Below are 72,089 nucleotides of genomic sequence, written 5' to 3' on the forward strand. Positions count from 1 at the left end.
CCAAGGGTAGTTGGGACACGTAGTCTGACAAGGATTTTAATGGAAGACTAAACATTCCTTGAGGGCAGGGGCTTTCTTATTCATCACACTATCTCCAGGACTTAGTCCAGCATAAGGTACAGAGTAGACCATATCCATTTGTTGAATTTGATGAATGTATGAAGTTATATAAAAAGTTTTCTATGCTTATGTAAGGGCATAAAAACCAAATACCAGTTATCTATTGCATACTTCTCACCTAGAGAAAATCATAGCATTTCATGCTTTTGGAAACTTCACAGCCATTCTCTCACTTGGTATCTACCTCAGGTTTCTGAAGTAGGTATCTACAGCAAAAGTGCCATGTGACGTCTTAAGTGCTATACAAGTGTGGTGTGTTGTTACTTTTGACATAACTAATGGAATAATCAATTTTTGGAACAAATATTTCCAGCCTTAGATTAGGTCCCTGGGAGGCAGTTACAAAATATATCCTTACGAACTTATTAGAGAGGAGTGACACATAAATACATTCTTTTTTTTCTTTTTCTTTTTTTTTCAATTATTATTTTTTATTTTTTTATTGAGCTATAAATACATTCTCAATAGAGGCATTTCAGTGCAGAACTGAGGAATCCAATTTGAGCCAGCTTAAGCAAAAGAGGAGAATTTATCCTAAGTTTACAGAGGTGTTTCATGGAACTGGTGGTGTTTTTGAAAGACGTCCACAAATTCTCTGATTGTTCATCTTTCAAGATGTGCAGCTTAATTCCCCTCCCCTGGAGCATGAGTTTGACTTAGTGACTCACTTCTACTGCATGGAGTGTGGAAGGGGTGATGGCGGGTGACTTCTGAGACTTGGTCATTGTGTTAGTTTCCCAGGGCTGCTGTAACAAGTTACCAGGAACTGGATGACTTAACAGAAACTATTGTCTCATAGTTCTGGAGGCTGGAAGTCTGGGATCAAGGTGACAGTAGGATTTTTTCCTTCTGAGGACCATGAGCAAGACTCTGTTCCAGATTTACTGGCAATCTTTTGGTGTTCTCCCCACCTCTGCCTTCATGGTCACACAGCATTTTCTCTTTATGCTTGTCTGTCATTGCGTACAAAGCTCCCCCCTTTATAAGGGCATCACTCACTCACTCACCTTGGATTAAGGCCCCCCTTAATGACCTCATTTTAATGTGATTACCTCTGAAAAGACCTTATCTCCAGATAAGGTCACATTCAGAGGTACTGAGGGTTAGGACTTCAAACTATGAATTTTGGGTTGGACACCATTCTACCCAAAGCAATCATAAAAGGCTTTGTGGCTTCTTCCCTGCTTTCTCTCTTGGGTCACTGTCTCTGAAGGAATCCAGTTGCCATGTTATGAGAACACTCAAGAGGACATATGGCAAGATCTACTTGGCAGGGAACCAAGGCTCCTGCCAATGAGCAGGTGAATGAGCCCACTGAAGGCAGCTCCTCCAGCCCCAGTCGAGCCTTGAGATGACTGAAGCTCTCATTGACATCTTTTCCCTCCAGCTTTACTGAGGTATAATTGACAATCAAAAATTGTGTGCATTTAAGATGTATAACTTGATGATTTGATGTACACTGTGATATAATCACTGTGATCAAGCTAATTAACATAATCATCACCTCAGTGATGAGAACATTTAAGATTACTTTCTTAGCAAATTTCAAGTATACAATACAGTTTGTTAACTACAGTCACAGTGTTGTGCATTAGAGCTGCAAAACCTACTCATTTTGGATAACTGAATCTTTGTGCTTCTCCTTGACCAACATCTCCCATTTCCTGCTTCCCCTGGCCCTTGGTAACCAGCATTCTACTCTCTGCTTCTATGGGTTTGACTTTTTTAGATCCCACATATAAGTGAGACCATGCAGCAGTTATCTTTCTGTCTGGCGTATCTCACTCAGTATAATGTCCTTCAGGTTCATCCATGTAATTGCAAATGGCAAGATTTCCTTCTTTTTTAAGGCTGAATAATATTCCATTGTGTTTATTTGCATGTATGTGTGTACACACATACACACACACATATGCAGGTATATAGCATTTTCCTTATCCATTCAGTTGTTGACATTTAGATTATTTCCATATCTTGGCTATTGTGGATAATGCAGCAGTAGACATGGGAGTGTAGATACCTCTTTGAGATCCTGACATTTTTTCCTTTGGATATATATCCAGAAAAGGGATTGCTGGGTAAGAAGATATTTCTATTTTTAATTATTTGAGGAACCACCATATGCTTTCCATAATGGCTGCACCAATTTACACTCCCACCAAGGAGGCACAAGGGTTCCAGCTGACATCTTGACTGCAGCCTCATGAGAAACCCTGAGCAGAACCACTTGGCTCAACTGCTCTGGAATTCCTGCCCCGCAGAAATGGTGAGAAAATGAATGCTTGCTGTTTTGAGCTACTAACTATTGGGGTAATTTTTATGCTGCAGTGGATCACTAAAACAGACCCTGCAGGAAGGGAAAAGGAAGGAATCAGTAGGCAGGAAAGTACGCAGAACCCTCTGCCTCTCGCTACTCTGTCTACTGGCATTCTCCAGTATCTCATCCAAAGGGATAAACATGATTACCCCATCGCTCCTGAGTTTACATGTTACAGTTCCAGTAATACAGAAATCCCAACTCCAAATTTCTTTTTTTTAATTTAATTTTTAAATTTATCTATTTATTTATTTTTATTCAAGTATAGTCAGTTATAATGTGTCAATTTCTAGCATACAGCGTAATGTCCCAGTCATGCATATATATATGTTTTCATATTCCTTTTCATTAAAGGTTATTACAAGATAATGAATATAGTTCCCTGTGCTATACAGAAGAAATTTGTTTTTTTATCTATTTTTATATATAGTGGTTAACCTTTGCAAATCTCAAACTCCTAAATTTATCTCTTTCCACCTGCTTTCCCCTGATAAACTATAAAATTGTTTACTATGTCTGTGAATCTGTTTCTGTTTTGTAGATGAGTTCATTAATGTCCTCTTTTTTCTTCTTTCTTTTTTCTTTCTTTCTTTCTTCTTCTTCTTTTTTTCAGATTCCACAGATGAGTGATATCATATGGTATTTTTCTTTTTCTTTCTGGCTTACGTCACTTAGAATGACAATCTCCATGTCCATCCATGTTGCTGCAAATGGCATTATTTTATTCTTTTTATGGCTGAGTAGTATTCCATTGTATAAATATACCACAACTTCTTTATCCAGTCATTTGTTGATGGACATTTAGGTTACTTCCATGTCTTGGCTATTGTAAATAGTGCTGCTATGAACATTTGGGCGCATGTATCTTTTTGAATTAGAGTTCCCTCCAGATATATGCTCAGGAGTGGGATTGCTGGATCATGTGGTAAGTCCATTTTTAGTTTTTTGAGGACCAATTCCAAATTTCTGAGTGAGAGAATGTGGGGTCCACCTTGGGTCAGCTGTGGCAAGAGAATAGGTGTAGGGACAAATCCAAGTTTCATGGGGCTTAGAGATTTTATTTTGGTGGGGGCACTTATTGAGAAAAAGAACACAAGATTACATACAAAAAATGATTCTTTGGATTAGGTGAGAAAATAGATCACAACAAATTAAAAATGTTCTACAGCTGACAAATACCAAAACATTACAAAATAAAAAAATTGCTTGGTATTTGTATTCGTTAACTCTGAAGGTTGAGAGAGGTTTCCATTGGCTATCTCCTGGCTCCGTCCATGTCAAACCCACATGCACCTGAGTGCTGTTGGCCACATGAGTGCAATGATCCGAGTTCTGGCTCTGCACGTGCATGCGTGATACTGGGGTGGGTCGGTACAGTGGGTGATACTAGTGCTTCCGCATCCATTCTCCACTGTTCAGTTACCAATAACTGAACTGAATGCCTAGCTATTTACAAATCATATAAATATATGCAATAAACCCAAGCATTGTGTATTCTCACCTCAACTACCCCTTAGCTGGACTGCAGGAGGGTAGGGGGATGGAGGGGAAATCAAGGTGGAAAGATGCAGTGGTTTTAACCAATTGTGATTAAAATACCTTCTTTCCAAAATTTTACAAAAAAAAAAAAAAAATCTGACTATGTGAACATATAGCTCTGGCCTTCCCAGGGTCTTGGAAAAGTCCTGGCCAGGAAGGAGCCCTGAAGCCTTGGTTTGTCACCTTGCTGGAAAATTTGCCTCTGAGCAGAGTCTTGTAGAACAGAATGGTTGCTGGAGACTTAACCTGGTGGATGAGGTGGGTGTTTCCTGAGGAAATGAAAAAAATTCTCTGAGGATAGAGAATTGCAATATACTGTGGGAAGAGATTTGGGCAGACTAAGAGTGCACGAATGTGGAAGTGGGGGATTGACTCAAGCTTGCAGAGTAGCTGTGAGGGAACGCTTGCTGTGGAAAGTGACATTTGGGTGAGTGGGAGTGAGGGGGGTAGAAAGTTCCAGGCAGATAGGTAGCATGTGTAAAGGGAGGAGGTGTAAAAGACCATGGCTGACTTGGGGGGCACAGCAAATACTTCAGAGATGTTGGTGTGAAGGGTGTGAGGATGGGATTGCCTGGGAAGCAACCCAGGGTTTCAACCTGGGTCAGATCCTGAGGGACCTTGCAAGCCATGCTATGGTCTCTGGACTCTACCCCGAAGGAAATGGGGACTCAGCGAGGGGTCTGTAGCAGGGAATTTAGACGATCAGATCAGGTTTGCATCAGTACATCAGCCTGACACTTTCAGTCAGTATGGGAGACATAGCTATGTTAAAAGAAAAATTTCCACAGGCGATTTAGTGACCTACTAGGCTTTTATTCAGCGATTCATGATTCAGACAGCATTCAATCTAGCAGATAGAAAGGAGATGTGAAGAGCTGTACAAGGTGAGAGGTTCTTACAAACCAATGTGAGCGAGAACAAGGGACTTAAGCTGGGCATTTGCTGATTGGGTGAAGCAGGGTTGCTTTCCTTATATGGCATAAAGGGAAGTCTTGGATTCTGGTCAGGTACTTGCGCTGAGCAGGCAAGTGCTGATTGGTTGGCCTAGGTCTTCCTTTTCGGGGAGAGCAAAGAAATTTAGTTAAGTTTTGGTTTGCTGACATGGGGCTCAGCATGATTTCATCTTGGCCTAACGTGGTTACTTTAACAGAGGAAACTGGAACTCCCTTCCATCTGAAACATACACGTGCAGAAAAAAAAAAAACCCATTAATAACAAAATAATTTGAAAGATATGGTTGGGCTCAAATCGAAGGAAAGGAAATTCCTAAGAGCCGGAACTCCTAGAAGCCAGAAAAGTGAGTGGAACTTGAACAGTGGCCCCAAGGGGAAGAAGACTGGATAAGGGTCTTCACAGTTGGGGCTGGGGCTTGACTGGCCACACAGGGAGGGGAGTCTGGGCTGCAGGCTTGGCACAGGCAGAATGCAGGCGTCATAAATCCAGTCATCTACTCAGGCCTCTGTGGATAAAGGGTCAGGACACTGGAAAACTGTGCAGAAGGGTCATTCCTTCCTGAGCTTCAAACACGGAGACCTCTTAGAAAATCCTTTTTCTCCCGAGGTGTGGGCTGCATTTGCTGTCTACAAATTCATATGCATATTTATTGAGATCCCACTGTATGCACGGTCTCGTGTACTAGGGGTATAAAGATTTTTCTTTTTAAACGTTAAAGCTGCTGAATGATTATCTGGGAACATATCCAATGAGAAAAAATTTAGAAAGTTTTGTAATTTCTTCCCTCAGCTGGTCTCAGCCTCAGCATTTTTCTATCTTTTTCTATCTGAGCCCCTGCAGGACCTTTGTTTGAACCAGGATAAGTTGATTTCAGGATGCACATCCTGGCAGAACAAGGACAGGGGAGGATCCCGTCCATAATGAGAGGTTATAAATCTCCATCAGGGGCCCCAATCCCAGGTCTGGTGCCTTAACTAGGAATTTGTCTGAAAGGCTTGAGAATTCATCAAACAGAGGTGCTCGACAGAGCATGATCTCTGTCTTCCAGGAAGCAGATTGGGATGAAGCGTTGGTGAATTAATAATAGCACACGGGGAAGGGTCCGCAGGGCTCATGGATCGGCACTCTTGCATTAGGCAAGCCGTGAGCTCACTGAGTTCCAGGGGAGGAAGCAGGGTGTGTAAAGTACCTGACTCTTGGGAGGAAGTCTAACGTGTTAGGTGGGGTTAGGCTAATTTACATCCTGAGGGTTTATAACTTTCTTCCTGACATGGGGTGTGGCGTGGAATGTTTAAGGTCCAAATATCTGAAAAGGACCCAATAAACAACACGCAGCTGCTTTGTTTATGTGTCCAGGAGTGGGCATTGTTTTGTGTGGGGCAGGGGCCACTTGAAATGAGTATCTTGTCCTCTGAGTTGCAAATTGTCTTCTCGGAGATTAGACTGCCTCACTGTGTAGCTAAGATTGTGGCATCTGGAAGCCACTTGGTGCCGGGAGAAGGGCAGGGTGAACCCCCTCCTCTGTAAGAAAACTCAGTCCTTCCATGTTCAACATGGTAGCCACGAGGCACATGTGGCTACTGAGCTCTTGAAATGCGGAAGGTCCAACTTGAGGTATGTTGTAAGTGAAAGATACACTTTGGATGCCGAAGACTTAGGATGAAAAAAAAGAATGGAATATATCTCATTACTAATTTTAAAATATTGATTCCAAGTTGAAGTGACTATATTTTTGACATATTGGGTTAAAGAAAGTACATTTAAAAAAATTAATTTTATCAGTTTCTTTTAATTTAAAAAAAATGTAACTAACTACTAGAAAATTTAAATTACATGTTTGGCTTGTATCTGTGGCTTCTGCATTATGATTCTGTTGGTTGGTGCTGGCTCAGTCTATCGGGACTTTTAGTCACCCAGGGGACTCCTGGATCCCTTCCTGGTTCTTTCTTCCCTCTCTAGGCTCTGGAACTTGATTACTTCTCCACAATCATTACTTACTCCTTCTCATCCACAGCCCTGAGAGAAGCAGCCTAAGGCCCTTGATATAATAAGGGGGTAACCTGCGGGAGTGGCTGGGAAGAGGCAGCTACAGGAGAGGAGATCAGGGGGATTGAGCTCCAGCCCAGCCTTCTGCAGGAGGAAGGGAAGGAGGGCCAGCAGGCCCACTAAGGCTGGTCGTCTCCACCAGGCTCATTCCTCCCTGCCCCCAGGGGACATTCGGAAACACTGAAGACATCTTTGGTTATCCCACTGGGTGCAGCAGGGGTGCTGCTGGCATCTTAGGGCCAGGGTTGCTGTGGAACATTCTACAGTGCACAGGACAGCCCCCCACAAAAAAGAATTATCCAGCCCCCAACGTTAATAGTGTCAAGGTTAAGAGACCCTGACTTGCCTGGGAAAGGCTTTGGATATCCCTGGGCAAAGGGCAGGAGGGGAGATGTGCACACTGACACAGCAGAGGAGCCTGCCCCACCCTCTCCCGTTCCCGGGCTCTTTCTTGATCATCAGTGACGCATGGCCCTTCCCCCGAACTCCAAGCCTGCCTGAACTCATCCTGAGAGGCTCTCCTTTCCAAGTGTGACGCACATGCCCCAAGCCTCAGGTGGAGACCTCTCCCTGCAGGAGATAAGCCCACTGGGAGAGAGGGCTAGAGGGGAGGTGGGTCCAGAGGGGATGTGGTTATTTGCCCACTCTCTTCCCCTTACCTTCCTGGTCTACTCCCCCCCGCCCCCCCATTCCCAACTCCCTCTGCAGCTGCCCTGAGCTCACCAGAAGCTCCTGGTCAGACCTGACTCTACCAGAATTGTTGGGCTGAGAAGGAAGCTGGTGGAAGCTGATAGCATTTTATCAGAGAGAATAAAAACTTACTTTGCCTGTGGATTTCTTGCACAAATCCAGGTCTCCAGCGTCTGCAGCTGGGAGGAGTATTGCTGGTGCTTGGACAGGTCTGTCCTGTAACTTTTCCACCAGATTTCTTTTTTGTTTGTTTGTTGGGGGTAATTAGGTTTACCTATTTATTTTTTAATGTAGGTACTGGGGATTGAACCCAGGACCTTGATGAATGCTAAGCAAGCGCTCTACCACTGAGCCATACCCTCCCCCTTTCCTACCAGATTTCTTGGCGCCCTAATTCCAAACCCCAGCTCTGTAAGACACACGCCCTGCCCTCAGGGATTTTACAGTCTGGCTGGGGACACAAAGTCTGCACGCTTAAAACGATTATAAATGTTTTTAAAGGGGACTTGGGGGTTCCAGAGGCTTTAAAGGCACAGAGAGCCAGAGTTCAGAGTGATGACAGGGCTGTCCAGAGCTGTGGAGAGAGCCTGAGCTCTGGACCCCGCCGGTTTCAGCTGCATCCTGAGGCTGCAATTTCCTAGCTACGTGACCTTCTCCACGAAATGAAGGCTGCAATAAAGTCTAGGAGATAAATGAGACTCTGTTCTCTGCTCCACAAACAGACTCATGGACATAGAAAACACACTTATGGTTACCAAAGAGGGAAGGAGGAAGGGAGAGGAATAAGTTAGGAGTTTGGGATTAGCAGATACAAACTACTATATATATAAAATAGATAAACAAGGTCCCACAATACAGCACAGGGAACTATCTTCAATATCTTGTGATAACTTATAATGAAAAAGAATTTAAAAAAGAGTATGTTTACATGTGTATGACTGAACCACCATACTGTACACCGGAAACTCACACAGCATTATAAATCAACTATACTTCAATAAAAACAAAACAAAACAAAAAAACCCATGTGTTAGCAGCTGTCAGGAACACTCAGGGACCTTGCTTTCCTAACCTGAGGAAGGGACAGTTCATGGCCTTCTGGCTTTATAAAACAACGCTGTTTCTCCTCCCACATCCTCAGGTCTGAGGTGTTCCTAGGCTGGGCTGGGCTGGGCTTACTTAAAGCAAATTTTTCTTCCTTCCTTCCTCCCTCCCTCCCTCCCGCCTGCCCTTGTGTGCTCTCTCTCTCTCTTACTTTCTTTTTTTCACTTTCAGCACTCTGTCTTTGTTTTCTGGTAGTTTAGCATTTTTTTCTTTAACAAAGACAAACCAGAGCACAGAGGAAGCAATGGGGAATTCTCTCTGTAGGAGTCAGAGAAGTTCCCCAGAAGAGGTTGCATTAAGGCTGGGACTAGAATGATAACCAAAGATCTGTCCGGCTGACAAAGGCCTGGGGAAGCACATTCCAGGCTCCAGCAGGGGGAACATGAGCAAAGGAAGAAGTATGCACAGATGCATGACGTGTTCAGGCCAGGCCAGCTGACTGGTTGTGGCCGCGGGGTAGGTGTTTGGTGGGAACAGTAGGGGTGCTCCCTAGAAATTAGATTGGGACAGGCTTGTAAAGATAATACTAAGAAGTTGAGAATTTTCTCCGTGGGCCAAGGGTTGCAAACTCACATGCCTGCAAGGACCACTCAGACAACTTACGTGAGTGAAAAATGTATTCTTTCTCCATGGACACACTTTTTTTGGGGAGGGAGGGGTTAACAGTACCCCTGTAGGGACATTCTTCCCATTCAGAAAACAGATGTTATTGTCATTCATTCAAAGAGTGCCCACCGAGTGTCTTCCCGGCACTGCCTACTTGTTTTGACACGTGTGGACCTAGGCCTTTGTTTTCTTTTCTCAGTTTTGCTAGACATATGAATATTACATTTTCTCTACTATTATGAGAAACTCAGGGCATGACAAACAGGCAACAGATACTCTAAGAAGAGTGGTGGGGAAAAATGGGAGCGGGGAGAATTGGAGAACCTGGGGCCTGCTTAAAAGGGCATCTCTGACTCGGCGCCAGACGATTGGCTATGCTGGGAACAGGACTAGTGGAGTGCGCTCATTCAGTTTTTCTTCCCAGGGAAACTGGGAACATGGGTTTTAAAAATGTGGTCTCATCAAAAATTTTTTGTGTGGGCTGGAAAATTGAAACTTGCTAGATGCTGTCCACACACAACCTGTGGGCAGGGTGCATCCGCGTGGTGGGTGAGTCATCAGCCCTCTGCCAGGCTCTGCTCCAGGCCGTAGGCAGCAGGAGAGAGGTGGCCAGGACTGCTAGACGCCTATCTGGTATTCATTCTCCTCTTCCTTTTTAAAAACAGAATCCCAAGATAGTCAAGGTGGCATGTGCCCCGCTAATAATCGTATTTCCCAGCTTGGTCAAGTCATATGGCTCCCGTGTGACTAAGTTCTGGCCAATGAGAGGCCAATGGCTGTGCTTGGGTGTTACTGAAAAGGCTACAAATAGGGGATAGATAGCTGGCACTTTCCCCAATTCCTCCAGCTTTCTTCTTCAAACATTAAAGTGAAGGATAGGAAAAACTGTGCTTATTGTCTGTGAGATGCATTCATCAGAAAAAGGCAATATAGTGTATAGTTTGAGAACATGGTTTCTGGAACCAGACTGCCTGGATTCAAATTCTGGCTCTGTTTCTTATTATCTGTGTGACCTTGGGCCAGTTACTCAGCCTCTCTGTGCTTCAGATTTCTAAGGGATAATAATATTGTCCATTTCAAGTGCTTGTTGTGAAGATTAAATGAGTTGATATGTGTAAGACATTTATTTATTTAAAAAGATTGAAGTATAGTTGATTTACAATGTTGTGTTAGTTTCTGGTGTACAGCAAAGTGATTCAGTTACATATATGTGTGTGTGTGTGTGTATATTCTTTTTCATATTCTTTTCCATTATGGTTTATTACCAGATACTGAATATAATTCCCTGTGCCATACTTAGGACCTTGTTGTTTATCTATTATATATATAGTAATTTGTATCTGCTAATTCCAAACTCCTAATTTATCCCTCCCCTACTCCCTTTCCTCTTTGGTAACCATAAGTTTATTTTCTATGTCTGTGAGTCAGTTTCTGTTTTGTAAATAAGTTCATTTGTATCATATTTTAGATTCTACATGTAAATGATATCATACAGTATTTGTCTTTCTCTTTCTGATTTACTTCACTTAGTATGATAATCTCTAGGTTCATCCATGTTGCTGCAAATAACATTATCTCATTCTTTTTATGGCTGAGTAGTATTCCATTGTACACACACATATATATATATATATATATATATATACATACATACATAAATATATGTATGTATATATATACACCACAACTTCTTTATGATATGTGTAAGGCATTTAAAATAATGTTGGCACATATTTCCCTCTATCCAAGTGTTAATATTATCCATGCTTTATGTTGTGTCCACCATGTTATGGCTTGGGATAGAATGTCCCACCCTCAGTTAGGAAGGCAGCATGCCAAATCATCTCCTCTTTAATGCAGCCTTCACATCTTTATTCCTCAGGCTGTAGATCAGAGGGTCCAGCATGGGGATGACCACAGTGTAGAAGACAGACACAACCTTGTTCTGTTCCATGGAACTGGGAGAGCGTGGCTGAGTATACGTGAAGGTGATGGTGCCATAGAAGAGACAGATGACGGTGAGGTGGGAGGCACAGGTGGAGAGCGCTTTGCTCTGAGCCTTAAGGGAATGCATCCTGCAGATAGTCACCAGCATGTAGGCATAGGAGACCAGGATAATGGTGATGGTAAAGAGGATAATCGTGGCAGAAGATGAGAAGATGATGAATTCAACCTCAGCAGTGTCTGCATAGGCAAGTTGAAGCACAGTGGGGAGGTCACAGAAGTAGTGGTTAATGATGTTGGGACCACAGTAGGGCAGCTTGAAGATGTACCCAGTCAGCAAAGCTGAAATGGCAGCAGAAGCCGTATAGGTGGCTGCCACCAGCTGGACACACAGACTTTGGGACATGATGGTGTGGTAGAGGAGAGGGTGGCAGATGGCAGCGAATCGGTCATACGCCATGGTGGCCAGGAGCAGACACTTGGCCGTACCATTCAGAGTCATGAGGGCCATCTGGACCACACAGCCTGCAAAGGAGATGGACTGGCCTGAGGTGAGGAAGCTCTCCAGCAGCCTGGGGGTGTTCACCGTGGAGAAGGAGGAGTCTATGAAGGAGAGGACACTCAGGAAGAAGTACATGGGCGTGTGGAGCTGTGGGTCTGTGTGGATCAGAGTGATCATGGCCAGGTTGCCGGTGAGGGTGACCAAGTAGACGAACAGGAAGGGCACAAACAGGATGCCCTTGAGCCTTGCCTGCTCTGTGAGCCCCAGCAGGAGGAACCGGGCGACTGGGGTGCAGTTCTCCACTGTGGGGCACGTGCCACTGCAGAGACACCAAGTAAGATCTACTTGTACCCTGAGGCAGACCTGGGGTCAGTGCCTGAAGCTCTTTTAATGCCCTCAGAGCAGGCAGCCCCACGGGAAGGGGAGGGGATACTGGCGTGAACTGAACACCTACTACAAGTCACGTGTTCACTCATTTCCTAAACAGCTGTTGAAACTTCATACATGTTTTCACATTTAAATATTAATGCCCTTTATATTTAGTGAGATTACCCGTTTGCCCAAGGTAAGAGAGCTAGTTCATAAAGAAAGTGGGATTAGAACTCAGTCCAGTTCATAATCATACGCTTGTTATATAGTTGTAATTATTTTCTGCCTCCAAGTTCCCTGTTCCGTGGGGAACTGGCATCCTTAGCACGTTTTGGGGGGGTGGTGTGTTGGCCGAGAGAGGGAATATATGAAAAGATGAATTTGGAATTTATTTGGGGGCCGAGGCTCCAACAGTGCCAGTCCCCAAGGCCAGGGACACAGAAAATAGGCCTAAAGTCATCAGAATACAAGGTGACTCAGTAGAGCAGTCATTCCCTCAGTGCTGTGGGTTGAATTGTTTCTCCCATAAAAGATTGGCTGAAGTGCTAATGCCTGGGACCAGTGAACGTGACCTTATTGGAAACGGGGTCTTTGCAGAAGCCATCAAGTCGAGTCGCACTCCATTAGGGTCGGTCCTTAATCCAGTGGGACTGGTGTCCTTATAAGAGGAGAAAACGGAGATACAGAGAGGACAATGCCGTGAGAAGACACAGGCAGAGGGTTTGTTTATTTAATGGATTATTTATTTAATGGGGACTGAGCCCAGGACCTTGTGCATGCTAAGCATGGCTCTATCACTGAGCTGCGTCCTCCCTCTTCTTGCTTTAAGCCCCACAGTTTGTGGTACTTCGTTACAGCCTCCCCACGACACTAATGCACCCAGCAGGGGACACGCCTGGCTATTGATGGAGGTCTTCTGAGTTGTCAGGAGATGGAGCTTTCTGGTCTCTCTATAGTAACAGAGCTAATCATCCAAGGAGAGAAAATGAAATGAAATAAATTAAAACAAAGTCTGTTTTATTATTTACAACTAAGAAAAATATTTACTTGGGAGAATAGGCAGCTACAGTAAATATGACAACTCTAGTCTGACAAAACCACGACGAATGTCTTGTGCTTTGGCTACAAACAGTGAATGAAGGCAGTAGGACACGCCAGATTTGTGGCACTGGAGTCCAGGGCAGGGTGCAGTTCTCAAGACAGAGCTGGAGGTGAGCTTTCTAACCAGAGAGCACAGGTCGGCGAGTTCTCGCCTACCTCCTTAACCTCCCCAGAACGGATCTCATGTTTATGTAGGTTCTCTCGGCTCCTGTCGTGCCCCCAAGAATTTGCCTTCAGGGATCCTCACTGTCTGGGCTTTCAAATAACCGACGCTGCTATCGTGAGGGGAAGCCCTTGTATGGGATACGGGCCAGGATCTGCTCTAATTGGTTGGACGTCAGTTCTGATTGGTTGAGCGCAGGTTCTGGGTGTTGGAGCATCTGTCCTGATTGATTGGTGCCCAAGGCATGCTGGTTATTAATGCTTGGAATTCTGTATTGTCTGAATGAGGCATAAGGCAGGGCCCCTTTGAGAGTATCTCAGGACAGCCAGAGATAGGTGGCCTCTGATCAAAGCCGGTAATGTGGCTTTGTGCTATCAACATCTATTGACAACACTTGGCCTCCTGAAATGTAAAAAATACGTATGGACTTTACCTGTGGGGAGCACCACTGGGGATGCCTCACCTCTGCTCCACGTGTTTCCTTCCCCAAAGACGGATATCCACAGCGTAACACTCCTGACCCCTATTGTCCTGCAGGAGGGAGGCCTTTTGTGATCAGTGAGTTTGGGTTAAGGCACTGGATGTGTGTAGTTCTGTTTTGCTCTCTTCTTTGCTCATTGGAAGCACAGTAGTGCTCTGCTCCTCTGTAATGTAGGTCTTAAAACTAGGTCATGAAGCCCGTCTCATTTTTAAGAGGACCACTTACAGGCATGGATCATGTCCTGCAGCACCAGGTGGTGTCAGTGACGCAGGTGGAGCTTTGCTCTCTCTCTGCCTCGCTTCTACCTTTTCTCTCTTAACTGGTTCAGAATTTGCATAGAGAGGAGGGATGCTGGTCCCTGTGGTCCTTAAAGACCTCAGCACAGAGAAAGCGCGAAGGACGCTGGCAGGGGAGCTTTGCTTGGCCTGTCTCTTCAGTGATCCCATGAACCTGGCTCACAGGTCTCTGGCACACTGATGGAGTTGAGTGAAAGTGTGCGTTGGCCAAAACACTGGGTGTCAGTGAACTTTGGAGGACCCTGGATTCACAGGAATAATTCCTGGATGAGAGAAGACAGCCACCTCCAGTTCCTCTGCTGGGAAGTTGATGAGGGGCTGCTACGGCCATGAGAATGCATAAGAATGTTCAAGTGTCCTGACATGAAAGAAAAGAGGAGGCTTAATCAAAGTCAGAAGAGGGGCTGCTTATGAAGGTGGAGGCCATCTCAAGATGGGAGAGTCCCTAAGAGCGTCTGAAGATCTCCCGTTCCCGTGGACATCTTACAGAGCCGTGGATGGGTACCAGTTCCCTCTCTGACAGCTCTGCTCTTTCCTTGGGCACAGGATGGGAACTTGCCACTTTTGGCTATAGCTTTAATTGCTTGATATTTGTGTGTAAAGTACAGTGATTAGCAGTTTGTAGTCTCAGCTAATTTCACAAATACATTTTCTTTTGATAGAATGAGCTGCGGTGAAAGGGTGAAGAAACTGGAGTTTTCAGACCCTCAGGTTAGCCCAGGCACTATTCATTCTTTGCTTTTTAAAAATAAACACTTACTAACCAATACTGGTCATTGTTAACTATAAGGAAATACTGTCCAGCTTCTGGAGGACTGGCGTTGAGAGCAGAGTCCTGTAAGTGGGGAACTGTTGAAGGATTTCAAGCAGGATGGTGACATGGTCAGACTAAGCTACTAAAATGAATTCAGGGGAAGTTAGAGGGGAGGCAGGGAGCTACATTAAGCAGCTGATCATAGTGGCCTTGGCTGGGGCAGTGTTATTTACTGATTGACAAATAATCGAGTCCTATTGTTAGTACTGGAGACACAGTGGTGGTCAAGGTAGGTGAGTTCCTTGCTCTCAGAGAGATTGGAAAGATTAGGGAAATAGTCAGGAGATGGATTTATTTATTTACTTGCTCACGAATTGGATACATGGGCTGAAGGAGAGTCTAGATGACGACCAGTTTCCTGGTTTGGGTAATGGAGTGAAAAATGTCATGTCACTCATTCTGACAGGTAAACAGGTTGGAGGGAGGGATGTGGTGAGTTCCATTTGCGATGGAGTTTGGGAGAGCCAAGGACACGGGTCCAGGAGACAGGTGGGTATTCCATTTTGAAGCTTAGGAGGGAGTTCTGTGTAGGAGATGGAGGTTTGAGAGTCAAGGGATGTGTTCAGTCATTCAGAATATAGTCATTGTGCATCACTGTGTGCCCGGCACTGTGTGGGAAGTGAGGATCCAGTGGTAAGGAAAGAACAGACGTGGTGCCCATTCTTGTGGAGTTTATAGAGTTTAGAGGGGAAGACAAACATTTATGATATAATCACACAAATTATTGAAAAATTGCAACTGGTACAAGAACTCCAATGTAGAGGTACTTAATGCTATAAGCCTGGAACTTTGACTCAAGGCGACTAAGGAGGATTTTCCCCCGGAGAAGTTTTCCATAGGAAAGAAGAGTGAGGACAACCTATGCAAAGGCCCTGAGGTCTGAGAGAGCCCAGAGAGGAAGAGGAGCTGAATAAAGGGCCAGTGCTGGTAGAGGGCAAGGAGGGAGAGTGTGCAAGCTGAGGCCAGCAGGCAGGCAGTGTTTTGTAACGTTCATTGGATGCTTCCTGTGTGTCAAGCACTGTTCCAAACACTATTAATTTATTTAATCCTCTCACCAACCTTATGAGATATACTATTGAAATCTTTATTTTACGCAGGAGGAAATCCAGGCACGAAGAAGTTAAGGGACTTTTGCAAAGGCTCAGCTGGCAGGTGGCAGTGCTGGTGTCTGAGTTCACGTGGTCAGGTTCTAGAACTACATTATTATTATTATCTAGCAGCCTAGACCATGTTAAGGATTTTCTCTTTTTAGGGGATGCCATTAAAGAATGTTCACCAGGGAGATGACATGGCCACATTTGCATTTTGACAAGATCATTCTACATACAGTTGTGGGGAAATGATGGGAGGAGGCTCAGCAGAGCAGTGAGACTGTTGGGGAGGACACTGAAGTCGTCAAGGAGGGACTGACAGCTTAAACCAGAGTTGGGGGTGGGTAGTGGAGACAGACAGAGGTAAATGGATCTGACAGATGTCTGCCTATAAACATGTCAGGATTTGGTGATGGACTGAAGGTGCCAGTGTGAGGAGGAGAGCAGTGTCAGGTGAACTCCCAGGTCTCTGGTGTGCAAAGTAAAGCTGATACTTGAAGCTAAGAGGGGACAGAATGTGCCAAGGAGAGTGTGAGCTGTAAAAGCCAAGAGGCCCCATGGTAGAACTCTAAGGAAATTAATTGCAAATTTCCTGCACACTACTTCTGAGCTCTGATTTTTCCCCGCTCACTTAGGTGCTGGGGCTGTTGATCAGATCTGAATAGTGTGAGCACGGTTTATGAGAAAGCGAGGATAAAGGAGGGTAAGCCTTTACTGGTATTAGGGTTCCACCTCTCAGCCCACTTACCTGTGGTTGAGCAGAGACCATCCATCCATGAGCCTTGTTTTTTGAAGACTCTTGGGGGTGTTCCTCTCCCCTTTTCATTGATTGCCTCTGTCCAGCTTTCTCAAGAGAACTTCTCAGACAGTGGTAACAAAGCTTTGAGATTCCTTATTGCTGGGAAGTCTCCTGCCTTTCATTTGGCTTCTTAAAATCCTGAACCCTAGAGTTCAGAAATATGCCAGTGGGAATTTGTGAGTAGCTCTCCCAGGAGCAGCCTCGGAACTGCAGGTGGTCTCTAAGGAGGGCTAGAGAGATCTTGGGGAGGGTTGTCTGGGAGCCCTGAGGACAGAACCTCTTCACTTACGGTGTCCATCCCCGGTGGGCCACTCCTTTCAGGTTACTGAGACTCAAAAAGCCGAGATGTACACGGGAACACATGTCAACAAAATCCCCAGGTCTCACAGGCAGTGACTGAATGTGCTCATGACATCAGCATACGTGGGCTCTTTGAAGGTCACGATGTGGCTTTCCCAATTGTTATTTCCTTCGATCTTCAGAATAACCTTGGGAAACATGCTTGATGATATATATGTGTGTGTGTGTGTGTGTATATATATATATATATTTTTTTTTTGCTATAAATATACAGTCATGGGATTATATCATAATTGTTATATTCACTTAACAATACTGAAAATACGTCTCTCCACCTCAAAAAACCACCCAAACCATCATAATTCTTCCCCCCTACAAAATAGCTCTGCTGTCTTTGTAAAAATAGCACGTGCTAGGTTGTAAAAAATTTGAGCAACACAGAAAAGAACCAAGAAAGGAGAACATCGTCTGAATTCCTGCCACCACAGAAAAAGGGCATTGGTGAGCGCTCACGTTATAAATCTCTTAATGCACCCATGACTAAAATTTTCCATAAGAGGGGGTCAAACAGAATCATGCCACACAAGCTGTTCTGTCATTTACTTTCTCACTCATGCCATGGACATTTCCCTGTGTCAATCAAAAAGTAACAGTGTACATACTCATATTTAATGGCTGCAGATTTTTCTGTTGTGTATGTGTGCCATCATTTACTTAACTGGTCCCTCTTGGTTGACAGTAAGCTATTTCCAACTTCTCACTGTTGTAAGCAACTCTGACGGACACCCCCAGGTACGGGCCCTGGAGGAGCAAGTCCTTGAGAAGAGGCTGCAGAGGGACTGCTTTTCCCAGCCCAGGAAGGAAGATACTGGCTCACTCCTTGGGGAGCCTGCATCTTGGGTTTCCACAATCCCAGGCGAAATCACCGGGGGCCTTGTTAGGCAAATGACTTGTTGAGGTAAAAGAAATTCAGTCCCTAGACTACTGATCTGGGAGAGTGTCTCAGCAGATGACAGACTGGATTGCCCATGGTTCCTGCAGGTAAGAGGGGCTTTATTCACTGGGGAGAGATCTACTGAATCTCACCTGTAGGACTGAAACAGCGCCGAGTCCTCTGACCTTCTCGCTGCACCCCAAGTTGCACGAGGAGTCTGATGCATCTTCCCTGCAAATGCCCTCTTCATGTGGTTGGTCCTCTACCCAGGAACATGCAGTGGCCTCCTTCATTGTGGCAGATTTTATTACGATGCCTGAGAGTCAGCGCTCCTCCCTGCAGCTCTCAGGAAAGAATTCTTACCCATTCTCTTTCCTTGCTTAAATTAAGCCTGGCCACGTGACTGGGTTTGGCCCCATCCAAGATCTAGGGTCTCCTCTTAGGTTAGCCTGAGTCTTCGGGTGAAAAGGAGACTCACCACTGACTTATGATGGACATGAATTATGAGTGAGAAATGAGCTTTCTGCCCTTGTAAGCCAATGCGATTTGGATGCTGTCTGTTAACACAGCAGCCCCGGCTGTCTGATGTATTCTTCAAGGGCAGGTCCTCTCTGGCTCTGACCCCTGTTCTATTTCATCTCACCTGACTCAGATCTTCCAGGCTTCTGAGGCCAGGCTCCTTCCTGTCTCCTCTGAGAAGCCCTTTCTTCTCATTTACTGAGCCTACATCTAGGTAACTGATCTAAGGCTTTTTTTTTAAAAAATGTTTTGAATTTTATTTTAAAATATTTTTAATTGAGATATAATTGGTATATAACATATTAGTTTCAGTTGTACAACATAATGATTTGATATTTGAATATACTGAGAAATGATCTCTACCGTAAGTCTGGTTAACATCCTTTCCCATACATAGTTACAATTTTTTTTCTTGCGATGAGAACTTTTAAGATCTACTCTCTTAGCAGCTTTCAAATATGCAATACAGTATTTTTAACTATAGTCACCATACTGTACCATACTGTATATTACATCCCCATGAGTAATTTATGGCAGTTCAGTTTTTAAAATACATCTATATTTTTGGCGGGGAAGGTAATTCAGTTTATTTGTTTATTTCTTTTTCTTTTCTTTCCTTTTCTTTTTTTTAACAGAAGTACTGGGGATTGAACCCAGGACCTCGTGCATGCTAAGCATGTGCTCTACCACTGAGCTACACCATCCCCCTGCCCAGTTTTTTAGTATGAGAAGTTTCTGGTTGTTAGTGGCAGGTTCTGTATGACCCCATTCCTTCAAGCCTGACTGACAGGTGATATGTTGCAATGAAAGAAAGACTTTAGGGGAGAATATAGCTCAGTGGTAGAGCACATGCTTAGCATGCACGAGGTCCTGGAGATTGAACCCAGGACCTCTACTAAAAATAAATAAATAAACCTAATTACCTCCCCCCTCAAAAAAAAAAAAAAGAATTTGGAAAAAAAAAAAAAGCCTTGGACCAAATTTTACCAAATGTACAAATTCTGCCAAACTAACTTGTTACTAAGCAAGCACATGCAGCCAAAAAATGAGTCTGTAATTTGGGAGAGTCCTTCTCTCTCTCCTCAGGTACACCGACTAGAAAATTCTTCATGAAAAGCTCATTCGGAAGTGAAATATTGATGTTCTTATACCAGATATATCAGCTGGCAGGATCCTCCTGGAAGCTGAGATGCAGAACCAAAGGGCTATGCATTCTTACTGCTGGGTGGTAAATGGGAAAGACATTAACCTGCTACGAGCTTTTAGTGTGTGCTTGTGTAAGGCACGCTGGTAGGTTCTTTTCTAAGCAGTCTAGGTCCATGGTCTTAGACATGCTTTTGAAGGCTAGCCCGACAGGGAAGCCTATATGAAGACTATGTACGCAGCAACGTGGATGTCCTTACTGTCTTTGCATTTTTTTTGATCAAGAGTGGATATACATTAGGGCCAAGTCAAAGAACTCCAGAAAATCGGAGTCGAAAGAACCCTTGGGGAACATCTAGCTCAAATTTTTGGGAATGGGAAGAGGTCCATAGAGGGGAAGGTGCTTGCCAGAAGTTATACACAGCCGGTGAAGTCTGGGGCTGCAGACCTGGGCTTTCTGAATAAAAAATATTTCATAAAATGACTCAGCACTACCGTAGTGATGTACTCCTGTTCCCAGTTAGACCCTTTTGGATAAATGCTGATGTTCATTAACCATCTAAGGGCACAGGTAGACTCTCTGCACATGGCAATGAGCTCTTCTCCAGCTGAAACTATTTCTCCATCTCTGCTCACTTTGGGGGGTGGGATGGGAACATGGTTGCCCAGGCTTAATGTCATTGATGGGAGGAAGTGAGGTGAAGTTCTCTTTCCATGGCAACAGAATAGCCTCTCACAGTGGTTAAAAAAAAATAAGCTGAACTTGAGCTTGGGGATCATCTATACCCACATAGCCTAACTATTAAGACTGAAAGCTGAGATTTCCTATGGCGACATGGCTTGGCTAATTGTTCCCCCAAATTCAGACCTAGGAAGGTACGACTGTAAACCAATAAATAACTTCACTATTGGCTTCGTGGAGTTCCTGCAAGCCAATTTATCTGAACACACAGTTTGATCCTCTAGGCAAACATCTCTCCTATTAAGACAATAGATCACTCACCTGGGTAAACAATTTTCTCAACAAACAATACTTTGAGTATCAAGATTTGTTTTCAGGCTCTTCCCTCCCTGTATCTGTCAATCCTAAACTATATTGTCACAAACTTTGTCCAATCCTGATCCACTCCCTGATTTGGAAAATCTACCTTAAACCACTTGGATGCAGACCGCCAAATCCTATAAATATCTTCTATTGATTTCTTCCTTTTAAGAACTGCTAAGATTCTTTATTCTGTCTTACTACAGTAGGTCTAACAAACTTAGCTTTGGTTGAGGAATGGGTTTCCTGGTGATGTTTCAGAGTCATCAGTTGACAAACCATTCTTCACCCAGGGCTACTTGGCAGCATTTTGCTTCCTTTTTTTGGGGGGGCGGGTTGCTTCGTGTTTCAGCCACCTGATAATTGGGAATCAAAGCAGAGTTACCTTGTCTCTAAGGGAGGTTTCCTCATCAGTAAATGTTTTGTCAGTACCTGGGTTCACTGGTACTGCCAAGAGGGTTCAGATTTCATGTGAATGTCATTACTGGAAGTGACAATATTTTCCAAATACCTCCTTTTGCACAAGGAAAGATTGAGTCTCTGTGACAACAGACCCTTCTCTGATTTTGGGGAGAGATGCTAAAGTTGGCTATTTTAAGCAACGTCATTCCTTCTGCAAGTCCAGAATTTTTGATTCAATCGATGAATCACTGTTTGTTCTCTCTTGAAACCGGTCTGAACCTGCTTCGGGACGACGGTGCCACGGAAGAGGGAGATGACAGTAAGACACGAGGCAAAGATAGGAGAGCTTTGCTCTGGGCTTTCAGGGATTGTGTCCTTCCGTGTGTGACTAGGAGGACAGCGACAATAAAAAGAGTAGTCAGAACAAAGGAAGAGGATGGCCTTCGCCCTGGCAATGTCAGCGCAGGTAAGTTGGAGGTTGGGCAGAGAGACAGAAGTAATGATCGATGATGCCGGGGCAGAGGAAGGCAAAATGAAGATGCCTTTCTGCATGGCCACATCACCAATACCAGCAGCCAATGCCCTTTTAGTGCCCAGACTGGATAATCCTAGCAGAAGTGGGGAAACTGGTTTCAAATGATCGTCTACTATAAACCATGCTGTACGCTAAGCATTTGGCCATATAAGTATTTAATCTTCACACAACTTTCTTGTTTACAAATTGTGCTAGATTGTATGTTGCAAAACCAGACTTAGACACCAGTCCTGTCTGATTCTGTAACCCGTGTAACTTCTGTTTCATCTTATGCTCTCATGAATCTACATTTTTCTGTCTCAGCATTTCTGGTTCATGGGGGAAGAGAAATAAGGGAATCTGGGAGAATGACCAGGTGGCCTAGGAGGTGGTAATTACCCAGTAGGTCTGGGCTGTATTTAGGGGCATGTGATTTCTCAGTGACAGCTGGGCCTGGGAAAAAGGGAAGTGAGGGACTAGCATGGTAGAATGAGGGCTTAGAACAGCTGGACACTGCACTGTATTTCTCCAGGCCTGGGAGACTCTCCTCGTGGAAAACTATGGTTCTTTGGTGGTAGACCCTGTCACCCTCATTGTTATGTGATTTGTGGCTTCATTAATCTTTCTCCACTGGATAGAAATAATAAGGAAGATAAAATAACAGGAAGACACAAGTTAGAGAAATTATTCAGTGTAAGGATAGCTAATATGTGCTGAACACTAATTAAGAATCTGGCACTGTTCTAAGCACCTTATAGATGTTAAATCTCCTTCAATCCTCACAGACCACCTTATGAGGTAATTAATACTGACACACTCATTTTTCAGACAAAGAGCCCAAGGTCATAGAGCTTTGGATGATGGAGCTGGAATCCAGCCCCAGGACTGGCTGGCTCCGAATCCCATCCTCCGAACCTCAAGGATGCACTGCCTCCCTAAGGAAAACTAATGGTGAGGCTGGACAAGACTGCACAGCGTAGGAACCAAGATTGGTGGCCACCGCAGAGGACCCCACAAGGTCTGGGGACTCAGTGCAACACAAATCAAAGGTGATCTATTAGGGTTTGTTTTGGTTATCTCTTGCTGTATTAAAAAAACTTCCTAAGGTGCAATATCTTAAAAAATATAACAATTCAGTGTTTCTCAGCATTCTGTGGATTAGAAGTCTGGGTAGAGCTTGGAGGACATGACTGTTCCCCGTCACATGGTGTAGACTGAGGTCACTTGCTCAGCTGCATGCAGCTGGCAGCCAGGCTGTCCTGGAAGGCTCAGGCCTTACTCTGTGTCGGATGCTTCGTGCTTCCCCATGTGGCCTTTTCACATGGCTCGCTGGGCTTCCTCAGAGCATGGTGGTCTTAGGGTGGGCTTCCAAGATGGAGGAAGTGGAAACCAATCGTCCTCTTTAACATGAGGCTTGGAACTGGCACATCGTCACTTCTGCTGTATGCGGTCGGCCAGAGCGAGTCACAAGTGGAGTTGGCAGGTAAAACACGTGGTGCCCAGGTAAATCTGAATTTCAGGTAGACAATAAATAATTTTTGGTACAAGTGTGTCCTGTACAATATTAAGGCAAACTTATGCTAAAAAGCTTTTCATTCTTTATCTGATGTTAATTTTCACTAGGCATCTGTATTTTGATCTGCTAAATCTGGCGTTCCTAGTCACAAGACTAGTCCAGATCCAAGGGGAGGGGGAAGAGACGTCCCTTCATCCCGGTCTTGATGGGATACTAACTATTACATATAAAATAGATAAACAACAAAGACCTACTGTACAGCACAGGGAACTATAGTCAATATCTTATAGTAGCCTACAACAAAAAAGAATATGAAAACAAATATATGTATGACTGAAACATGCTGTATGCTAGAAATTGACATGACATTGTAAACTGACTATACTTCAATACAAAAAATAAAATTTCCTCATGGACCGAAAAAAGGAAAAAAAATGGGGCTATTTGTAGTCTGAGCCTCATGGGGGTCGTTAGCAGGATTTTATGAGAAGATGGAAACAACATGCTCCAAGTTGTTAGCTATCATTCGGGCAGGATTTCAAGTGAAGATCTGGGTGATATACCTGTCCTATCTGGTCAGAGAGCAAAGAGCAGAGAGCACTTGCTTTAACCCTTCGCTGTCTATCAGGGATCACATCCAAGGTGAGCACCACTTCTATTACTATCCTAGCATAGCATCGCCCAGTTGGTCAGCGTTCCTCACTACTTGCCCCAGAAACAAGCCAACACACACGTGTGATGTGAGCACATTAGAAATTACCTTCACATTGTGGAATATTTGCACAGTTTTAATACTTCCCCAAGGTTTTCGCTGCGCTGGGACCCCATAATCTGAGAATTGTGTCGCACAGAGGATGGGCCCCCAGGAAGGAACATAAAGAAAAGCTGCAGTGTGTACCATGAAGCAGCTACTGGGTTGAAGAAGTGGAGGCTGAGACATGGGGGCTTCTAGGAAAAATGCTAGCAGGAGGCTTCTGACTTGTGCTTCCTGCAGAGGGAAGATTCTTCCTTGAAATGCAGAACCAGCTTGAGCAATGGGAAGGAATGAGGAAGCAGCTCGACTGCAGCCCTGAGGTGGGTTCTTTCGCCTTTATCACATGTGTGAGCAGCTGGCAGCCCCGTGGCAGAAGGGCAGCCCATGAGCTGGAACCACTGGTCTCCGGTGGACTGGGAGCCTTTAGCTAATATGTGAGTTGGATTTAACCATGGGTTGTGATGGCCCCACTGAGTGAGAACTCTGGCTTCCCTGAGGAGCTCTGCTGTGGGGACTTGCTGCCGGGGCAGCCAGGGCAGTGACCCACATTTGGGCCAGATGTCTGAGCACAACTCTTGTGACTGCGGAAGTCAGAAGAGGGGGAGGCACGAAGGCAGAGGTGTCAGATGGGAACCCCTAAGAAAATTTCGAAGGATCCCATCCTGTGCATAGGTCCTCAAGTCTTTCTCTGGTCTTCCTAGGGCACAATTTCAGAGCCTGCCAGCCCCGTTCATATCTCTTGTTTACTGGCAATTTTGTAAATTGAGCGATTGGTTCATTTTTATAAAGAACTGCAGTTTTGAGCGTACAAGCGCGTGTGAGTAGAACACATATTCTGTTGGATGCAGCAGTCACATCCAGGGGAAGCCAACCTGTTCAGACCCTGAGGTTCTGCTTCAGACACACTGTATTGGTTAGCACTTCACAGGTCTGTGGGCGTGGAGTTTTCTGGATGATAATGACTGCAGCGCTGGCCTTGAAACCTCAGTCTCTCACGTGATCAAACATCAGACTGTATCAATGTCTTAGACTAGAGGAATGGGGTCTGAGATGGACTGGTACCCTTCCATTGAGCAAATCCATCTTTACAGAGCTTATCCATACACTGCCTGTGAGCCAGGCTTGCTTCCTGTCTAACTCGGCTTCTTGGGACTGGTGGCCCAGGGTCTTTGAGGTCCCAGAGAAGGCAGGGATGAAACTGGGTCTGTGACAACTGGTGGGGGGTGCGGACAGGGTTAAGTATCCTGTGGAGAAGGCAGCATGACCACTCCCTGGCAGGAACCATGAATCTTATGAAGATTATCTGCCCATCGCCTTTCCTTGTGATACTAGTTGCCTCTGATCAGCTCCAGCGGAAGACGCCCTCGACTGTCTTGGATTCTTTCTCCAAGGGCAGACCCCTTTCTTACCTAATTCTGACTCCTTCCATCGTGCCCCAAGTTGTCCCTGGAAGTGGTATCTGGAGAGACAGCGCACCTGGTGAATGAAGCTGTCAGCCGCTGGAGAGCTTGAGTTTTCCACTGAAGATCCCAATGTCAGGGCTGACTCCCCACTTCATTACAATGTCTCCACCCTCAAGGACCTTTAGGGTTAGTTTAAGACCCTGGAGAACAAGATTACCATCCAGGAGATTCAAAATGATTCACCCCCCCCCCTTTCCATCTGTAAACAGGAGACTTTCGGGGTCATTTCTATTCCACACACAGACCTAAGCCCAGCAAGGCTGATCAGCTTCTCTCAGGTGATGGAGCCTGTCTCTGGCAACAGTAACCACGCATCCAACCTTGACTGCTTGCTGGGACTGCGAGCCCTTGTTGCCCAGTGCTTTTCCTGCCTGGCTGGGACCACAGACTGGTCTCTCTTTTAGCACCTATGGCTGGAGCTGCCCCTACCTTTGGCTTCATTTCCACCCAATGGAAAGTTCTAGATCTTCAGGTACTGGGTGGGCTCTGGATGCTCTTAAGACATGAGTAAATAAAAATTTAAATGCGTTTAATTCAAATGCTCTTGAGAGAGGTAACACATTGATTTAACTTCCAGTCAACACTCTGATGACTCTTACTGGGTTCTGTGCCAGATGGTTTTAGGTGAAGGGATGGGCAGGAGAGGGCAGTGTGTGTAGGGTTGAACAAGTTGGATGCCTTGTCTCTCGGGGCAGACTTTGCCCTGTCACCTGCTGCTCCTGCATCCACCCCTCTGCCCTGCCTTCCCTCCATTCCTCTGAGGCTACTCACCCAACATTTCTGGGAACCTGTTTACTTCTTAGCCTGTGACTAGGTTGCCCAGGGCTGCAGGGCACAACATATGCTCAGGAACTGGTGAAGCTGGGAAGCAGAGTCTGAGTTACCAGGGCGATGAAGGAGGAACGAGCACGCTCTTCTCTGTTTCCTGGTTCTCTGTGTCTCCTTGGCCCTGAGGGAAATTATTACTCAAAGAAAATGTTCTCGTTAAGCAAATGGCTTATTTTTATGAAAAGACTGCGGTCCCTAGCCTCCTGGGTCTGAGATGGAGAGTTTGGGTGGGGATAGGGGACCGGCTGCAGACTTCCATATTCTTAGAATGTGTGATAGTTAATTTTTTGTGTCAGTTTGTCTGAGCAAAGGATGCTCAGATAGCTGGTGAAACATTTTTGGGTGTGTGTGTGTGTGTGTGAGGGGTTTCCAGAAGAGATTAACGTTTGAATCAGTAGACTGAGTGGAGAAATTCACCCCCACCAATGTGGGTGGGCATCACCCAGGCAGTTGAGGGCCTGAATAGAACAGAAAGGCCGAGAAGGGGTGGCTTTGGTCTTTTGGCTTGAGCTGGGACCTTGAACTTCTCCTGCTCTTAGACGTTGGTATTTTTCATTCTCAGATCTTCAGACCCCTGGTTTTCAGGCTTTTAGATTCAGACTGAATTGCAGCACTGTCTTTCCTGGTGCTCCAGCTTGCAGACGGCAGACTGTGGGACTGCTCAGCCTCCATAACTGTGTGAGCCAATTCCTATAATAAATCTCCTTTTATATCTATCCGTCTATATATATCCCGCTGGTTCTGCTTCTCTGGAGAAGCCTGACTAATACAGTATGATGAGAAAAATGACCTCAAACCTGTACATCAAGCCGGGAGATGATTCCAATATAATCACTGAGCACTGATCAACAGGTTCACCCACGGATCAGTTAGTTTTCTAAGAAAACATTTCACTTTGACATCTGTGAAGTTTCAGGTGAACGTGGAGGTTTTGTCCAGCAGAGATGCACTTGCTTCTTTTTTTAAAATTGAAGTATAGTCAGTTTACAATATTGTGTTAATTTCCGGTGTACTGCGTGGTAATTTGGTTATACGTATATTTATTCCTTTTCATAATATGCCATTGCAAGGTATTGAATATAGTTCCCTGTTATATACAGTAGAAATCTGCTTATCTATTTTATATGTAGTGGTATTAGTAAATCTTGAACTCCTAATTTCTCCCCCTTGGTAACCACAAGTTTGTTTTCTATGTCTGTGAGTCTGTTTCTGTTTTGTAAATAAGTTCACTTGTGTCATATTTTTTTTTTAGGCTCCACATATAAGTGATATGATACAGTATTTTTCTTTCTCTTTCTGGCTTACTTCAGTTAGTATGACAATCTCCAGGTGCATCCATTTTGCTGCAAATGATATTATTTTATTCTTTTTTATGGCTGAGTAGTATTCCACTGTGTATATATACCACAGCTTCTTTATCCAGTCATCTGTTGATGGACATTTAGGTTGCTTCTATGTCTTGGCTATTGTAAGTAGTGCTGCTATGCATGTGTTTTTTCAAATTAGAATTTTCTCCAGATATATGCCCAAGAGTGTGATTGCTGGATCATAGTGTAAGTCTATTTTTAGTTTTCCATGATGGCTGTACCAGACTACATTCACACCAGCAGTGTAGGAGGGTTCCCTTTTCTCCATGCCCTCTCCAGCATTTATTGTTTGTGGACTTTTTAATGATGGCCATGCAATTGCTTCTTTGTCTTCTCCACAGGGCTCAAGCCCAGCTGTGTTACCTCAACCCAACCTGCCTAAATCTCCCCGTTTTCCTTCCCCATCAGGACCTACAATGATCAAGGTTTATTTTCTCCTTTTCCTCATTTATATCATCTTCATTCCTAACCCCATGCTTATCCCCTGCCCAGGTGACTCATAAGCTGATTAATTCAGTGGGTTAAAGAACTCGGAGTTAGAAGTAACCAGGTAAAGCACAAGCCATGTACAGCCCGTCTCCTGCTACATCAGATTCCCCAGACAGATTGTCAGGGATGCGGGGCATCTACCACACATGGAGGGGGTTTAAGCCAATTTTATTTGAATCTCAAAAAGATACTGAACCTCAGTTGATGTCTGGGTTTCACAGTAAATTCCACCCCTTTTCCCTTCTCTTAAATTATTAAGGCTGATTTCTGTTACAGTAAAAAGGTTTTGTCTAAAAACACAAAGGTAATTTGATTTTGATTGAAAAAAAGTTATATGGGCTTTCAGCTTTTTATTTTGTTTAAATTAGCCATTTGTATGGAAATGATAGCTCATTATTGCTTTAAAGCCCAACTCTGGTCCCTGGCTAATCATAGTGGAGATTTCTGTACAGGGGGCTCCATTCTCTCCCACTAAGTCAAGTGGCTACCATCTCCTTCCTACACTCAAACACCACCTGGATTCTTTCTCCAGTACCTCATATTCAGAAGGGCAACGTTCCCTGTAGAACCTCGTAGGGAAGATTGCTCTGGTTGAACTATGTCATTTTCCCGGTTTGGCATTCAATGATCCTTTCTATTTTGGGGAACTCTCAAGACAAGAGGAAGGTAGAATCTAGCTCTCATTTCTGAATGGAAGGAGGGCTTTAAAAAAAAAATTTCTGTGTCCAAATTTCAGCAGCTTTATTGAGGTTTAATTAACATACAATAAACTGCATATTTAAAACCTATTATTAGGTGAATTTGACATATTTACCCATGAAATCATCACCAAAACTAATAAAATGACCATATCCATCCCACTTTGTAATCCCTCCCTCTTAGCCTTCTCCCCAGAAGTTTATTTCCCGAAGTAAACCATGGGTCTACTTTCTGGGTATGCAAATTTTCAAGAATCTTCTACTTATAGAACCATATAGCGTGGACTCTTTGCTTAGCTTCTTTTATTCAGCCTTTTTGGAGATTCACTCATGGTTTGTTTGGTGTGTATCTGTAGCTTCTTTCTTTCTCTCTATTTACATTTGTTTTGTTTGTTTCGGCATAGGATGGCCGATTTTTCTATCACCATCAGATGGCCTGGTCACGTAAACTTACTGAGAACAACTGACTGTGCGTGGGTCTCCTTGTGAACTCTCCGTCCTTCGTGATCTGTTTGTCTGTCTTGATGCCTGTATCACGCTGTCTTGTTAGTTGTAGTTTCTTTTTTTTTTTTAATTGAAGTGCAGTCAGTTACAATGTGTCCATTTCTGGCGTGCAGCACCATGTCGCAGTCATGCATATACATACATATATTCGTTTTCGTATTCTTTTTCATTAAAGGTTATTGCAAGATATTAAATATAGTTCCCTGTGCTATACAGAAGAAATTTGTTTTTTTTTTTAAATCTATTTTTATATATAGTGGCTAACATTTGCAAATCTCAGACTCCCAAATTTATCCAAGAGGAGGTCTTATTTCTGCTTCCCAGGGCTCTGTAAGATAGAAGTGTGGATGCAGGAGATCAGTGCATGTGGGATGTCCACGCTGGATGTGGTGAGTGTATCAAGAGATGTAGAAGAGCTGTGCTGCTGGTTCCTGTCCTGGCGGGGCCCTCTAGGCTTCTCTTCTATCTTACAGGCTCCCAGATACCTTTCTAACAAATCCCTTTCCTGCTTAGGTTGAGAGCCCTAACTTGCACAGCGGCTTTAACATCTTTATTCCTCAGGCTGTAGACCAGCGGGTTCAGCATGGGAATCACGATGGTGTAGAACACAGAGAGGATCTTGTTATAGGCTGAAGCAGTTTCAGGGTTGGGTTGGACATATACAAGGAACACGGACCCATAGAAAAGGGAGAGGGCTGTCAGGTGGGAGGCACAGGTGGAGAAGGCCTTACGCTGGGCCTCCAGGGACCTCATCCTGCAGATTGTGACCAGGATGTAGGCATAAGAGACCAAGATGACTAAGATTGTGGGGACAGTGATCAGGGCAGAAAAGAAGAGCAAGATGACATTGGCCACAGTGGTGTCTGAGCAGGCCAGCTGGAGCACGGGGGGGATGTCACAGAAGTAGTGATCAATGATGTTGGGGCCACAGTAGGGCAAGATGAAGGCGTTCCCCGTCTGCAGTGTTGAAATGAACACCCCCACAGCATAGGTAACCACCACCAGCCGGACACACAAGCGCTTGGACATGATGGTGTGGTAGAGAAGAGGGTGGCAGATGGCCACGAATCGGTCATAGGCCATGATGGCCAGGAGCAGACACTCCCCTGTGCCGTGGAGGGCCATGAGGGCCATCTGGACCACACAGCCCACGAAGGAGATGGACTGGTCGGCGGAGAGGAAGCTGACCAGCAGCCTGGGGGTGAACACAGAGGAATTGCAGATGTCAAGGAAGGAGAGCGCGCTCAGGAGGAAGTACATGGGGGTGTGGAGGGTGGAGCTGGCGCGGATCACATCTATCAGGCCCAGGTTCCCCACCATAGTCACCGCATAGATCAGCAGGAAGACGGCAAAGAGGAGTTGTTTTTGGTCTGCCTGGTCTGTGAGGCCCAGCAGGATGAACTTCGTCACTGTGGTGTGATTCTGTCCCAAGGCCATTCTGCTGCTGTTTTCATGACAATGAGGAACAGGAGGAGAAACAAGAAAGTTAACATTCTCATCAGAGAGGTAGCCTTTAACGGCCACTGCAACTGAAAAGTCACATCCATCTCTGAGTGGCAGACGGCTCCCCAAATCCCACATCAGTCCCAGCAGGTCACAATCATGCTTATGTGCTAAGTGTCCCCCTGTCCCCCTTGGGATAATGTCTAAATCCTTTAACCTGCCAGATGTCCTCTATGCAACACCTTGATGTACCCCACTCTCAGTTTACCCTCTAGCAATTCTGAACAACTTACTTCTACAAACATATCATGTTTAGCAAATGTCTTTGTCTTTACAAATTCTATGTTTTCTTCTTGGAATGTCCTTTGGTCTCTCCAAACCAGGTTTAGGGGTCTATCCCTGTCCCCTCTCCCCCGAATTTCACAGATACTTTAAGTTGAATTAATGACGCCATCTTTTAACATTGAAAAATGCCCACTCATCTTTCCTCTTGGATTTTCTTATTCCTAGGAGGAGGAGAGTCACTTAATATCTCAATAATTTGTGCCCTGATATCTATCACAGTGCCTCATGTCACTGAATGAATACAGAGTAATTATCAGTTAGATAAGAGAGTCTTCCTCACTTGCAATGGTAACTGGAACCCAATCCTTTCAATCCGTCTAGCCATTTTTCACCCCTTTCGCTCCTCTACGACCCCTCATTGAATCCGTCAGCAAACTGTGTTGGCTCTGCCTTCAGAATGCACACTGACTTCGCACCCTTTCTTTGCGAGGCACCATCCTATCTTGCTTGGGTTGTTGGCAACTGCTTTTAGGTGCTATCTGTTTCCTTCTTATGAGGAGCAGCCAGGGTGATTCTGTTCACCCAGGAAAGTAACTCTCTTTACCCCTCTGTCCTCTTCGTCCGCTTCTCACCGTCGCTTACTCTGCTCCAGCTACATGTGTCTCCCTGCTCCTCTGAGGACCCCCAAGGCGTGATCCAGGACCCCCGCGCTCACTGTCCCTTGCCCTCAGAACACGCTTTGCTTCAGTTAGTCATCTGCCTCCTTCCCTAGGCTTTTTTAAGCTTTGGCTCAAACGTCACCTGCTTGTGCAGCCCTCCCTAAGCATCCTATTTAAACGAAACCCTCTCCTCCCCCAGCGCTCACTAGCCCTCCTCTCAGTTTAATTTTTTCCTCATGGGACTGATTCTCTTCTAACATGCTGTAGACACATGACTTATTAAGTTAGTTTATTGTCTCCTTCCTGACATTAGGATGCATGAACCATGAAGTCAGGCACTGTTGTCAGTTTTGTCCATTGCTGTATCTCCAGTGACTGGTACATAGTTGGCCCTCAACAAATACTTGTCGAGTGGGTGAATGGAAGTTATAAAGAAGATGCCAAGAGCCATAGAGGCAAATCAGGCTGCAAAGAGGACAGTTAGGAGGCGGGAGAGTTTAGAATTCCACTTGCCCAAATCAGGTGGTAAACACTGGAGAACGTTATGGTAAGAACTGGGTAAAAAATCCATAACTTCAACTCAATCATGAGAAAACATCAGACAAACCCAAACTGGGAGACCTTCTACAAAATACTTGACCAGTATGTCTCAAAAGTGTCAACAGTGAAAAAGACAAGGAGTGACTGAGAAAGTGCCACGGACTGGAGGAGACTAAGAAAATCTAACAACTAGGGACAATATGGTTTCCTGGATTAGAGGCTGAAACAACTATAAAAAGGGACATCAGCGGAAAAAACTGATGAGATCTTAAAAAAGCCTGTAGTTTAGTTCACAGTATCATGCTGATTTAATTTCTGTCTGTTTCTGTAGATTGGGCGTCAGTTGTAATGCGGCGATTGATGAAGAAGAAGGAGGGAATGGAGGAAAGACGGACATCCGACGGGCACAGTGCAGGCCTTCCGTCTTATCCGTACCTTCACGGCAATGACCTCAGTTGTTCCGTCCTTCTTCCTTCCTTCCTCCTTCCTTCCGTCTTCCTTCTCCTCCTTCCTTCCTTCCTTCCTTCTTTCTTTCTTTCTTTTCTTTCTTTCTTCTTCTTTCTTCTTTATTTCTTTCTTCTTTCTTTTTTCTTCTTTCTTCTTTTTCTTTTCTTTCTTATGTTCATTTATTTATTTATTTTTTAATAGAGGTCATTAATCCCAGGACCTTGTGCATGCTAAGCATGTGCTCTACCACTGAGCTATACCCTCCCCCTAATTTCTAATTTTCAATAATTGTACCATGGTCATTTAGAGAAAGGTAGACAGGAACTCTCACTGTACTATGTTCATAACTCCTAAGTCTAAAGTTTTAAAACTAAAATAAAAAATTTAAAAAAGAAGATAATCAGATAAGAGCGGCCTTGAAAGACGATGCATTGTGTTGTGGAACTCAGTACTGGCTGGAGGCCAAGACCTGGAGTGTCTTGTTATAGCAGCAGGACTTGACTGTAGGAGGGGGTTCATCTGGTTTACGTGCACGGTGGGCTGAGTCCTCTGGGGAGGGACATCCATGTCCCCTCTTCCAGTCCTGAAGTTTTAGGCTTGAATCACTGAATCCACAAGCCTCATCTTGAATCTTAGACAATCATTAACCTGTAATTTCAGTTGCCGTGGAGGCCTCAGAAAGAGTCTTTGAAGATGGGTGTACACTTTGTATCCTACACTGATAATTTTGAGAGATCTATTTATAAGATGACAAATTTTTGCAACAATTATACCATTTTAATATGAACTTGAATACAAATTTGAATATATGCGTGTTGCATATGCATAACTATTTGAGGTGCGCGGAGCAATTAAGAGTAACTGCTTAATTGGACTTGAAATACGGAGGGTGATTAGCTAAATTGAATTAACTAAATCCGTGTTTGATTTGACTCTCCTAAAATGCAGAAAACCATTTGATTTATCAAAAATGAACCTTTTGTGAATCACCATGCTGTGCACAGGAATTAGCACATTATAAATTGTCTACATTTCAATAAAAATTGTTTGATTCAGTAATTTTCAGGAGATGTTTAAATGTTTATGAAGGTAATTGGAGAGCTTGGGAAATCAGGTACATTAAATTTGTGATTGTAGTTTAAAAAGTTTAAGAGCATTTAATTAATCATGTTGATAAATAGTGTTTAAATGTTCAGGAGAACTTACTTCTAATAGCTTTTGTGTGCTTGCGACGTTACTTTGAATCGTTTAAGAGAATTTGATTGTAAACAGCACAAATTATTTGGGGGAATTTAATCTGTTAGATTTTGGGGCAAAGGGGACATTAACCAAAGATCAAATGTGATTGCTTTCCATTTTCACAAACATTATTAGATATATAATGACATTTCTTATATTTGGAAATTGCATTTAGCGGCTTAAGAAAAACTAAGTTCTAAATTCGCAACTTAAGATATTATAATCAATTAACAAACAGTTTTAGACAATCCTTTTCATGCACAAAAGATCTGGACGTTAAAAAAAGTCACGTGTAACGTGGCACATGGTGGGAGCTCAAACACCTGAGGATCTGAGTGTACTGAGAGGAAGAAACAGGAAGAAGCCTCAGGACCGGGGACCTTAATTCTCTGAGGAGTGGGATTCAGGGAGTTCTCTTGGGAGCTACGGGGTGTGGTTCCAGTTCTTCTATGCCGGGTGCCGTGACACTGACAAGTCATTTGGAGAAAGCCGACTCCTCTGTACTCATTTGCAAAGTGCAGAGGACAACTCCTGGCTGGGCTTTTGGGATTCGGTAGAGGACAGAGACGGTAAAAACAGAGGTACTTTGAAAAGAGTGAGGTGCTTATAATAAGCCTGGGTGGTGGTGGAGGGGGGAAGAAATGCTATGATGGAGGAGACAGATCTTTGTTGAACCTCTGCTCTGTGCTGTTCTCCAGGCTGCGTGCTCCCCTCCATCCTGACCTCATTTGAGAGGTGAGGAACCTGCCTGAAGTCCCAAATGGATGAACTGACGTTGGAGCCTGGACGAGCATGTGACATAATTCCCCCTGTAATGGGCAGGGATCACAGCCTCAGGAAAGAAAATACATAACAGAAGCTCGGGAAATTCCTTAATGAGAACCAAGCGATAATATAGGGTGACCAGAGAAGAACAGTAAAACCCAGTAATTCAGCCAGCCTAAGCCAGGTGTCTAAACAGAAATAACTCAGAACGTGTCCTGAGAATATGAGGTCCTCACAAGAAGACCTTTTAAGGGAAGTAATGGTTCTCCCACCTGAAGTTTCCGGTCACAGAGTCTAGCTCAGCTGTCCAGTTGCAAAGATCCTAAACTTTCACCATTCAGCCAGCCTCCAAGGGTGACCCAGGTGTACAGAACTTCTTCTGTCTGCAGAGGACTCAGACTGGCAGTTCTTGCCCACAGCCGCAGGTCTCTTGGACCCCACAAGGGAAACCAGGACCCCCAGAGCATCCAGACTCTGAGCACACACATTTTGGGGTTTCCCCAGCAATGACACAAGGCAATGCTATTCTGATCCCTGTTCCAAGAACGAACTCTGCAGGGGACTCACCAAGAGGGGACTTGAAAATGTAGCGCGACTCAATTTCACTGAATGTTTGGGTGGATGGAGGTATAGGAAGAAGAAAGAGGATTGTCTTTCAATATTAGTTTTGACTTCTGTTTTGGATGGAAATGTGTTTCTCTGGTACAGAATTCAGAAGGGACTACAGTGAAAGCAAGTCCTTTCATCATCTGCCTTCTGATTACCCAGCTACTTCCCTGTCTTCCTCAGAAGCTACCCATTTCTCATGTACCTTCGCATGGTTAGTCATTGCTTATATAAGCAACACATACGTGTATGCGTTCTCGTTTCTCTTTTAAAAGATACAAATAGTAGCAAACTATACACATTGTTCTGCACCTTGTTTTTCTTTTTTTTAAAACAATGTATCTTGGAGATCTTTCCATGTCAGTAATTAAGTGCTGCCCATTTTTTCCCCCAAAAGACATGTTATGAATATCCTGTGTAAGCTGTCTCCTAGGAGGCATGTTTATAAGTCGTTGCCCGTCTTTCACAATTACCCACAGCACCTATCTTAAAGCAACTTTGGGTTAGAGCAATTTGGAATCTAGAGCCATGAAATCTGCAATAAAAATATTAGCGTGCAGCCTCTGACTTAGTTTTCATGCAGAGAGCTCCCAGCCTTGCTGGACTTTTTGACATTTTCCTTTTTTTGCGGGGGGTGGGGGGGAGGTGGGGAGGGGAAGAAAATTTATGGTTCTCAGAGGGGCCCTGCCTGGCTTTCATTTGCTTCTTTTTCTTCTTCCCTCCTGGCCAGATGGGACAGTTGTTCACAAGCTGTGGTCGCTGCTCTTTAGCACCTGGTTACCAAAGAGAGATTGCACCCCTGCAGCATCACTGGGCGCTCCTTAGAAATGCAGACTCTGGTTCCTTACAGACCTCCCCCTGCAGCAGAGCTGCGGTCTAACAAGCTCCACAGCTGATTCCTATTCTGGTTAGTGTCTGAGACACTCTGACTAGCAGCCTGAGTGGATTCAGCTCTTGTGCCAGTCGGATGCCCGTGGAGAGGGACAGAGATGAGGAGGCTCCTGATCCCTATTTGTAAGACTCTGCGTTGAGGCTGATCTGGAAAGTGACCGCACATTGGGCACGAACATCGAAAGTGACTTGGGAAGGCTGATGAGGGCAGTGTTGTGAACGTAGTGGATTTGCCAGAGGTGAAGACCCCCAAGAACTAGACATTCTCCTTCTAGCATGGATGCAGGGATGTCACAGAGAACGCTGGCCATGGGAGGGTCTCTGCCCTTGCACAGGAGGAAAACTCACTGTCCTCCTCATGGAAATTTTTAGTTCATATGTGTGCCCAAAGAACAGCAATCAGCAGTTGACTGAACTAGCTTTTCAAAAAAATGTATTTTTATATAAGTGAGTGGAAGAGAAGTATTGAATTTAAAAACTGAGCCTAGGGGCTTCCTCACTAATGGGATGTCAGAGGACAAGTTATGGTCCAGAGTCCTAGCGTCCCGGAGGACACACACACTTTGAACGTCTGGTGTTGAGAACACAGCGCCATGGAGTAATGGCAGACATCTGAGTGGCCTAGAACAGCTTGGGGACAGAGAGATTCTACACCACTCTTCCTGCACCATCCCCACCCCTCACCCCCACTATTGCAAATGCACCACCGAATAGGGGAACCTTTCACTGCTGGGGAGCCTGGGGCTAGTGGCTTGTTTCTGGGAAGCATAACTGCCTAGCAGTTAAGAGCATGGGCTTTGGGATTGGCCAGATCTGGATCTGAATCCCAGTGCCAGCCCTTACTAGTTCTGTGACCCTGGGCAAGTGATTAAATCTCACTCAGTTTCGAATTCTGCAAAGTGGGAATAATAGTACCTACCCTTAGGGTTGCTGTGAGGAGTAAATGAGGTGATGCATTTGTCAGCGTGTTTGGCAGAGAGTAAACACACACAAGTCCCTGACTTACGATGGTTCAGTTTCAGAGTTTTGAACTTTACCATGGTGCAAAAGTGATACGCATTCAGTGGAAACTGTACTTCGTGTTTTGAATTTTGATTTTTTTTCTCGGGCTAGCAATTCCTTGTAAGATACCCTCATAAGTTACTCTCGCATGATTCTGGGCAGAGGCAGCAAACACGAGGGTAAATAACCATTACAGTTACAACTGTTCTGTACCCAGATAACCACTGTTTTTCACCGTCAGTTCAGTATTCAATACATTACATGAGATATTCAACACTTGATTATAAAATAGGCTTAGTTTTAGATGATTTTTCCGAACTGTAGGCTAAGTGTTCTGAGCACATTTGAGGTGGGCTGGGCTAAGCTATGATGATCAGGAGGTTGGATGTATGAAATGCATTTTTGACATGATATTTTCCACTTACGGTGGGTTCATTGGGACATAACCTTACTGTCAATCAAGGAAGCTCTGTGTTCAGTGCTTGCTATTTATTCTAAAAGGGGGCTGGAGGATGAGTGGGAAGAAGAGGAGCACAGGAGAAGGGGGCAGGGATCAGTGGTGAGCGCACTGACCTGAGGAAAAGCAGGGACCATCTCCCTCTGAGTCCAGTTCCCGGAGACCCCTGGGAGTGACGCTCCCTCCCGGGGGTGCTGGCTGCCTCTGACCAGCGCCAGGCGTGGGCGCTCTCAGACAGTCCTGGCCGACCTTTGGCTCCCTCCTTCCTGGGAAGGCTTCTGGCCGAGCTCTTACCTGGCCTTTCTGTCTGGGCCTGTGCGAATTGCATCATTTTAGATTGTCCCAGGGGCTGAGCAGGAAGCCAATGATTGGTGGTCCAGGACACACAGGGAATGATGCCTGGAGATGGAGATCCTATTGCGTGAGGTCTGGGAACCTCTGGAGCTCCTGGCACAGGGCTGACCCTTATCATTTACCAAGTCTCTCCCCTGAGGGCCTCTAACTTGAGTTTAATGAGTGTGAGACTCCAGGGAGGTAGCATCACACAGAAACCCATCACGGGCACTCACACAGCATCATCTTCCTAGGGGCCTGGGGCCATTAACTTTTTTCTCTCATTAACAGCAGAGAGGTTGTTAGTGATCTTTTCCCTCTTTCTCATAAGACAAACCTGAGACCCCATAAGACTCACTAATTATTTTATATTTTTAAATTCTGGATCGCACAGCAAATCACTGGTGGCAATAACAGCAACTGACATTGGTATAATTTAGCAACAGCTTGCATGTGTGTTACTTCATTTTATCTTTGTACAAATCCTCACAGGTCTGCTCAGCAAACATCATTGTCTACATGTTATGGAGGAGGAAACAGAGGCTCAGAGGAGTGACGTGACCAGTCCAAGGTCAGAGCCAGTAAGCGGCGCCGTCAGGACCAGAGCCAGGCTCTTCTAACCTTCGATCTTTGCTTCCCCCCACAGCTGCCAGCCTCTAGGAGTTCAGTCATCTTGGAGTTACTTGATATTACTGGTCTAGTTTAGAGAAATAACCCAAAATGTTTTTCAGGAGAGGCATGAGCACATTCAACGTCATACTCCATGCCACAGCCCCACTGTCCTTGGTAAGATTCCTTCCCTGCTCGTTAGCAGCATGTTCTAAGAAGATCCCTCCAGAACTGTGTCCCCTGCAGGGCTGGGATCCTGTTTGTCATTCGACGTGGAATCTGTTACTGAATCTCAAACGGGTGTCAGCAGTGTGGCCCCCCAAGTGTCACTTTCCCCCATGTGCTCTCTGCCGGCATTTCTCCTCATTTTTCATCCACTTCTGGCTCAGTGCCACATCTCACAGCTTCAGGGCACCTCGTTCACACTTCATTTTTTATGATTGTCACCTCCTGGAAGTCTCCAGTGATACTGACTGCTTGTCCCACGGTGGCCCTGTCACCAAGAAGACTTGGCTGCTGCTCCTGAACCTGTCTCTTGTCACCTGTGACATCCCACATTTTCCTCCCCGTGACTTTCTGTGGCTTCAGTTCCTGTTTCTTTCTCTTTGGCTACAGATATCTGAGTCATGCCTGAGTGGCCCTGGGATGTGACAGCTCTTTCCTTTCTCTCTCGAGGCTCAGGCTGAGCATCCTTCTGATAGAAGGAACTGCAATGTGTGCTTGTATTATTTAAGAATAATTCTACAGCAGGAAGAGAAAGAAAGTACAGAGCCAGGGAGCTTGCAAGAAAGGAATTAGAGAGTGTGTGTGATGAATTTTTATAGGAAGGCATGAAAGGACCAAGAGGCCGCTCATACTTATGAAGCAGTGAGGCAGCTTCACAAAGCACTCAGTATTCATGAGGTCTTAAATTGGCACCGTTGGGTGATGCCCACTTGTGGTCCCACTTGTTCTCTGCCCAAGACATGGAGATAAAAGCCACAACTGCTTAGCAAGTCACAGATGAGCTAGAGCTACTGGCGAGGCTTCCTCGCTCCTGCTTCTTTCTGATGGGACACCTGCTGGCTCCAGGCACCCTCTGTCCTCTGACACTCTGTTTACCCTCAACTCAACGTTCTCAGGACCATATGTCAGTAGGAAAACTGATGTGGCAGAGGGAGTGAGACAGAGACGGAGTGAGAGATGGAGGCGTGCGTGCACACACACAGACTCACGCAGATACACACACATTGTGTAACACAGGATCCGGCCGTGTGATTCTCGCAGCCTGCTTGAACTGTTCCTGCACCAGCCCCTTTCCTCATGTTTCTCTCTGTATGTCTGTTACTGACTTAATAAGCTATCTGGCTCGAGCATCTTAATTTGGTCCACGAGTCTTTCTGCTCCGAAACCTCGCTGGTGGTGCTGCTGTTGCACCAAGGCGATTTCCCACTGAATTCCGTCCTCTAAGCCATAGCGTGGAATGGAGATCTCCATGCAGGTTTCTCTCCGAGTCTTCCTCATTGGCTTAGGTGAATACGAGTCCCAAGAAACACATTCCCCAGAGCACTCACCCCGAAGGAGTTCCAAAGAACTCTCCAACTCTAATGAGTCTAAAACTCTCAAGCGTTTACTCTTTAGCTAGCTTAGTGCTGGGTGATTGGGAAATGCTCATAGGCCAACTTTGAAAAAGTCATGAAGGAATGTGTTTCGTAGATCTTAGAGTTTGGAGATAACTTACTGCTAATTGTTTTTTGCCTGGAGTTTTGGCCAACATTCAGAAACAATCTAAAAAGTCCTATTACCTGAATCATGATCATGGCAATGGATGGCTGAGACAGATGGGAAATGAGAAGGAGGTGAGGAAGCTCAGGATATTAGAAGGGTCAGTTATGACCTTGTTCTCAGCCTTGGCTGCACAGTATCATCACCTGGGGAATTAGAGAAAACTGATGCCTTGTTCCTTCTTAGACCAAATTAAGCAGAATCTCTGTGGGTGAAATCCCATTATTATAGGTATTTTTAAAAATTTTTATTAAAAAATAATTTCCCTAGGTGATTCAAATGTGCAGCCAGGATTGAGGACCTCTGAGATGCAGGGACCTCAGAATCACCAAAAGACTGATCTTGAGCCAAGAGCTAACAATCTTTACAAAATGAGGGGAGAAGCCGAGGGCTGCAGACGAGTCATAGGTGGTGGATGGTATAGTGATTTGTGAGGGTACTTTACAAATTTTTTTAAGGTGGGATGGAGGTCTGACTTGTCTGACTCAAACCCCAGATTTCTGCTCAAATGTCATCTTATTAGAGTTACCTTTTCTGATCTTACTTAAGTGGCAATACCCAACTCCCTAGCTAATCTCCCGCCCTCTCTCTCTTTTTTTTATAGCTCTTATTACCATCTGCATTAGCATATCCTTGCTTATTTTTTCTAGTCTGCTTTCTCCACGAGAATGTAATTTCTGCGAGGACAGAAGTTATTGTCTATTTTGCTCACCGATGTGTTCCCATGGCCTAGAGGACACTGGAACAGAATAGATGCTCATTAAATGTGTGAGGATTGAGTGAATGTATAGAGCAAGTGAAAAAAAAGCAACTTGCATAAACAAACATCCAATATGGTCCTTTGTGTGTGTGTGTGTGTGTGTGTGTGTGTGTGTGTGCACAAACCATATATATCTGAGGGTCTGCAAGAATATATGCCAAAATGTCCACAGTGGTTATTCCAGTGAGACAGGAAGGAAGAGGGCAGGGCACAACCATTAAAGGAATGACACGGTAATTAGCACCAAGATGGCAGAAAAGTCAGCTCCCAACAGACCTTGAGGCCCAAGATGGTGGGATATTTGACCTCCAGTAGACCTTGAACTTCTTTATATGCTCGTTATAGTATATTAGCATGGTAAACGGCACTCCCACAGGTGTCATGACAGTTCTGAGGCTGACCTTGAAAGATCAAAGAGAGGGCGGTGGCCCAGTTCCTGGGAACACCCACCTCTTCCCCAAAGGAGTTAGAATACTTGTTAATACTACTTGTTAGCGTATGAAATAGCTGAGCACGAAAATGAGCACCACTGCGCCTCGTGGCCTTTTGCACCCTTACCCTCCAAGATGCTCGCTGTCTGTGTACTCTGTCCGTGGAGTGTGTGTCTACTTTACTTTAACCACCCCTGCTCCCCCCACCCCCCATGGCCCCTCTGGCCTTGTGAGATGGCCTGCATTTGGCCTACAGAGTGTGCATCTCTCTGAATAATCTGCTTTTACTCAACTATGGCTCGCTCCTGAATTCTTTCCTACGTGAAGCCAAGGACCCTCCGAGACCTGGGACCTGGCCGTCCCCTGATGCCCCACATTGTTTCCTGTGCCACCGGGGCCGGGGAGAGAGATGGGGCTTGCACTGCATCCGCTTTTGTACACCTGAACTTCTTTTGGCTCTCAGGTGTGCGCTCTGCCACCCTTCTACTCCATTCCTCTCATTTCCAGCCACACAGAGGAGGGAAGGCCAAAGACCACTTGCCTCCCGTTGCGGGGAGGGAGGTGGTTGTTGAACATACGGAGCAGAGGCTGGCAAAGTCTGGTCTGAATCCAGATGAAGCTCTGAAATGGAGGCTGCAGAATCTGAACAGAAACAGAGATTAGGCAGTGCCGGCTCTGAGGGAAAAGGTAAATCTGTACATTTTTTTTTTTGTGAATTTCCTGAAGGTTCGAATCAGTAATTGAGATGTTATACAATATCACATTACCCGCGGGGAAAAGCTGTAGATGAGAGACGTCGGTTCTGCGGGAAAAAGCACAGACTTAGCAACGATAAAAATAGGAATTTCTGAATTGGATTCCTTTAAAATCATAAACTGTACATTTGAATGTATAACTTTTTCATTTTTCTGGTTGGAGGTGAAATTAATTGGGTGAAGCGTATCGACCTGGAGAAGAAGCTGTAGTGAAACAGTTCATGAAAAATACAGGATCCTGGGATTAGAGATGTGGGCTGTTTTAGACAAATCATTATATCGTTCAACGGAGAGAACGGGGGCACGCTGCACCAAGTTTGCAGAAATTTTAAATGGGTATGTGGGTTCACATTAGCCCTGGTATTCAAGTTGGGTTATTTGTACAGAGGATTGATTCACCTTTAAATGGATTGTTGTCTTCCTCTGGTGTTTGCTAGCCAACTGGGAGTTAATTTGTTTCTGAAACAATAGGAGGTTTTTTTCTGGTTTCACCTAGGAGGGTGAATGAGTCTCTGTCTTTCAAGGTTGCACATTTTTCTGCATTTCGTCTGGGCAGAGATAAGAACTCCAGGGCTGTAGGAAACAATAAGCTATTCTTGCAACTCCGATGTGACTGGGCACCACCAGCAGCCTCTGGTCTTGACCCCACATCCACCTCGAAGTGGGAACTTTGTTATCATTTCCCAGAAAGCAAATCCAATGTGACAAAGGATTAATGAATTATGACGATTCTACTGAACACGCCTTGGGAGAGACTGAAAAGCTCTGTAAAGCCTGGGGAGATAGTTCTGATCTATGACAAAACCTAATAAAAATCCCTATTAGTCATATATGCTTTCCTTCCAAAGGGGAAAGTTTCACATTTCTTTTGTCTCTTTTCTCTGTGTTCCTAAGCAAAACATTCCAGTCCCTTTCAAAGACTCCCCTTGCTCAGCCTCCCATCTGTTCCTCGGCCTGGCAAACGAAGGGCCCGCCTTAGGATCCTTTCCTCTTAGATGGGAGGTACGGAGTGGGGAACGGCTGTAATTGGTAATCCACCTGCAGGCATCTGAGTATCCAGCTGGCTCCGAGGTATGAATGGAGTAAAGGAAGAGTCACCCACCGCCCCAGGACTGGGAGTCCCATGGACTCAGGCCCCTCCTGGACACTGTTTTCCAGTTCACCCCGCTCTGTGCACTGTGTATTTAGGGGAGTGGACTGTGCTTGGGGATTTTCTGGGTCTCACCAGATAGCTTTAGGGTTCAAAAGGAATAAGAGAAAGGGTGGAATTTCCAGTTTGGACCCTCTGCCTCTTCCCTTGTCTTCCGAGTCACTGACAGTTCCCAAACCCCAAAGGAGCATCCTTGGATGTCTGTCCCATATCTTTTTATCTTTTCACTTGGGCCTTGCCTTAGACACACAAACCATAATAACGCAGCCCCGCCCCCACTCCTGACACTTGCATTTCACTGTAGTCTTTCCCCCTAGGCAGGCATTCGGCTCCATGTTAGTTTTGACTTCAACTGAAAAACAGAAGAGACACACGTATACAATTACTAAACGTTACTGTTCATATCTTTATTTTAAAGAGATTTAAAAATATTATTAAAAAACTTATTTTATGTCCACGGATGGTTCATCGATTGCTCTTTCTCTTGGTTGTTGGACTCTGGTTCTTGTTACCATTGACTGTGTTTTCTGTCTCTTCACTCTGGTATGAAAATTTTGCCACTGAATTGTGATTCATTCATTCATTCATTCATTCATTCATTCATTCAGTGTTTCCCAAACACTCACTTGGTGCCAGGCGGTGTTCTAGGCACTAGGGACAGAGGGGCAAACAAGACAGAGAAGACTGCTGCTCTCATGGCCCTCACATTAGGATGGGGGAGGGACAGAAAATCGACGCCATTAACAGGCAGGGCTGTGTTAGGAGCTCTCGACTTGAGTGACTAAGGAAGGCCCTTATGATGAGGTGACACTTGCAGATTCAAACCCTCAAGTTCACAAAGCAATTTGCAATTTACCCTTCCCTTTCAGAGTCTGAATTTTTGGGTCAGGGTTCGAATGTAGACTGTGAAGACTGTCCGGCTCTCGTTGCAGAGGGACTAGGAGTCTAGACCAGGGACTGGCAAACTGCTTTCTGAAGGGCCAGTGAGTAGTTTTGGCCTCGTGGACCAGAGTCTCTGTCACAAGGACACAGCTCTGCTGTCTGCAGCACAGAGGCAGCCAGGACAATGTGTACATGGATGGAGGAGCCTGTGTCCTGATATGGCTTTACTTACAAAACAGGAGGCGTGTGAGGGTGCAGCTCAGGGGTAGAGCGCATGCTTAGCATGCATGAGGCCCCGGTCCCGTCCAGAATGTGAAAAGAAAGCATGTATGCTTGCATATGTGTAGCTGAATCACTTCGCTGTACGCCAGAGGCTAACAGTGTAAACTGGCCGCCCTTCAATTAAAAAAAGCAACAACAACCCCTTCTCCTCCAAAAACAAAAACAGGAGGTCGGCTATGGCTGGCCCCCGATGCTGTAGTTTGCTGGCCTTTGTTCTTGACTGACATTGGCTTTATTTGCTTCCAAGTGGAAGCAGCGACACTTTTCCTTTGAGGGGAGAGCACCCCCCTGGTTAAATGGTCCTTTCCTTAATTTTTCTTCATTAGGAAAATAAATCAAATTAAGACTAATTCAGAAAACTTATACAATAGATGGGAGAGAGTAGGAAAAAAGTGAAAATTTAACTTTTACCCCCTCAAATATACCCTAAGAATAACCACTGTTAAAAAAAAAACACTTAAAAAAAACTCAATAATTTTTTAATATTGATTATGTGTTGAAATGAAAATTTGACATACTGGCTTAAATAAAATACACTGTTAAACTCATCTGTTTCTTCTTACTTTTAGAATATGGCTACCATAAAATTTAATTAATTTATTTTTAAATTTTACTTTTTATTGAAGTGTAGTCGATTTACAACGTTAGTTTCAGGTGTACAGCAAAACAATTCAGTTATACATATACATACATATATTTTTTTTAGATTCTTTTCCGTTTTAGCTTATTACATGAAAATGAATATATTTCCCTGTGCTATACAGTAGGCCCTTGTTGTTTATCTATTTTATATATAGTAATGTGTATCTGTTAATCCCAAACTCCTAATTTATACCCCCTGCCCCATCCTTTCCCCTTTGGGAACCGTAGTTTGGTTTCAATGTTTGTGAGTTTATTTCCGGTTTGCAAGTAAGTTCATTTGTATCATTTTTTTAGATTCCACATATAAGTGGTATCTTATGATATCTGTCTTTCTCTGTCTGACTTACCTCACTTAATATGATAGAATTATCACTGTTAATGTGTATCTTTCCAGATTTTCCGTGTGTGTACACATGATGAGTACATAAATACAGACATCCAAACAGAGGTTTTCTCTTCGTTTTAGGCTCTTTCCTTCCCTTCCCTTTCCGGCCTGTCTTCCCCCTCCTCACTTCCCCTCCCCTTCCCTCTCCCTCTCCGTCTGTCCCTCCTTTCTTCCTTGCACAAGTAGGATCATCCTGAATTCCCATCCCGCAACCTGCCGCTTTCCCCTGCATCACACCCCCGCACGCCTCTCTGGCTTTGAGGCGCGCATTCCACAGTTGGTGGCCTCTTGCTGCCAACCGACATGACGTGAGCGTCGAATTATGTTGGTGACTGGTGCTGGGAGCAGGTGGTGGCGGGGGCCTTCTGCATCTCCATCCACACAACCTGGCTGCCGGCCGGAGGCTGGACGGTCGGCGTGAGAGCGAGTCCCAGACCCAGTGCCGGCAGCTGCGCGGCCACACTGCGGAGCAGGCGCCAACAGCTGGCCTGGAGCTCGGAAGGGGGCTCTGGCTCCGGCGGACCAGCCAGTGCTGGCTCGAAGGGCTCGCTCCAGAGCAAGTACTTTTTTACAACAGGATTGGCAAACTCCTCTACAGAGTGGAGAGAAATGGGCCCCAGGGGCCTCAGAGCTCAAGCATCCCCTCCCAACGTGGACTGATGGGCTCGCCTTAATTTTTAAAAAATACTTTATTCATAGGAATGCCAGGAGCCTTCCTATATGATCCAAGCAAATCACAGATTCTCGTTCCCTTCTTATTTAGAAAAATTGATGGAATAATATAATACTTCCATATCCTTCACTCGGATTCAGGATAACATCTTTCCTCATTTGCTTTCTCTATTTTTCTTTTTCTCTATTAAAAATATATACACATATATATGCACGCGTACATGCATCAATTATAAACATATATGCATGTATATCTTTAACATTTTAATTCAATTTATTTTTTATTGAAGTAAAATTTACAATATTGTATTAGTTTCTGGTGTACAGGATAGTGATTCAGTTGTATATATAAATATTCTTTTTCGTGTTCCTTTTCATTACAGGTTACTATAAGCCACCGAATATAGTTCCCTGTGCTATATTCTAAGACCTTGTTGTTTATCTATTCTGTACATAGTAATTTGTATCTGCCAATCTTTTAATTTTATTCTTAATTGTGCTTCCAAAATAAATCACATATCACATATCCAAAATAAATCATGACTCTAATTTCTCCAGTCAAAGTTATTTCTTACATTCTTTATACCAATTAGCTAGCCCTAAGGGGCTGAGTAAAATCCATTTTTCTCAAGTAAGTTCCTGTCTTTGGTTCAGCTGCTCAGAAATGTCAAAGCTGAGGCCCATGTGATTCTCTTTGCTTTCCTTCCTTTGAGTTGCAAGATGGTCCACTAAAGTGTGCACCCCACAAGGACAGAGAGAGCTGTTTTGTTACTGCTGTTGCTCTGTGGCTTGGAAGAGTACTTGGCACAGAGCAAATACTCAGTAATGAAATGTTTGTCGAGTGACTTGTTGTGGCTCCAGCTATCACTTCAGAGCTACAGGCTGCAGGAAAGAGGACAAGACACAGAAGAAAGGATAACCCCTATGCCAAGAAAATGAAACATTCCCAGGGGAGGGAAATAGCTCAGTGGTAGAGTGTATGCTTAGCATGCACCAGGTCTTGGATTCAGTCCCCAGTACCTACATTAAAAAAAGAACTCCTGGAAAACCCATAGCCAATGGGTTGAAATCTGTAGCTCAACGTACTTGACATGCATTGGTCAGAGCTCAGGGCTACCCGAGAGGGTGGGACATAAAGTTCTGAGCTGGGCATGTTGCTGCCACACACACACACACACACACACACACACACACACACACACACACACACAATATCAGTTTTCGGGAAGTAAAGAAGAGGGGGAAGAGATATTGAGTGGCAGCGGAGAAGATTTTTCCTGAGCCTTGGGCACGTGCTTGTAGACTTGCCCTTGCAACACCCTGAGTCTGAGAGTGTGAGAGATTGCTAGACAGGTAGGTAGATAACAGGTAGTCAGACTACAGACAAAGAAACCAGAGCAACTGCTTCTCAGGAAACTGATCAGAATCAGCAGAGGAACATCCCTGACGGTGAATTTGTGGTATCTTATTTGTTTCCAACCTAATGAACTGATGGGTCAACACAGTTCCTAAAAACCTAGTAATGGACTTGGACGTTCAATAATTGGCCTGAGCTGAGCTCCAGTACAGGTCAATCCTGAACCGACAAGATAATGAATTATTTAAATCAGACAATTGTCTTTCTTGTAAACTTGGTGGCTTTTACCTTTACACGCCCTGCTGTTGCCTTTGGTTGGTAAGACTGTCTTCCTAAAGGTTCCTGTACCTCACACTTACCCAGGACCAACTACGTGACTTGTGGGGCCTAGGCAAAAATGAAAATGTGGGACCTCTTGTTTAAAAATTATTAAGGATTCTTTGTACCTGAAATATATAGAATCGTTTCTATTTCCTGACTAAGCCATGACTAAGAGGATGTGCTTCACAAAACAAGAGCATTAGCTAAGCTAAAAGAAGGATCAGTTGAATCAGCTTCATCCTCATGTGACCAAAAACTCAATACCAGACTAAAGACAATGGAAGTTTATTTCTCACACTAAAAAAAAAAATGATAATAAAACTGTGGCAATAAGCAGCCCTCCCCCCCCAAAATTATTAAGGATTTAAACATTATTGGGTATTTGTGGATATTAACTACTACATATAAAATAGACCAACAAGGTCCTACTGTGTAGCACAGGAAACTATATTCAATATCTTGTAATAGCCTATAATGAAAAAGAATATGAAAAGGAATATATGTGTGTATAACTGAGTCACTCTGCTGTACACCAGAAATTAACATGACATTGTAAACCGACTATACTTAAATCAAAAAAAATTAAAACAAAATAAGTTATTGGATTTTTTTTACAACTATTACAATTTTTATTTTGAAGAGTTTTGAATCGATTAAAAAAATGGTCTTATAATTCTTCTGCATAGATTGTAAAGTAACATTGTCTCCTCCCCATTCCACATTTAGTTTTCAACTCCTGTCCATTAAAACTCAGAAATACATATATACATTATATACGAGGCTGCAAGATTCAGAGGTTGAATGGTTTGCCCTCTGAATATACTTTCAGACTATATATATATATATAGTCTTGTTTTTAGAATTTCAAATTTATTTTTTGTTTATTTTTAAATTTCTTAAAAGGTTACACTCCATTTACAGTTATTACAAAATATTGGCTGTATTCCCTGTGTTGTATAATACATCCTTGAGGCCATCTTACACCCAGTAGTTCGTACCTCCCACTCCTTCACCCCTACATTGCCCCTTCCCCACCTCTCCCCCCAGTAACCACTAGTTTGTTCTCCATATTTGTGAGGAACCGTGGAATTTTAAATCAAACATGGGGCCCTCCGAGCATGGGGTCCTGTCTTGTCAGTTCAGGTGGGGTTGTGCAGGTCATCTGCTCATGAAGCTGGCTTAGTGTATCCTTTACCATGAAACCCTAAAGCCTTAGGCCAATTGTCTCTGAGTTATTTTTGACAGTTAGTCTGAAGACCCCATCCCACAGGGTTGAATTCCTCTGCGTTGGATCAGATTTTCCCTGCTTTGCCTGGCAGTGAATCCAGACTAATTCACACTCACCATGAATCAGAAATTGTTATGTTAAGAAAATTTTATCAGCAGCAGTTTTGGGGTAGTTACCACAAAGGAATTATTCTGGTGAAACATGGGGGATTGAGGATATGATTTCATGTGTGTTTCCTTCCATGATGCCCCTAAAATGTCAGCAAAAGAAAAATAAAAGGTAAGAATCCATGAGGATAAATAGAGCATGAAGGGTGAGCAGAGCAGTTGAGAGATAAAGCTAGTTCTTAAGCCCTTGCAAAGGAGCCGGGAGATGCTAATAAGACATTAGTTGAGCCTCGCTGCAGAAGTCCTTAAAGACTCAGGAGCTGGGAACACAGATATCTCTAGAGGCAGGGGGTAGGCTGGGACTAAAAACAGGAAGATAACTGAAAGTCTGAATGAAGAGTGGTTCCACACCAGATTCCATACATTGCCCCCAGAAGATTGGGGGATAGCATGTAGAATTGAGGGCAGGAGTCAGGTACCACACTGGAAATGGGGATTAATGAATATCTACAAGAGGCTTCCTGAGCCTACTTATGTCTATTGGGCTCCCAGGATCCTGGCCGCTGGGCTCACAGCTCCCAAGCAGGGACACAGAGCAATCCTCTCTGGGAAGACCGCCAACTAGGAGAAGAAGGCTGCCCTAACCCTCCCCCCACCAAAGGCCAGCACTCCTTTAAACTGCCCTTTGCGGATGCCTGCAAGCCAAGATGCCCAGGCGTGCTGAACTGTGCCTCACTCTTAAATATGAGTGGACAGCCAAGGCTTCTGGGAGAAAAACACTAGAATAAAAGATAAAAGTCAACAAACAGAAAAGGAACTTGGGGGAAACAGAATACAGAGGTTAGGTGTCAGCTTCACAACCCTATAATTAGTATCATATGAGAGATGTGAGAGGATGCCACTCCCCATCACTTTCCATATCCATTTCTTGTTTAAACCTTTTTTTATTGTAGCTCCATTATCTCCTGACATTATATAGTATATGTTGTTTACTCTCTGTTACTGCTAGTTGATTACTAAGCTCTATGAGAGCAAGGACTCTGTTTTGTTCATTTTTCTATTACCAGTGCTCATGACTGGCACAAGATGGTTAATTGAATGGATAAAAACTGTATTCATAAACAAGAACAGGGTACTGTAAAAAAGGAGCAGTGAAGACAAGGAATATATATATGTTCATGTATAACTGAAAAATTGTGCTCTACACTGAAATTTGACACAACATTGTAAATTTATTATAAATCAATAAAAAAGTTAAAAAAAGAAACACAATAAGTTATGAGCCAAAAAAAAGGAGCAGTGAAGAGCAGAAAAGATATGAAAATATTAATAGTGTGATAAGAAAATTTAAAAATTCAATAGAAGATTTGAAAAATAAAACTAAGAAAATATCCTCAAATAGAGAATAAAAGAATGAAAAATAATTAAAAAAAAAGACGAAAATTGGAAGATGAGGCAAAGAATTTTAAAGTCTGACTAATAGAAATTCCAAAGGAAAAAAGAATAGAGAAATTGGAGGGGAAAAATTTGGCACAGAAATGGTAAAGAAAAATTGCCACAATTGAAAGACGTTTTCAGAATTCAAGTTCTCTGAGTGTCTGGGAAAATAAATGCAACAGACTTGTCTCAAGGCACACAATCATGAAATGTCAGATTGCAGCGATAATAATAAGATCCTATAAAGCTTCCAGGGAGTAAAAGAAACCATGAGTAAAAGACAAGTATCAGAATGGCACTGGACTTCTCAACAGCAACTCTGGAAAACAGTGGGGTAACACGTTCAAAGACTAAAAGCAGGTGATCTCCAGTCTTGAATCCTACACTTAGACAAAGTATTAAACTAACGTGGTGGTAAAATAAGGAATTGCTCAGATATGGCAGGTCATAAAAATATACCTCTCATGCAAGCAACTGGTCTCAGGAAGTTACAGAGAAAGTGGCAAAATTAGGAAATAAACCAAGAGAGAGGAAGATACAGGATACAGCAAGAGAGAATCCAAAGAGGAGTGAGGGGAAAAAAATTCCCTTTATTTATTTTTTTTAGGGTCTTAGGATGTCTTAGGGTGACAGTTATGCATCAGCTTAAAAAGGGCAACCAGTCCAGAGAGAGGCAAGAGTATGTATGAGCTCAGGAGATGTGTCTTTGAGAGACACATACCTTGAACTCATGGTTTGCCTGATGTATTTGTGTGGAGATGGGCTTTTGGTTCTGTTTGGAAATGCTTCAGGGATGATTTGAGTATGTGTCGACTGTAGGTATATAAAAAACTAAACAAAGGAAACACTAAAGCAGTTTCAGTTTAGGAAAAACAAAAAGTCGTATAAGAAAGGGTTTGTGACCGTAACATGTCAAATGACTCAGCTATGAATTGCATTTTTTATAGACAATAATGTGAGCCTCAAATATCAATTTAACAAAAAATCTTGATGTAACTTTGTTGAGAGAAAATGTAGAAGGGATAATGGAGATATGGGTGGGGCGTGTGGCTTAAAAGAGTGAAATCCTTGTTTTCCAATTTAGGAAGTCAAGAGTTAAAATCTTGAAATGGAAAAAAAAAAAACAAACCTGTAGGCCTGTGATCTAGAAATACACAGTAAACAGGATAAGAAACAAACAAAGGAGTTGAAAGCATTGCTCTAGGGTGTGGAGACTGGGCAGAGGGAGGGATTGGAGCCAGGAAGCCTTTTCTTGTTCTGAGCCTGGAGGTGCTGGTTGACCCTTTAAGCTGCATAATGAAGTGCTTTGATAATTTAAAAAAATAATTAAATTAAAAGCAGTATGCTAATGGGGTGGTGCTCTCATACATTCCACCTCATGTGTAATTGGTTTGCCTCCTGGCGTGGTGCTAACAGCGAGGGCTTGGAGACAGCTGCGTGCCTGGAGCTTAGTCACGCGGAATGTGGTGTCTTCTTTGAAGCCATCATGAGCTTATCACGTTCTTTTACTCTCTGTGTGGGAACAGGTCTGGGAACCAAGGGATGGAAACAGGCAGAGTCTTTCACTATACATTCAAGGAGAAACAAACATGCAGAAGGCATATAAACATTTGATCACTTCTCCTAGCCAGAAACAAAACAAAACAAAGCAAAACCCCACCCTTTTTTTGACCCCACTTCCCCCTTCCCTCCAGCTATTGCCCTATGTATTTTTTAAATACGAGTTTACAGCCACATTTCTCTAAATAGAAGTCCTTACTCATGGTCTTTAATTCTTCTCTCATTCTCCCTTGACCCCATTCCAGTAAGCTTTCACTCTCATCACTCCACTGGAAACAGCTCTTTTCCAGGCCTTTAATAGCCTCTGTGTCACTAAATCCAATGGTGATTCAGTTTTTATCTTACTATTGGCACCATGTGACCCAACTGACATGCTGGATTCCCCAAGACACTCTCTTTACTCGGAAGGGCTCAGGCTAATTGGTGTTTCTGGTTCCTTGGCAGAAGAGGAGAAAGGCTGGAGGGGCACATAGGGACTTTCCATTGCTTCAGCCTGGGAGTGACAGTCATCTCTTTCCCTCACGTATTATTGGCCAGAATCAATCTTCCCTGTGCCCAGGAAGGAGGGATTTGGTGAACAAAAAGTATGACCTTCGACTCAATCACTTTTCAGGATGCATGTGTGTGAGGGTCAAAGGGAGTGCAGGTACCATCATGGAATTGTGTTTATATTTGATTATGACATAGGCTTTACTATTTAAATTAAAAAAAAAAAAAGCAGTTTCTTGAGTCAGCTCTCTACTTGTCTCCTGCTTCTGATTTAGGGCATGTGTGATCTCCGCCTTTGCCCTGAGGCAACCCTACTGCAGAAGTCAGCAACGATTCTAATTCTTTTAGTCTTTTCAACAGCCATGAGACCCAAATATCTTTATTTTTAGAGACTGGGAAATGAAGACTAGAGAGGTTATGTGCCTTGTCTCAGGTCACACAGCGAGTATGTGGCTGAAGCAGGATGCCAGTGTGAGGGTCCTGATTCCTGGCTTTGTTTCAGACCAGGTCCTTGGGTGTGGTTGCGGGGTTAGACCCTGTCAGAGATGAAGGGTCATCTTCCCATGATGTCTGGGTTCCTTCTAGCCCCATGGCTCTTTGCTGCCCTCTCCTGACTTCCGCAGTCACGACTGAACGAGAAGTTGCTGCAGAGACCGCCTTATGATCTGCTATGGCATCTCCAAGCTTACAGCCTATGTCCCCTCTTCCTGATAGCTCCTGTCCCCATCCCCCCGATTCCCAGGTGCTGAGTACGCAGTAAGCACCAGGAAGCATTCCTCCTGCTGGATGTCTTAGAGCAGCAACTCTTACGGAGGTGTTAAGGTACCTTCATGAGTTTCCACTACACGCTGATCACTGTACATACAAAACCCCACGGACCCCTTCATGACAATTCTGTCGGGAAGTGCTCTTAAGTCTCTTACAAATAAGAAAACTGAAGTGCAGAGAGGATGTGGTGATGCGCTCACTGATTAACACTTCCTCTGTATACCATTACTGAGCATTTCCGATCTGCCAGACAGTGGGCTAGGTTTTGGGGTATATTAATTAAGATCTCTGCTTTCAAACAGTTATTCGGAGATATATCTGGAGTTTGAACCCACATTTATTCTGATTTTGTTTTCTTTTTAATAAAACATAAACATAATGCCTACCTTCCTTCAAGAATTATTCCAATTCTACTTTCTCCGTGAAATTTTCCCCGAGGCTTCTCTTCTCCCTCCCACGTCAGACACAGAAGCACCGAGTTCTCCAAGCCTCGGGGGTTACAGAAGCACAGGTGGTGTCCTTTCTGTCCTCTGGCCCCAAGAATAAGGGCCTGGATGGCCTCTTCTAGGGATGGCAAGCATCTGTTCGTCGTGAATCACTGCCTGGGCTGGGTCTCTTTGGCAGACGTTGCTAATCAGTTACAACACCCTTTCCCAGGTTCAGTCTGGGAAGCCTGTCCATTTCCTCTCTGGTCTGTCACGCATTTCTGTAAGAAGCTTTTGAACCCCAAGACTTTGCTCTAACGCATAACGCAACCTGGGATTCTGGGTGGGACAGTCTGGTGGGAACTTGGTGGGGAAAGCCGGGGGTGAGCATGACTGTCAGATGAGGGCAATAAGAATGTCACGTCCCTCTGGCCCTGGTGGTCACCTGACCCCTCTGGAGTTGGCGAGATGCTATCCCACGACCTCCACTTAGACTGTGGGAGAGGTGTGGACTTACGTGTGTGAGGTTATACATCTGGAGCTGCTGGCAGTCCCTTCTTGAGAGTGAAGCCAACACAGAAGTGGACAGAACAGAAGGATGGAGAAAGTTGGCCTTGGGGTCTTTTCAGTTATCCAACCCCCGAAGTTGGAATTCTTTTTTTTAAATTGACATACACTTGATGTACAATAATATATGTTACGGGTGTACAATATAGCGATTCACAACTTTTGAAGGTTATACTCCATTTATGGTATTATAAAGTACTGGCTGTCTTCCCTGTGTTGTACGATACATCCTTGTAGCTTATTTTATACACAGGAGTTTGCACCTCTTAACCTCCTACCCCCACGTTGCCCCTCCCCTCCCCTCTCCCCACTGGGTACCACTAGCTTGTTCTCTGTATCTGTGAGTCTGCTTCTTTTTTGTTATATTCACTAGTTTGTTGTATTTTTTACGTTCCACATATGAGTGATGTCATACAGGATTTGTCTTTCTCTGAAGACTTACAAATCGGAATTCCTCATTAAGAGAGCTGGAGTTGGTTTTTCTCTTGTTTGCAGGCAACGTTCTGTTACTGGATAGGCAAGGTCTCATTTTATAGATAAAGAACCTGAGGACCATAGAAGGAAAAGAGACGTCCCTGATGGCACTCATCATCTCAGCCACCCACCTGTGAAGAACCTCGGAGCTGGGGAACCGGCTACAGCCTGAGTGCATGGGGGCTGCACAGAGAGCCCTGAAATCAGTGCAATTCGTTCCTGAATCCCTTTGTAATTGTTTCTGAAGGCTATTCCTCGTCCTATTCTTATTTTCTAGGACTTCTAGGAACATCTGAAATCCAGGGCAAGCATTCTTACCATTCAAATGAATGCATGTGTTTATTTGACAGAGACTACTATGTCACACACACACATGAACACCCCAAATATTTAATCAGTGGTGCTTTACTCATGTGTGAACTCCTGTGGGGTGGGCTAGCTCACGATTCAGACTTCTCCATTTCCCTGCTGTGAAGGGACGTCCCTGAGTGCTCCTCCTCCTCTGATCCTCCCCATGGCCAACGTTGGACGCACTGTTATCTCGTTTGACACTCTCCTTTTTGCACTCAAGTTAACCTTGAACCTTGGAAGGTGAGAAAATTATACCCTCGGCTGATTTGCTGCCTCTCTGTATCCACAAAAGAAATTCATTCTCACAATTGCTTGCATTGGGATCTGCTACAGCAAATCCTTTCTAAGCACCTTTAATCTGTTCATTCATTCCGCAGTTATTAAACGCTCACTACGTCCCAGGCAGAAAGCTATAAACAACACAGGTAAACCCCAACCCTCAAAGGATGTACTAACGCATTCCAGAGGGTCTAGGAGCTTTGCCGTCCTCCTGGTGGTTGCTCTGGATTTACAAAGCCTGTGTATCTATGTTAACCATTTCTTATTTACTGTGTATGGGGAGCAGGTTACTTACTGGAAGGGAGGAAAACTTCATTTCATTGGTGATAATCATCTTTTTCTGTTTTAATCTTTTCCCCTGTTGGCTGGAGAATCATTTCCTTTTCTCTTTTGTTTCTCTCTTCCTGTTGATCCTCTAAAGACCTCTGTACCCACTGGGTCCTCTGGCCCCTTGGCAGTGTGTTCTAATACCAGGTGTATCCTAATAGACTTAAGGCATGCTGGGCAGTGTACTGAGTGCCCTGCACATACCACCCATTGAATCCTCCCTCCCGCCGTGTGGGGCTCTATAGCTGCATATCCTCGGAATAAATTTTTCTAAGATGAATTACCTTCAAGTCTTTATTACAATTCCATTCAGTTTTACTGTATTAATGTTTGAATCTGGAGTAATCAGAATAGATTCAGTGAATATTTACTGTGGACTGCCTCATATGTGCCTGATGAGTCAGTAATATGCAAAGTTGGAGACAAAATTATGCCTTGCTAAGGCTGCATTCAGGACCACAGCTGACCTGGTCTGGCCACACTGGGCATGGAATTCTGACCACAGTGAAGATGTACACAGTCCAAATATCCAGCTTTAAGAATATTAACTGACAGCCAGATCAAGATGGAGTACATGCTTCAAGAATCCCCTCTGCTCCACAAACAAAGCAAGTACTGGATAAAACCAATCAACCAACCACAAAGAAAGAAAACAGAAGAAGGCAGGGTCAGGCTTAAATATCAGGCAAGCATTTGGAAGATCCAAGCTGGCACAGGAGCACACACCGCGATCAGGGCTGAAGGGGTGGGTGGACTTGCTGGGTTCTGGATGCAGAGGCAGCTAGTGGTGGCGAATGAGTCAAGAGCATTCCCTGTGAAATGGGGAAGCAGAGGCAGGCTGACTGAGTGAAGCCCAGGGCTGGGGCGGTTTTCATTTCTCATCCTCCACCCTCATGGAAGGAGGCTAGATAGAAACCTGCTGCCAAATGCTGAAGGAGCAATGGCTCATATCCAGCTCCAGGCTGGGAGAGAAGGATGAGACACAGCCTTGTGACTATGAGCTGAGTCAAGTTTCCCTTGACCTACCTTAGATCTGCCACAGCCCAGTGGCTTTGCAGGGCAGCCCCTCTAACTGCTTGAACCAGATTTGAATTGGGGACCCCCCACATCTGCTAAACAGGACATTTGAATTTGGAGGTAAAGGAGACGGGAGGGGAGAGTGAGAGAGAGAGAACTGAAACAAACATACCACTTCATATTCCAAGTGAGATTGTAAATCAAATTAAAAAATGGTTGAATAAAAGCTAATACTAAGAAAAGCAGTTGATAAACCAACAATCAGAAAATAAATTCACTTCCGATGAATTGATTTTACAGAACTGTCCAACAAGGTTTTAAAGTTAATATATTGATTATTTCAAAGAAATAAATGAAATAAAACCTTCCATTATAATAATAAAAATAGGCTGAAAAAAAGAATGGAGAGATATGAAAAAGGACCAATAAGGATATTCGAGCATTAAAAAAGTAGTCATGTGGGGCTATGAGTTATGATGGCAGTTTGGTTATTTATACCTAATTTCACTGCCTTTCTAAAGCATAGTAATGTTACAGTAAAGAGATTAAGGAAAGAAAAGAGAAAGAAATAAACAAGAATGGGGAGAACAGGTGAAGGGACAATGACAACAGTGTTTTGGAATCTGGAGGGGAGATGAATGAGTGGGAGCAGATTAGTAAACCCGGACAGCCAGACCTTTAAGTCATTATGGTCTCAGAAAGCTGGAAAAAAAGTCCAGTTCATGTTGACAGCTCTCTAAGCCTCAAGAACGAGCAAGTCCAGAGACCTCTGGGCCTGGAGCAAAAGTAGAGGCTAAAGCAAAAGGACTGAGTGAAGGCTGTTTGAACAACAATTACATCTCGATCTTCTGTCCCACCCATGGTGCTAGACAACTGTCCCTCTCTCATCCAAGGAGTATTCTGAAACGGTAAAACGGAGCATGTGTGTCTGTGTACACTAGGCATGGTTAAGGGTGGGACTACCAGACAGAAAGCAGGGGAATTAAGTGACCATGTGCATAAAGAATATGGAGTCCTGAGACTCTCAGGCCCTTTCCTCTTGGCTCTCAGAATGCTGATGTCGACCCCCAGGGGGAGTTTGGAAGTTTCTACTATGAGGAATAGGATCAGTCTAAGAGGAAAGTCCTAAAGATATAGACCCTAGTGGAGGGATTTCCCCAAGAAGTTACCTACTTAGATCACCATAGAGAAAATCTACCGCAGAGAAGATCATTTATCTGCTCAGAACTTCCACACTACTTTTTAATCCTGTTTACTCTTAATCCCAAGGAGATAATCTGAGATTACTAGAAACTTGAACACAATGAACAGACAGAAAAAAAACAACTTGGAGGTAGTGGAGACAACAGGAGGGGATAGGAGTAAAAAAAAAAGTGAAATCAATATTGTTAGAGAGATAATGAGATACTGTATTTATGAAATAGAATGTGTAAAAATTCAGACTAATTTTTTAAAAAGAACATTTGGAAATTAAAAACATGATGGCAGAAAATGAAAAAACCTCAGTGAAAGTGCTGGAAGATGAAGTTAAGGAATTTGCCTAGAAATTAGAACAAAAATACATAGAAAGAAAAATAAGAGAGAAAAGATTTATAAAAAAGTTGAAGGGCCAGTCCAGGAAATTTAAGATATGAATAATAGTAGTTCTAGAGGGAGAGAACAGAAGAAATGGATGGGAAAAAAATGAATAAAATAAAATAATTCAGGAAAATTTCCCAGATTAAAGGACACGAACTTTAAGATTGAAAGGGCTCACCAAATGCCCATCAGAATGGGTAATAAATCTACATCAAGGCATATCCTTGTGTAATTTCAGAAAATAGGGAAAAAGTAAAGATCTTAACATGTTTCAGAGGAAAAAGACCATGTCTCAAAGGACCAGGAATCATAAAGTCTTCAGTATCTCAAGAAGAACACAGGAGAATGGAACAGTATTTCATACATTTTAAAGGAAAAGAATGTAGAATTCTACATCCAGTCAACCTATCAAGATTGTGATTTTTCATAAACTCAAAAAAAAAGGAAAAAATCTAAAATATAAAAAAGTTTTTCATGTGCCATTTCATAGGAAGCTATGGAAGGATGTGCTCTACAAGATGAAGGTGTAAACCAAGGAAGGGAACTAAATGAGACATGGGAAACCAACCCAGAGGAGAGATGAAGGCAACCCTTAAACTGATGTGATGGGGACCCCAAGGGTACATCTGAGAGGGATGACTATTTACCAGGCACAGTGAGAAAGGCAGTCAAGATTCGAGCAGGTCTGAAAATCTGTGACCAAGCACAATGCCTATCTCAAAGCCAAAGGAAACTTCACTTTTACTGGTAATAACCACAGTGATGAGTCTTTATGGCTGAGACTGAAAGATAAGACAAAAAAGAAATATGCCCTAATAGGAGTGATGACACTAAAGGCTGGTGTGTCTTTTTATCAGCAGCATGGCAAAAGCCTTCTGATTTCTATGGACTTTAATGCAGAAGAAAATATTAATTGGACTGAATAAGAGAAATCTTCCTATACATATGTATATGCCTACAAATGCATGCAGTGACTGTAGAAGGATCTATAATAATCTGGTATTTACTATTTCGTTCCTTTTGAATTTTGTTACGTGCATGTATTATCTACTCAAAGTTTAATGAAATAAAAATAAACCATTCCTTAAGCATTTAATTCAAACGAGCAGGATTATAAATGCACATGTCTAGAAGCAATAATTTTACCTGTGGGAATATATCCTACAGATAAAACCTTGCATGTTCAAAATGATGTACACAAGGTTATTTAACAGATAAATAAATAGCTTATTCCAGCTTTGTTGAGATTTAGTTTACATGTAACATTGTGCAAGTTTAAGGTGTACAACGTGTTGATTTTACAGAATTATTTTAATGGCAAAAGAACAGAAACAACCTTTACAGGGACTTGTGAATTAATCATGCTCATCCATACCATGAAACACTATGAAGCCCTTTAGTAGATGGAGATGCTCATCGTATACTGATATGAAACAGTCCTCACAATATTTTCTCAAGTGAACGAAGGCAAAGTAGAGAAAAGTGTGCATAGTGTGCCAATATTTGTGTATAAAAGGGAGGAAAAAACACTCTCGTGTGTGCATGCATTTCCACATATATGAATAGAGTATATATATCAGAAAGAATAAAAGTATTGGAAGACATGGGCTGCCTCTGAGAAAGGGAACTGGGTGGTGGCAAGGAGGCAGAAAGGGGAGGGTAACTTCCCATTGTTTATCCTGTGCAACCTTGGATTTGAACCATATGAGTGTATTACTTATTTAAAAACAAATTAAAAGAAATGTAATGAATGAGATGAACTCTGGACCAGACAGAGGAAAAGAAAGAATTATAGAACTGGAAGATAGAATATAGGAACTCTCTCGAAATGCAGTACAGTTATTCAGAGTTACTATATCATTTCTAATTTTTGTCTGCTTGCTTTATGGTTAGAGAATTAGAAATGATATAGCAACTTGGAATAATAAATTAGCAAGTGTGATCTAAAATGTGCATATATGTATCTAAAAACTTTGTGCACAACAAGTGCATATATATTCTTTTCAGGTATAGGTAGAATCTTTGTAAAATTTGATTATGAGGTCAAAAAAGGAATCTCAATAATTTCAAATAATTTATATCATATTGACTACAATATTTCATCACATAATTAAATTAGGAAGTAATTTAAATAATAAATAGTAATTTAACACCATTGCTTTCTCTCTCTTTCCACACATTGGGAAACTTAATGGGAAACTTAATTGGGAAACTTAAGAATGCAACTCTGAATAACTCTGAATAAAGATAATGTAAAAGCCGTAATAATAAAATATTTATAGCTGAACAATAATAAATGTACTAAAATAAAAAAATTGCCTCATGTAGCTAAAATGGTGTCTAGAGGGAAATAAGAGCTTAACTGCATTTATATAAATGAGAAAAATGAAAATAAGTGAGCTGTATTCAACTAAAAAATAGATAAAAAGAACAATAAAGTAACTTATGAAGAAGCAGAAGGGAAATAATAAATACAAGAGAAGAAATTAATTAAACAGAAAATTAGTGAGGACACAAAACCAAAAGCTTGTTCTTTAAAAAAAAAAAAAAAGGAAAATAATGAAATTGGTAAATCCCCAGCAAAACTTATCCAGAAATAAAGGGAAAATACATAAGTAAGTAATATTAAGAAAAGAGAACCCTTGGTTAACACCCCTGATGTTGTTAAATGTTTTGAATGTTTACTCTGGATATATGACAGAAGGGACATTATCAATTAATGCAGAAGGACATTATGAATATGGGAAAAAACTAAAACTAGATCTGTCTTCATAGCATACACAAAGATTGAATCCAGTTGTGTTAAAGACCTAAGTGTAGAAAGCAAAACCTAGACTCTTTGAGAATACATTTTAGTTGAGGTACAAAAGCACAAAGTGCACAGGGGAAGAGAGGTACTTTTCATTACATACAAGTTAAAGATGCTGCATAAGCCAAGTTATAAACACTGGGAAAATGTTGACTGTATAGCAAAAAGGATGCATGTTTAGAAAACACAGAATTTCTACAAATTATTAAAAAAGAGAAGCAACTCAACAGAAGAGTGAAGGGATGCCATGCACAGGAAAGGAAACCCATGCGGTCAATAACGTTTGATGTGATGCTAATCCTCAGATGGTCAAAACTGTCAGAGGCTGTGTCACCCAGGGCTGGCTTTGTATGAGAAATATCGTAACTCTCAGACATTGCCGGTGGGAACAGAGTTGGGGCAACCCCAGCCCCTTTAGAGAGTAATTTAGTATTATTCAGTGATGTGGAAGATGCCCATTTAGGTATACACCCCAGAACAGCTTGTCTCAGAATCACCTGGTGGTCTTGTTAAATCACACGTCACTGGGCCCCACTCCCAGTGTTTCCAATCCAGTGGGTGTGGGGAAGGAGCTGAGAATTTGTGTTCTAACACGTTCCCAGGTGCTGCTGCTACTGTTGGTGGGACCACAAGTTGAGAACCACTCCCTTAAGATGGCCTTTTGAAGATGTGCACAACAATGTTTGTTGTTAAGAAGAGTGAAAAACCAGAAACAAATGCCCAGCAAGAGAATGACAGTAAATTATGCCATTTCCCCCCATGCAACAGAATATACATAGCAATGAAAATGAATGAAACTAGAAATGAAAATATAGCATAAAAAAAATAAAAAGCAATGTTCTATGAAAAAAGCAAATTATCAAGTGATATATGGAGTTGGATACCATCTATATATATTTTAAAGAAATGCAAAACAAAACGATGTACTGCATATGGATAACAAATGGTATAAATCATGCATGAGCGAGATAATACTGAATTTATGATACTGGTTAGTTCTGAGGTGGGAGTGGAGGTGATGGGATTGAAAATGGATAAACAGAGGGCCTCAACTATATCTGCTTTTTTTAAAAAAAAATCTGTCTGTCTGTCTGTCTATCTATCTATCTATCTAATCTACTGACCTATCATCTATTAGCATTTTTGCAAAAAAGAAGATCTTAAGTAAACATTGCTGTCTCAGTTCAGGCTGCTGTGACAGAATGCCATTGACTAGGTGTTATGTAAACAACAGAAAATAATTTCTGACAGCTCTGGAGACTGGAAGTCTGAGATCAGGCAGCCAGCACAGCTGGGTTCTGATGAGGACCCTCTTCCAGGTTGCAGACTGCCAAATTCTCATTGTATCTTCAAATGACAGAAAGGGGACAAGAGAGCTGTCTGGAACCCCTTTTATAAGGGCACTAATCCCATTCATTAGGGCTGCATCCTCCTGACCAAATTACCTCCCAAAGCCCCCACCTCCTAGTACCATTACATGGGACATTAGGATTTAACATGTGAATTTTGGTGAGACACAAGCATTCAGTCCGTAACAACTGCCAAGGGTTAACATCTGATCAAGGTAGGTCATGGGTACAAAGGCATCATTGTATTATGTTCCTCCTTGTGTGTAAATTTAAGTAAATTTGAATTATTTCACGAGAAAAATGCATTAAAAAAATACCTGCCCAAAATACTAGACCAGACTTCGTTTCTGGATACTGTTCAAGCCAAAAAACCTCATTTTGACAAGATTGAGTCTCTGTTGTGGAATAAGAGTGATATACAGCTCCACATACTGCTTCATAATGACACACAAGAATTATAAGTACAAGTAGTGATTCCAAACTTCCTCTCAGGGGAATGGCGAAGGCCCTCAGCTTTTCACCCTCGTCTGTGTTCCTCTTCCTTTATCAGAGAGTTGGTTCTGCTGATCCTCTTCTGTCTGTCCTGGTTTTTGGGCTGGGATATTTGATTCCTCAGGGCAAGAGGAGAATAAAAGGAATACGATCATTCAAAGCCTCTTTTATTACCACCCCCCGCCCATCACAGAGGAGAATTCTGCCTTGAATTGCTCACTTTTGGACTTCCGTGCTGTCAAACCAGGACAGCAAATAGAGTGACAAAGCTTAAGAAACCAGCATGGCTAGATTGGTTTACATTGTAAAGGCAGAGTATTACTGGCAGAAGAGAAATAAAATGTTCTAGAAGGTGAGAGGGGAGGGAGGGAGCGACAGAAACCCGTGGGGACTGGATCTGAGAGCAGAAGTTTGGCACCTGTCTGTTTCCTCAGTCCTCTAGCTTGTTCTTTCCTCCTGAATGTCCTCGGGCTGCTGGCAAGGTGGTCTTCCTAGCTGCTTATTTATCTTTTACTTATTATATATTTTTATTGAAGTATAGTCAGTTTACAATGTTGTGTCAGTTTCTGGTGTACAGCACAATGCTTCAGTCATATAGGAACATACATATATTGTTTTCACATTCTTCTGCACCATAAGTTACTATGAGATATGGAATATATTTCCCTGTGCTACACAGTATAGACTTGTTGTTTATCTATTATCTATATATTAGTATCTGCAAATCTTGAACTCCCAATTTATCCCTTCCCACCCCCTTCCCTCCCTGGTAACCATAAGTTTATTTTCTATGATTGTGAGTCTGTTTCTGTTTTGTAAATAGGTTTGTCTTTTTTTTTTTTTTTTTTAAGATTCCACATATAGGTGATATCATATGGTATTTTTCTTTCTCTGGCTTACTTCACTTAGACTGACATTCTTCAGGTCCATCCATGTTGCTGCAAATGGCATTATTTTATTCTTTTTTATGGCTGAGTAGTATTCCATTGTGTAAATACACCACAACTTCTTTACCCCGTCATCTGTTGATGGACATTTAGGCTGTTTTTGAGACTTGGCTACTGTAAATAGTGCTGCTATGAACACTGGGGTGCAGGTGTCTTTTTGAATTAAGGTTTCTTCCTAGTTGCTTTTGATTAGCCTTATATGTCAGTGCAGAAGAGGGTCTTTTGCTTTGTACTTTTGGGGAGTAGGAATCTCTGTCAGAATGGGTCCAATAGGGTCAGAGCTGGAAAAGATTTTTCCCACTGAACAGGGACGTAGGTACAATACTGCTCAATACCCTCCCTGTCTAGAGCAGCCCCAAGTTTTACGTAACCATCCAGCATCAGCCTGTTAGGTGAGTGGACCCTTCTTCTCTGTTACTTCATTGACTTCTAGTCACATCCTTGTCAGGTAGTACTATTTTCCTAACTTTAGAGATGAGGACACTGTCTCAGACAGATGGACTTCTCCAAGGTTGCACACCCTTGGAGAGGCTTAAGCGGGATTCAAGTCCAAGTCTATGATGTTTTTACACTGGGCTACACCATGCTAGGCTCTGTGAGATCAAGTGAAAATAAAAGACTTGGCCCTGTTATCAAGGAGTTTTATTGTTTAGTTGGGAAGATAAGATGTCTGCACCTGAAACATTAAGGTTGGACCCAAGTCATATGAAATCAAGGGGAATGATCTCATGCGTTCTAGGTATGTTAAAGGGCCAGTCGTCTACAGGGCCCTGTTAACTTTGGCTCAGCTGCCTCCGACAGTCCAACAGAGTGGGCACTCACCTCGCCTGATGTTCCCTTTGCCTTATAGTGCAATGATGCCATATTTACTTTAAGGGGAAAAAAGATTGCTCAGCCTGTAAATAATCATCAGATGCTCTGGAGGAAGTTCTTTGGAAGGAAGGCAATTGGACACACATTCAAGGCAAAAGTCATCCTTAGTCACGGCCTCTGAGGGACCATGAGTTCCTCGAGGATTGAGGCTGCGTGTTTCACACCTGGATTGCACATAGCCTGGCCCAGAGTGGCTACTCAGTAATGTCCATTGTTCCCATTGTAGATTTTCCCCACCTGGGGATAAAGGGCAGATAAGTGGGGGGAAGTATCTGACCCAACCTAGTAGAGGAAGACCTCATTGCATCCTTGGTTGATCTGGAATCCTTGAGATTTCATTTCACCGTCTTCCAGAGCAGCTAGAGCCAGAGACCTTGACAAAGAGTCTAGCTGGTATGGAACCTTCCTTGTTTGGCCCTTCATCTTCCACTGGTGTTTGTCCAGCTGGTCTACAAACTTGGGAATCCCGTGGAGCTTTTGCACACTCTGTGGGACAGAGTTTTAAATGATTTATTATCTTCTTTCCTTTGTTGTCTGAGTGCTTCAAACCTCCATGGAGATCTAATCCCATGGGTCACTCCTAGGGTACATATGTGGGATATGAGTCATTTTATAGCCTGTGACAACCCCTGTTTCTTCTCTTCCCAGTTCAGCTGATAGTGGATCTCTGCCCTCTCCTTATGGTTCAGAGAAGCTGTGATCCTTGAATTTGGGGTCCCTGTTCCACAATGAGATTCAACACGCATTTGCCACCAGTCCCAAGTTCCTGGGCATGATGGGATCTTTGTGTTCTACCCAGAGAAAAGCCAGAGAAGTAGCAGGGGCAGGTGAGTGGCTCTTCTGGAGATGACTGAGAACCTGGGCTATTTAGCTTCTGGTTTATACCAACACTGGAAACTAACAAGCACATATCCAAAACCACGCAGAAGGCGGTGAATGGAAAAAAGTCACCGACCAAAGAGAGACCCCATCTAGAGTAAGGAGCCCTTACTCCAATAAAACCCAACCCTTTCTTCAGTTTTCTTAACTTGTTATCTCATTTTTTTTCTTTCAAAACCTCTTTTACAGAGTCATTGTGGCTTTAAATATCAATCCATTTCTCAAGTGAGGAAACTGAGGCACGCAGCATTCAACTGATTTGCTTAAACTCACATAGAGTAGGGCTGTCAAGGGATGTTTGGGGTTTGAGTTCCCCTTCATCTCTATCTGCTCCCTCAAGATACCTCCGAAAAACCTACAGTATAAACAAAATCAATTTTCTTGTTATTCAAGTACAACTTCAAGGCCATCCCCAGGGCCCCACTGAGCCTGCCATCCCCTAGGCTCTCCCTTTATTGAAATTCTGCAGTAATCACTAGACTATCAGTCACGGAAGCAAGATAATAAGGTCTTCCTGGAGTGTACTTTAAAGTTTTCAAAGAGCCTGCAAATCCACTATTCACTGATTCACATAACATCCCCAGAGACAGTAAGAGCAAGCATTATTCCTATTTAGAGATTAGGAGCTCAGAAAGTTTGATTCCCACCTCAGTTCCTTTTTGCTATCCTGGGCTCCCCAGCTTGCCTTGGGCCTGGGGTCTCTGTTGTACGTGATTGGAGACCCTTCCCATCTTTTCTTACACCTGCATTTCCCACTTGCTCCTTTCATCAGGAAACTATATGAGTAGCTTTGAGGAACAGATCTTACCTATTCAGTACTGAAGCCGCTAGAATAATGAAACAAGTTCTCAGTTAATTGATCAGGTTTGGTTTTAGGAAAGCCAACCCCTAGGGAGGAGGTACTGAGGAAAGACTGTGGGCTCTGGGGTCAGACTGGGCTGTGTTCTCATCTGGACTCTGCCACTTCCTCGTGGTGGAAGCAGGGCTCGTGGGAGCTCCCCGTGGTGGGTCCCTCTCTCCCCCTCTGCAGCTACCTGGCGACTGGGGAAATCTAGGGCTTGGTGGAGCTTGAGAACAGCTGATGTAATACAGTTCTCAGGAAATTTAAAATTAAATTCAGTAGCTAAGAAAAAAATTATGTGTAAATATCAATGCAACTTGTTTCACACCCAAGGCCAGTGAGAGTGGGGTACTCCAGGCACACAGGCATCATTCTTGCAGGCACCTGTGCCCTTAGAGCTGGCTGGCAGGAGGGTTGCCTGGACTTCAGTATCCAAATTGGATGGCTCTTCTGTAAGTACTGGTCGGCTTCCTTGCCTTCCTATTTCCTTGAAACAAGTAGCTGGAAGTGAAAAAGGAAGCAGCATTCTGGGCCAGCATAATGCTCAGAGTATATATTCAATTTTTTTTTATTACATCAATGTATTTATTGCATGCAGACTGCATCCAGTGACTCCTTTTGGCACTGGCAACACAGTGATGAGCAAACAAAGGCACTATCTTCAAGGAGCTTACATGTGTGTGTGTGTGTGTATGTGTGTGTGTGTGTGTGTGTGTGTGTGTGTGTGTGTGTGATTATAGACAAACAGATAAATATCTAATAGTTGATTATGAAGCTGTGACAAAAAAAATCAAGGCAAGAAGGGGGTCAGAGAGTGATGGGAGTTGCATTTTCAGTTAGGTGGTCAGAAAGGGTCTCTCTGTTCAGGAGAATTGAAGGAAGTGCAGGAGGAAGCCACACAGAAAGGCAGAGGGAACAATAAGAGCAAAGGCCCTGAACTTTCACTTAATGCTATTTCCTTCCCTCTTTAGACCAGCCCTGCAAATATGCGTATTATGCCTTCCATTTGGAGAACAGAAAAAATGAGGCTTAGCAAGATAAAGAACTTTTCTCAAAATATAGCTAGTACTTGATGGAACCAGGGTCAAACTCAGCTCCTCTGATTCTAGAGATGGTGCTGTGAACTCACGGAGCTATCCGTGTGCTTTGAAGTGAGATAACCATTGCCGTCACGTTGCAGTCAGCAGAGAAGCAGGTGTGCGGGGAGCAAGAGCAAAGAGGAACCGGAGAGCAGGACCCTGGGCTTCATCTCCGCGCCTCTCTTAGCCCCTTCTGCCTGCCCCATGGCCCCCACCCACCATCGCCCGCTCACTTTGGTTTGGTGGTTGTTTTCTGAAATCACTGTCTGGCTCTTAGTAAGTTTATTTACCAATTCCTTTCACCTTTGGGGGCAAGTCTCCTCGAGGCCAGGTGGAGAGAGTCAAAACAGGGAGACATCCAGCCTCTCTCTTCAGGCTCATCACGTAGCTGAACCTGCAAAGAGCTGTGGGAACCTAGTAGTAATTTCCCTGCATGGGCTCCAAACTGTTTTTCCATATTTGCTCAGGAAAATCTTAGCCGAGAAAGCAGCATCTTTTGAGGACATAAATGAGGCCAGGTTCCTCTGTGTTGCCCCCTTCTTATTCAGTGATCGTCCCTTATGACTCTCTCCTTTTTCCACTGGCTGTTGTCCCCTACTTGACGCTTGGTTGATAAAGTTCTCTCAACCCCAGAGAGGAAGCCAATGCAGTTAATAGGACTTGGAGCCTCCTTGTGCCCTTACAGGTCACTGGAGCAGGTGGGGAATTCCTCCAGCTGGGCCCTGAGCTGTAGAGAAATTAACCTCACAGGCAGGGCAGGCAGCCAGGGTTGCAGGTGTGTCATTCGGTGACATGAAATGACAGAGGGAGATGGCCTGGTTTTGGGGGAAAGCACAGACTTCTGTGTCAGATGCACTGGGATTTGAGTCTCATCTTTCCCGTTTACTGTCTGGATCTTTACGGAAAAGGTCTGACGTCCCTGCCCTAGGACGCATAAATCGTTTTCCTCTGGGATCTAGGCTCCTTTGGTCGTGTGGCTCTCAGTCCACTGAGGTTTATGATGTTCTGAATTTAGCCTGGGAGTAGGGAAAGAGATAGTGGGGACGGTACATCAGCTTCCTAAGAATCCCAGCCCACAAGTGAAATGCATCACTGGCTGGAGGCAAGAGGGTGGAAATGTAGCCCCTGGCTCAGCTGTCTCCAAGCAGTGGCCCCACATTGAGGAAGAGAGTGTGGATCTTTGCTGTGTGTATTTATGTGTGTGTGTGTGAAATATCTGACTTCTGTACTCCTCCTTCAGCTGTTGAATAAGAAAAGCAGGTTCCTTCAAGGTAACATCTGGATTTGATACAACCCCCCTCAGGTTTTGGCATCTCCCCTCTAAGTCATGGATCAGAGAACTGAAATTATTATAAGGCGACACCTGCTCTGTGCCAGGTCCCATGGTGGATGCTGGGAGCACCTGCTCTGTGCCAGGTCCCATGGTGGATGCTGGGGGCACCTGCTCTGTACCAGGATGCCCCTCTGGTACATCTGCGATGGGGCCTGGCACAGAGCAGGTTTCCTGTGCGTTTGTTGGCCTGACCTGCATACAAGTTTGGAAGAATGAAGGATGGAAAAGTCTTCCCAGTGAAGATGAAACTATTAAACTCGAGTCACAGCTGGAAAGCTAGGTAAGATTTAGAAATAACACCAACAATTCACGGATGAGGCAACCAAGCTAGTCAGTTGTAGACTCAGGGCTTGATCCTAGATCTGTTTGACTCTAAATCTTGTGCTTTTAATGACTATGAAAAAGAACGAACATTTCAGAAAACTTTGCTAAGAAACCCGTAAGTCAGGCTTCTGCAACATCCATGTGCTGCAAGGAGGGAAGCACCGTTCCCAGGATGCTACATTATAAGCCAAACTGCAAAGGGGAGAAACGGGCAGGAATTGTGCTCTGAAATTTCCCAGCACCAACAGAAGCATGAAGCCTCTTGGGCTGCAATGCAGTGATTTGTCCAGGAAGCCAGTGTTTACAGACTGCCCACTGTGGGGCTGGCGGAGCACGGATTTAGGTGTGGTGAAGGTACTCGCAGGAATCTGAAGACTTTGACCTTGTTTGTTCCTGATATTGAATCTCTGCATGCGTTCATTGGTGGGAAATCATGAAATGTTGAGGTCGGAAGGAATCTGCTTGATTATTTTTAGGGGGAAGAGCGAGGGTTTTAGACCTTGGCAAGCCTGGATTGAAATTCAAGTTCAGGCATTTGTGACCACAGGCAAAACACTGTTTTCCTCCAAAGGGTCAGAGATATTGAATAATTTGCCCAGGGTTACAGAGCCAGTATGTCATTATTATAGTTATCCACTGCTGTTGAACAAACCACTCCAAGGCTTAGTGGCTTAAAGTAACAACAGTTGGTTACTTAGCTCACAAATCTGCAATGTGGGGACGGCTCGCAATTAAGGTCGGCGTCAGCTGGGCCAGCTTGACTGGGGCTGGAGGGTCGATTCCTTGGATGACCCAGGCCCCTGGCTGGCATGTGGGTGCTGGCCGGCAGCGGGGGCTCAGCCAGGGCTGAGAGCTGGGGGACCTTAATTCCTCTCCACCTGGGCCTTTCTGCAGGCTGCTTGGCTTCCTCACACTATGGTGGCTGGGTTCCAAGAAGCAGGAAGAAGAAAGAGTTTCTTAAAGGCTGGACCTGGAAACTGGCACAGCATCACTTCCATATTATTCTGCCATTAAGGAGCCACAAAGCTCATATTCAAGGAGAGTGGCCATTGGCCCCACTTTTCTTTTTCAGACTCTCATTACTTTTTTTGAGGGGGTGGTAATTAGGTTTATTTATTTACTTATGTATTGTTTTTTCAAAATCCCTCCTGCTTATTTATTTATTTATTTATTTATTTATTTATTTATTTATTTATTTATTGGAGGAACTGGGGATTGAACCCAGGACCTTGTGCATGCGAAGCACATACTCTACCACTGAGCTATACCTCCCATCCCCATTTCTCTATCTTTTATCTCACTAACTTACACTTATTTTTCAGGTTCCCATTTAGACAGCCTTTCCTCCAGGAAGCCCTCTCTGATTCCCCAGGACTGCTTGAGTTTCCCCTTTATTGCCTCCCACGAACATCCTGTCTTATTTCTATCTAGCACTTTTTTTTGTACTGAAATTGTCTGTTTCCTGGTGACCCTCATGGATGATACATGTTTTGAGAGTAAGGATAATATCTTGACTTCAATTTCCTCACTCGAAGTGAAGGAGACTTCAGGCCAGCATCTCACAGGTCCTCTCTGAGTTGTCATTATCTACGAGGTGTTGAGTCTACTGAGCTCTGACTCCTACGTATGCAGCCCTCTACCCCAAACCGAACCCACATAACCGAGTTTGTTATGGTGGGCTTTGCTGAAATGCATGAAATGCGCCTCCTCTTCTTTGCGCTCTTCCTCACCATGTACCTGCTCACCTTGGCGGAGAACTTGGCCATCATCGTGGTGGTGGGTTTGGACCAGCGGCTGCGTCGACCCATGTATTTCTTCCTGACACACTTGTCCTGCCCTGAAATCGCGTACACGTCAGTCACGGTGCCCAAGATGCTGGCTGGTTTTACTGGGGTGAGGGGAGGCAAGAATATCTCCTATGCTGGCTGCCTGTCCCAGCTCTTCATCTTCACCTTCCTGGGGGCAACAGAGTGTTTCTTACTGGCTGCTATGGCCTATGACCGCTACGTGGCTATTTGTATGCCTCTGCGGTATGGGGCCTTGGTGTCCTGGGGCACCTGCGTCCGTCTGGCAGCTGCTTGCTGGCTGGTTGGCTTCCTCACGCCCGTTTTGCCCATCTATCTCATGTCCTGAATGACGTTTTGTGGCCCCAACATCATCGATCACTTCTTCTGTGACGCCTCACCCCTGCTAGCCTTGTCCTGCTCGGACGTCTCCCTGAAGGAGACCACAGACTTCCTGGTCTCTCTGGCTGTGCTCCTGGCCTCCTCCATGGTCATCGCGGTGTCCTACGGGAACATCGTCTGGACGCTGCTGCACATCCGCTCGGCAGCGGAGCGCCGGAAGGCCTTCTCCACTTGTGCAGCTCACCTGACCATGGTCAGCCTCTTCTATGGCACTCTTTTCTTTATGTATGTCCGGACCAAAGTGGCCTCTTCCGTCAACTTCAACAAGGTGGTGTCTGTCTTCT

At 43.8% G+C, this 72,089-nt stretch overlaps 3 protein-coding genes and 1 non-coding gene across 4 annotated transcripts in view; 1 reads left to right on the forward strand and 3 right to left on the reverse strand.

The window, feature by feature from the left end:
* Positions 1-11,216: 11,216 nt before the first annotated feature.
* On the reverse strand, positions 11,217-18,396 carry LOC102504188 (olfactory receptor 476). Its single transcript, XM_032490495.1, has 2 exons — positions 18,323-18,396; positions 11,217-12,174 (listed from the first exon to the last, which is right to left on the reverse strand). Exons 1-2 carry the CDS (start codon positions 18,394-18,396, stop codon positions 11,217-11,219), a joined length of 1,032 nt encoding a protein of 343 aa, XP_032346386.1.
* Positions 18,397-29,898: 11,502 nt separating this feature from the next.
* LOC106728778 (olfactory receptor 476-like) lies at positions 29,899-31,251 on the reverse strand. The gene has a single exon (XM_032490496.1). It carries the CDS (start codon positions 30,988-30,990, stop codon positions 29,899-29,901), a length of 1,092 nt encoding a protein of 363 aa, XP_032346387.1. The 5' UTR covers positions 30,991-31,251.
* Positions 31,252-70,819: 39,568 nt separating this feature from the next.
* On the reverse strand, positions 70,820-70,891 carry TRNAA-CGC. Its single transcript has one exon. It is a non-coding gene; the product is annotated as a tRNA-Ala (tRNA).
* Positions 70,892-71,245: 354 nt separating this feature from the next.
* The window catches only part of LOC102520212 (olfactory receptor 6Q1), a 955-nt gene continuing 111 nt past the window's right edge, over positions 71,246-72,089 (forward strand). The window contains 1 exon segment of the mRNA XM_014553431.2: positions 71,246-72,089. This exon segment is cut by the window's right edge and continues 77 nt beyond it. Coding sequence (XP_014408917.2) covers positions 71,246-72,089 — 844 coding nt within the window.

This window comes from Camelus ferus, chromosome 10 (genome assembly GCF_009834535.1).
Source record: "Camelus ferus isolate YT-003-E chromosome 10, BCGSAC_Cfer_1.0, whole genome shotgun sequence".
Taxonomy (NCBI): Eukaryota; Metazoa; Chordata; class Mammalia; order Artiodactyla; family Camelidae; genus Camelus; species Camelus ferus.

Coding starts and splice junctions, on each gene's coding strand:
- LOC106728778 (XM_032490496.1), bottom strand. CDS start 30,990: ATGTGGGATTTGGGGAGCCGTCTGCCACTCAGAGATGGATGTGACTTT.
- LOC102504188 (XM_032490495.1), bottom strand. CDS start 18,396: ATGCATCAGACTCCTCGTGCAACTTGGGGTGCAGCGAGAAGGTCAGAG. Junction 12,175..18,322: donor GCGCTGTTTCAGTCCTACAG/GTGAGATTCAGT, acceptor GGTCTGCCTCAG/GGTACAAGTAGATCTTACTT.